Genomic DNA, 72,089 nt, shown 5'->3' on the forward strand with positions numbered 1-72,089 from the left:
CCATAGATCCGAAATCTATATCTAGATGCCATCTCCTTGGGCCCATAAAAGACGGGAAAGCATCCATTATAGCCAGGTTCATCAGATACACCGACCGCGAACATGTGTACGAAAACAAGCGAAAGCTCAGAGGTAATACTCATGGCACGATGATTGTGGAATCCCTAACAAAGAGACGCCAGGCAGTAGTGAACGAACTTAACAGACTTCGTCACCTTCATAAAATAGACTCTTTTTGGACACGCGACGGTCGTATATTCGCGAAATGTACAGCAGACGGACCTAAAACAGTAATAAACTCAAAGCGTTCAATCGCTAGTATTGTACCGGACTACGTCCCAAACGAAGGACAGTAATTTGAAATGGTAAATGCCGTGTGGCATGAAAATTGATAGAACTATTTGAATTTTCTTTGAACTTTATGAAATAAGTGTACACGCACCTACAAGTGATACATATAAGTGATACATGTGGTTAAAATACTTCATGAAAAAAAAACCCCAAAAAAACCCACATAGATCTGCGTGAGTAGTTAGAAATATAATGTACTTATTGTACACGAGTAGACTAGTTGTAAATAGCTTTTGATTTAAACATACATGTATTTATATATATGTGTGTGTATTATCTTTTTTTTCCCCACACTGTTATTCAAATACTGAAATGAGACCCAATAAATTTGTACATGTTCTACTGTATATATTTGAATTAAAATAGGTAAAACTACTGTATAGACATTTTTTTAATAAACAAGACTTCCCACACACGTGTAAAAATTGTAAATAAGAATAGGTGTACGTGTGGGTTTACATCACGTGCATGGTATATGCGTGCGCATGTTAAATATTTTGATGTAAACAGCGATCTCTAACGGCCTCATATATCTGCATGTAAGTGTGAATGTTTGGTTTATTTCCTTTCTAGAAAAGCCACATGATTTACATTTGTAACGAGACATGTTCAAAAATGTTAGGGCATCTAAGCTTGTGTAAAGTTGTATATCAGAAAATGTTTACATCATGCGGTGATTTGCGCGCGCATGCCTGGCACGTATCATAATACATATACAGTACACGTGTTATTGCTTTATGGCCTGGACAAAATTACCTTATATACTTACAAACAAGTTTGCAAGTTATATTAAATTATTTCGTATATAGTCATATGTACATGTATATGTATTTTTATAAGGAAAACTTATTGTACGCCTATAGTTATAAATGTGTTCAAATTAATAGTAAACATACCTGTAATTGTGAGTTCTCGCTGTCACCACGTGTAGCTCGACCTACTATATGCCAGTTTTACTCTACCTGTACTAGAGCTAAATTGCGCATGCACGGCCTTTTTCAAAAAAAAAATAAAAAAAATAATAATAATAAAATAAATAACCAACAACCTTGTGTTGGTAGTCGGAGAGATTTAAAAAAAAATGGCATTCTAAATAATTAGTCTTTAGTATGTTTTTATTTAAAGGCAACAACAGAATAGAAACCATATCTTACTATTGTTGTTATCAATTCTCTTTCAATTTGTTGTTACTCCCACGAGAGTTGTTTCCCTTGAAAGTACTTTCCCGAGTTTGCTCGACTTTTCCCGTAACTTTTACGGAAATAGCCGAATGTATTCCAAAGCATTTCCGGAACTTATCTACTTTCGTTTTGTCATAGTACCGGAAGTTTATATTATTCCTCAAGTACAGATGTGTCGTGTGACCCTGAAGACAAAAGTAAGTTAAAAAAAAAAAAAATATATAGTTTATACTAAGTAGTCAATAGAATGCAGTTTTATTGATTATTTATCTTCTATATTAACTACATGTTATACAGGATACACTTGAAATGGGTTTAAATTTTTAAGGGACGCATATTGATATTATTCATGTGTAAAATTCATTACCTCAACTTCATGAACTTGCAATATTGATAAGTTATATATAATTGTCAATATTCTAATAATTTTTAACATTTCAAAAAGTCACTTGTCTGGTCTTGGCTGACACAGACGATAGCATGACTGGAAACGAATATACCAGAAAGAACAGTGTGTTAAAGGAGAAAGTTTTATTGGCACGGGATGTGATGGACTTTTTAGTACAAGCAGAAAGCTATGGACAGAGGATAGTTATCATGTTTTTGTTTTGAGTCGGCCAAGAGCACTCAGGTGACATAATTATGTACATGTAGTAATGAAATATTGATAATATATTTGCTATTTATGTCTTATATATGCTTTATTCTTGATACAGATAAAAAAAAAAAAAAAAAATGTTATCCAATTTATTTTTGTACCATCATCTCAATACTTGTAATTTTAAGAAACTTGTCTATGAATTTAAAAATATTTTTGATGATTATTCCCATAAATATATACACCATACATATGATTGAAACATTACTGTATTGTCTGTCAGTCAATTGCATATATTTTTTATTTTTATTTTTTGTTTTTGTTTTTCACATCCGGATTAAGAGAAAAAATGAGATTACAAAAGTGAATTCCCTACTCCTTAACATATCTTCTGAATGTATCAACCTTGTCTGTATACATCTACCATCATGGAATTTATTTTTCTCTATATGATTCTGTTGAAACTCAAATTTCCAATTTTGTATATATATGTATGTGTTCTTGTTCTCAATGTACATATCATGTTCAATATCTTCTGCTGCTCACAAGCATATTTCCTTTTACACATCCCGATTTGCCACAATTTCATTTTCCAAGTCTATATATTTGACAATGGGTAATGGTTATATGTCTCATAGAATAGCAATCGGTACTTTTTACTCCAAAGCCTAGGGTAGAGTTTTATTGAAATATTCATATCTTTTATTTTCTTATTATACATTTTATGTGATTTTTACAAACATCTTAAAACAAAATTTCACCAAGTTTGCAGGCTTACTAAACACATTTTTGCTTTCACATCTAAACAATATAAATTTCATGTTAATCTTGCTATTGCTTTTACTACAACATATGGACATTGAATCAAATCCTGGTCCTGAGCCAGGGGAACTCAATTTTTCATTTAAACATCAGAAGTATACGGAATAAAATTGATTATGTGGAGAGTATCGCAGGAGAGTATGATATAATTTGTTTAACTGAAACCCATCTTGATTCTTCTTTACCAACAAGTGATTTATCTATGGATGGTTTTTACTCCCCTTTTAGACTTGATAGAAATTTTGCAGGAGGTGGTATAATGGTATATATTAATAATGCACTTAAAGTCAATAGATTAACTGTTTTAGAAACTCCTGGTCTATGAAGTTATATTGTTGGGTGATCTAAATGTAGATTTGCTAACAATTTCTCAAAATCATATTTTTGCAGATATTATTGATACTTTTAATTTGACTAATGTAATATTAGAACCTACCCGAATAGGTCCTACAAGATCAAGTTTACTTGATCCTATTTTATTATCAGATTCTCTTATTTGTATAGACTCTTCTGTTATTGAAACTGATAAAGATTTTACGGATCATGAAGCTTGTGTTGCTTACATTGAAATTCCTTTTAAAATAAAACCTGTATTTAGAAGACGAGTATGGCTATATAAAAGAGCAAATTTTGAATTATTTAATGATCTTATCAGGAAATATGATTGGAACACTCTTTTTACAAATTGCAATTCAGCAGATTCTGCCAGTGTAGAGTTTACCAAAGTTTTCCTTGATTTTGCTAATACATGTATACCAAATAAAGAAGTTACTATTAGGCCCAAAGATAAGCAATGGATGAATTCTGATTTGAGAAAAAAATATGAGAATACGTGATAGGTTGAGGAAAATAGCAATAAATTCCAAGCATCCAAGGGACATAACAATTTTTAAACGACAGAGGAATAAGGTAAATAACATGAAAAAATTTGCAAGAACATCATTTTATGATAATGTAGGTGATCTTATTGATTATTATTATTCAGGAGATCCTAAAAACTATTGGAAGCTAATAAAGAGACTTATAAATAATTCAGGGACAGAGTCTATCCCTACTCTTATAGACCCAAACACTGGTCATATATCTGTCGATGATAAAGACAAGTCAAATTTATTAAATGAATATTTTTGTAGTATTACTAATATTGATGATAATAATAGTGAAGTGCCTATCTTAGAGCCAAAAACTAACAGCTCTTTAAATTCCTTATTAGTTACTTCTAATGAAATTTGTGATGTTTTAAAAAATTTAAAGCTTGGAAAAGCCTCAGGTGAAGATGGTATAAGTCATCATATGCTTAAATACACAGCATATACAGTTTGTAAACCCCTTGAACTTCTTTTTAATTTTTCTTTATCTACTTGTATTTTTCCAAATATATGGAAAACAGCTAAAGTTATGCCCCTCTTTAAAAAAGGAGATAGGCATTCTATATCAAATTATCGTCCCATATCTCTTCTCTCTACTGTTGGGAAAGTGTTAGAAAGGGTTATTTTTAAGCACTTGTATAATTATTTTTTTGAAAATGCATTATTTTATCGGTTTCAAGCAGGATTTATGCCGGGAAATTCAGCAGTATACCAACTAATTGAAATTTATCATAACATTTGTCTAAATCTAGAAGAAAAGAAACATACTTGTATGATTTTCTGTGACATTTCGAAAGCCTTTGACAGAGTCTGGCACAAAGGTCTCCTAACAAAGTTAAATTCATATGGTATTTCAGGTAACCTCTTGTCCTGGATAGAAAACTATTTATGTAACAGACAACACAAAGTATATATTAACAGTTCATCTTCTGATGCTGGTATGATAATGGCTGGAGTTCCCCAGGGCTCAATTCTAGGACCTCTTCTTTTTTTAATATATATTAATGACATAGCTGATGAACTTGAGTCAACAGCACGTTTATTTGCTGATGACACTTCTCTTATAAAGTCGTCTTCTTCATGCCGAGAAATTGAATTAGTTTTAAACAGAGATTTAGAAAAATTAAATCAGTGGGCAAAAACTTGGCTTGTTTCTTTTAATCCTAATAAAACTGAGATAATTTTTATATCAAACTCCGACAATATTGAAGAAAATCTTGATTTAATTTTTGATGGAACCTTTTTAAATTTTAGTAGTTTACATAGACATCTTGGAGTAATATTTAATTCAAATGCTAAATGGTCTGACCACATTGATGAGATATACAAATCAGTAATGAAAAAAATAAATGTTTTAAGGAAAATTAAATATATGTTAAAGCGTGATGCTCTTTTAAGAATTTATAAGTCATTTATTTTACCTGTTCTGGAATATGCATGTGAGGTTTGGGGCGGATGCTCTCAAGCTGACTCAGAAAAGTTAGAGCGGGCTCAGCTTGAAGCAGCTAGAATAATAACTGGTCTACCATCTTATACAAGAAAAGATTTTTTATATTTTGAAACATCTTTGGAACCACTTTCAGACAGAAGAGCTAAAAGAAATCTTCAATTACTTTATAAAATAAAAAATAATATGACTCCAAGTTATCTATCTAACTTATTACCTCCTTCAGTGGGAAATAATAACCCTTACCCTTTAAGAAATAAGGACAATTTCAGAATTCCAAATTACAGACTCTCTTCTACAATAAACTCCTTCTTTCCCTCTACTTTAAGAAACTGGAACAATTTAGACGACAATGTTAAATCCATTTCTCTTTCTTCTTTCAAACTAACTCTCTCTCAACCTATTTCTACTAGTCTGCCTTGCTACTATAATTATGGTGAAAGAAAGTTTAATATAATACATACAAAATTAAGATATAAGTGTAGTTCTCTTAAGGATGATCTTTTTCGTGTAAATTTGGCAGAGGACTCTATTTGTGTAAACTGTGGTAACATTTGTGAAAATGTGCATCATTTCTTTTTTGAATGTCCAATATATGCTACTGCTCGTGCTGAAATGTTCCAATATTTTAATGATTTAAATATACATGTAAATTTAAATTTGTTATTATATGGTAATGAAAACATCGGCTTTGGAAGTGAATAGTTATGTATTTGGATATGTGCAGTCTTTCATAAAGTCCAGCAGAAGATTTTGAATATATATACTTGTATCTCTTTATTATGTAAATGTATATTGTATGTTAAATTATCCATTTTTCCTCCTAAATGTTACATGATTTACTATATATTATACCTATGTCATTACTTGTAAATATTAACATGTTGAGTGGAGAAGGCTTCATAAGTTGTAATAACTTGTGCCTAATCCTATTGTTCTTGTTTAGACAATAAAATATGTTTAAAGTCAATATTAATGACAGGATGCGGCCAAATAAGTAATGCCATATTCTGAAATCAGCTTACACTAATATAAAACGAAAGTATTATATAGCAAATATTCAAACTGGATGATATTTCGCCTTTAATAATAACAAATTAAGATAACTCGATGGGTATTTATATAATGAACCCATAAAGAAATAATTTTTAAAAAGTAAGCAAATAAATAAATAAATAAAAAAGGCAGTGATGTGTACTTCGAATTAATTGAGAATAAAGAAACATGGATGTATGTATGTAACAAAAAATAGCAAATAATACCAACGTAATGAAATACGGAAACTATAATTCAAACTCCAACTCGATCAAAATAGGACAAACTACAAGGATGATAAGGCCAGGTGTCCGGAAGGAGAAAGCGTCTTCTACATCATCGATGGCACCGGCCATTCTAGATTAAAACCCGGGTGAAGTCGCAATTTTAAATGAGAGTTAGGATAGGGACACCTGAGCTACTAGGTATAACAAGCATCAAACATGTCTGACTTCGTATCAATAAAGACATGGTATGATGATGTTGACCATAGAAATTTCCCATGGTCTTCATCAAGTTTTGTTAGCTGAGTTCTCTCTATTTGGTCTTCAGTGTTATGGCGTTATTTAACTTCTTTGATGGACTCTTCCCTTGGAGAAGTACTTTGCGGTTTTTGACATTATTTTCTTCCCCAGCAGAAAAAAGGGTTGCTTCGCACAAGATTATATTATTACAATAAAACATATTTCTTTTGGTCCCAAATCTAAAGGAAACAACTCTACTTTGTTATCTACTTGTCCGTCTTCTGACAGATGATATCCATTGTTTTACCACGTTAATATTTCAATAATGACGATTTCGCCTAGAAACGACAAACTCTAAAATTGGTTTTTCAGTATGTCAGACTGCATATTCCGGTGAAGTTTGTGGTCAAGATCACAATTTGGCTTGCATTATAGCTTAACTGTGTTAGGTATGGTTTTAATTGGGGGACTATAGTCAAGCATGCGTTTCAGCAGTTATGAGCTATGGGGAAGCCCGCGCCAAACAGCGGTATCCCAATAATTGTAGTATTGCGACTTCTGAAGGGAACAGAGTTGGTTGTGAATAAATCTACACGATTGTTTTTTATGTTTTGTTTGAATTTTTAACATATTATGAAGAAAGATGACAAATTGAGCCAATCGGGAAAATTACTCCCCATTTTACCCCCTTATATCTCGAAATGGCTTCTGACCTGATCTTAATTTCATGTCTTATCACGACCACCTAACCTCAAGGTATTTATATACAAAAACAAAACGTATCGGTGATAGCCACCAGAGGGACCAAATTGGCGTTCCTCCTTTGTAACTCATCACTGTGACTTTAATGCAATTTCACGCTTAATTGATAGACCGTGTCTTTTAGGTTCACTCCTCGTGAAAGTCAGATATAAGTGTGTTGTGAAGAACTAAAAAAAAAAAACAAAAAACAAAAACAACAACAACAAAAAACAAAAAACACACACACGCACACAAGCACTCTTAATAATGGCATGTATACATATAACTTGCGCTTAAATTTCAAATTGAGATAAGTTGTATGTTGTTATGTTTCATAAAACTAGATGATTCACGAATCTGAAAAGTTGGGCAATCTATATCCTAAGTATCCTGGCATCATGTTCGGCTAAACAAATTTCGATGTACATGTTGTGGAACTCTTGTTGCACATCAGAGAAGTAAGCCTGATAATAATAAAATATAAACTGTTCGTATTAAGGTACCGTTATCTACGTTCGACACGATTTATCCAGACTACGCGAATATTTTTTCGATGTCAAAATCACATCTGCTATACTCGTGGGATAATGTATTTGTAGTCAACTAAATCGTAATATACATTTCTTGGTATACACTATGTGCCTTCTTTGAATTTATATTATTATATTCATGACGTTTTAACTATATGCGTCTTTAAATCTACTGGGTCTTAACAGATTGATCGCCAAAATTGCTTTGTCCTGATGACATTAATCCTAATACAAATTCCTAAATGGCCTCATAAAAATAGCAAGCACACCCAAGTGCATTTCCTATCTAGAAGCAAGTTACATTTGGTGTACTAATAAAAACAAATGCTTACACGCATTTAGGCGTTTTTTCATAATTATGTAATAAGAACAATAGTTATAACAAGTACGAACTCAATGATGATAAACAATTTTACAGAACAAAAATAGCACACCTCGCAACACTACTCCGTAGGCCGATCTAGAGTTTGGTCAAATCCAGACAACTTGCTCGCAACCTCTTCAATGATGTCACAACTGTTTAAGAAAGTCTTATTCCTCTTCTAACAGTGCTTATCCATGTTTCTTTTTCATCCATTTACTATCGCCGTTTGGTACGTGACCCTTAAACACTTTTAAATAACCGCTCCCTGCTGCCGCTTCAAATGCAAATTTATTTTTGTTAACAGTAATCGGATAGGTGTGCGCATTCTCAAAGGTTAAAGTGGGCACAGATGGCTTGCTAATTTGCATTTAACTGTTACAGTAAATGTCCCCTTTATCAGTGAGATCTGCATGTAAACGACATAAAACAGCAGACGACTCCGACATCATCTTCAGTTTTTGGAGAGCTCGTGCCATTCGCTGTGGTGTTGTTTTGTCAGAAGTTTGTTATGTTTATGTTAACTGGAGGTCGTGGTATCTTTCTTCGTCTTCATTATCGTCAGTTTGCCAGGACAAGTTTTCACTGTATGTTGACGTCGTAGTACTTTTCTATTGCCATCTCCCTCACCTTGTAATGATGTGAGCGTGCAATGTAGGTAAAGAGTCAATGTAAGAGCATCTAAAGCTTAGTATGACAACGTGTCTTATATCTGAGCATATGAGCTGCATACGTAATTTACGCATTGGAATTTGATGCGGCCAAGCAGCTTTGTTAATGAATAGCGTGGCACGGTCAATAAATACTGATTGATTTCTTCTGTTGTTAGCGTTTATTGCAAAGAAATGAATTCATCTTTCAAAAAAAATATAATTCTTATATCCGGGTCTCAAAAGTATAGATGTTAGTCGAGGACCGTTGCACCGGTGTGACGTTTAACCAATCCCGTTTCCATTTCATGCTGATATTTCAACAATTGGAACAAGGGTTTTTGAAGATTAGAAAAAATAACAGATATTTGATGAAAAATAATTTCGGAAAAATGATGTTTGATACATAGATTTTGGATCAATTGGAATATTTGGGGCGATATGGTAACTTTATTGGGCGAAACGCTTTTGGGGCGATACAGTTATTGGGCGATATGATTTTTTGGGGCGTAATGATTGGGGCGTAATGATTGGGGCGTAATGAATGAAATTTAGGGCGTAATAGCTTTAGGGTGGAACGTACGACACCTACTTTTTTAGTTTATTTTGTAATATTAGTTTATATTAATTTATTTAACTATGTAATATTGTTTTAGACAGAATTTTAAAATTGTACGAATGTCAGACGTATCTACAATGTCCCATTTTTTATATACTTATTATCGGACAAGTATTCATGTCTTAATAGATAGGACGGCCTTTTCTTTTTTCGTGTTATCTTTATCAACGTTTGGTCGCGCTGAACTAGACACGTACTGATACAAGATTACATCACTAAACAAACTATTTAGATCAGAGAGAGGTTTACAAGGGGACACCTTGTAAGACTGGTTGAAATGCAGAATACTATTTAATCTGACTCCATGATGGTCGAAGCATGTGATATTATCAAAACATTTTTTTTAAAAAACCCAACATATATATTTATTTTATATTCAACATTGTTGCGATTCCGTTCAGTTGCGTATTTCATCAATAAATTCCCCTTTCCGTTCACCCTTCTGAAATTGGAACGATGGCTTCCGGTGGGAGTGAGGATTACGTGGACAGTCATTTTCGTAAGTATTTTCATTGCATTAACTACATTTTAAAAAGTCATTTAAACTATTAATACATTGTAAAAACAGGACTTCATGAAACACGACACAAGCTTTGCAGACAGGTTCGGGTTTTTGTTTTAACTGATAAGAAAACGTTCAGAAGTATGTAGTCCACTTGTCTTCGTACATGTACATCAGTGGAAATGAAACGGGGGTGCAGAGGATACAACATTAGTTGAGCAATGGTCGTTTATGTTCCTAATATTTCTTAATTGTTACCGTAAGTATTTTGCAATTCTGACTATCACCGGGGAGCTACGCTATCATTTTGACTTATTCCTTAATACGTAGATAGTAATTAAAGGGGGTGCATGGGGTCTATGCTCGTATGTGTGCGCAGTTGAAAATGAAATGGGGGTGTTATGCCGGTTGGTTAAGTAAAGTTTAATTATGAAATCTTTTTTGTGATATAACATATGTAAACAACTGTATGTACGCGAATGCATCGTATTGTCAGTTGTACTTGTTACTGTCAATTGTAATTAACCGTCAAATGAAACGATGAATTTTTCGTGCCGTCATTGTTGGAGGGATTTCATGTTAAAATGTTCTTATTTTGACTGGGATTAAAACATCATATCATCGTAAATTAATATCATCAAAATAAAAAGGTATATTGATATATCTGACGCCCCAAACGCTTTGTTCGGGAACTATGTACTGTATACATTGTATCATATGTGATTACGACACGATGTTTTGGTATAGAACGATTATGAATAGACGAAAGGTTTACCGCCATGTGTTGTCTTATATATTACGGTTGAAACATAGTTTTACTTATGAAAATTGTTCAGCATCAGGGGATAATATCATACCTGACATGTGTATTCCATTTAATCTCTCGTTCATAGGTTGTATACGTCGCTATATGCTTTAGTTTATCTCAGTAAACACAGTTCGTCTTTACCGACAGCAATCATTGTTTATCTTTTCGGAACCTCTTTAGTGTTATCTGCTTGGTGTCTACTAGGTTTTCTCGGATCTGATCCTTTAATGTATAGCGGCGCGGGAGATCTCTCGTGCTTGAATTCTTAAGTGATGTCATTGGTTCGCACTCCCTATACAATGTATATTGCGCGCGGGAAATATGACGTTCAGTGAAGGTTTGACCTCACTAACATAAGCTGACCAGCTCTACTTTAGCAACAGTATGAAGAAATCAGAGGTAGCAGAAATTGCAGCTTAGGAGAAGGTACGAGAAGCCACTAAGAGATATTAGGAGTTACTAGGAGTAAATATGAATTATCTAAAAGAGTAGGAGTCACTAGGATAAATAAGTGGTTACATGTGTAGTAGGAGTAAGAGCTATTAAGAGTTACTAGGAATTATTTTAAGAGAGTAGGAGACATGATGAGTTACTAGGAGACATTTAGTAATAATGTATTAGAAATACAAAATTGAAATTTTCGATTATTTTTACCAACCTGCCCATTTATTGTCTGTTTACATCAACATTGTAAAGGGAGATAATTCATCATATTGCTGTAACTGAATAAATTTCCAGATTGTCTTTATATAATTTGTTGAGCTTTTCTTGAGAAGTTCGCCACAAGCCACCGCCAGACGGATCTGTAAATTTCTATACAATGCATCGCCAGGAAAGATACTCGGTCACACGACAGACTGTTTAAAGTCTTGAGTAACTGACGATCCGGGCATTGTAGGGGGGAAGGGGGCCTATGTTCGTATGTGTACGCAGGAAGAAATGAAATTGGTGTAAGCAGATCGAAATAAAAAGGGATGGCCGCTGACCGATCGAGCTATCGATTGAAATCTAGCTGATCTAATGAATAACCAAATATGTCATGAAAACATTTGATTTTCAGACATTTGGGACTTAGATAAGTTCAAATATCCATGGCCAACGTCAGCGGAAGGACCTATATTCCGAAAGGTTACAGCGGATGAATATGTAAACAACCTTCAGAAAACCCCGGTCAGATATGGAATTTTTGTCCAGTGTCTTAACGGGCACCCAGATGAATCAAGTAAGTTTTGATATACATATGTACATGTAAGTATAAAGTGCTATCAACATTTGCTCTTTTGACGCTCTTCTTCGATTTCAATTTTTAATGGAATATCGTTGGGTTTTTTTTGTTACTGTTATCAAATGTAAACATATTGATGAAAATTATATTCATATCAAAATATATAACCGTATATGATCAGGATTTAAGTATAATGAATGCTTTATAAAGGAAACGAGATCAAATGTATGGTTGGCATATAAAGTAATGTTTCATCATTAGACATGTGTCTTGCTTTGAAATACTGATAGATATGAGTCAAACAGGATGTCCATTATTTTCGCTGGAAATATGAATGATATCTTCTCGCATTAGAAACGTATGTCTTCGAAAAAAGAGATATCCTTTTAAATGTATATGCAACTCGTGTTACACTGTACAGTGTACCTTGCGAATCATCTTTCTCAGAATGGGTTATGGAGCAGGCGAAGTCAAGGCCGGAAATTAAAGGCGTTGTCGGTGGAGTGGACCTAACGGACCCAAACGTAACTACCATTTATCATATCAATCAGAAACGGTGGTAGATACGATGACTCTCCTGGAAAGTTAATCGGACTATCCTTCAGAAAAGGAATTTCGATATTTTCCGTAAAGAGGTCACCAGGATTTGGTTAAAAGGGTTTTGAGATTATTGGCTTTTGTAGTTGCAGATCTCTTGAAAAATACGACCAACACATTATTTCATTGCTTTTAGATACGCGAGATCCTTGCAGACCTACGTCAGAACCCCTTATTCAAGGGGGTCCGACACATCCTTGACACGGAGGAGTCCACGTGGATCACACGTGATGACGTACACAAGGGTTTAGCGGTCCTGGAAGAACTCGGTTTGACCTATGACCTTTTATTGAGGTACTACTTTCAGTAAAATAATGTTTCCGTTACAACACATATTTGTAATGATTTCTGCGTCGATAATGTTGCTATTTTCAATGCTACCATTTCTGTCAATCGTCATCATTTACATAAATAAAATGACTATCTTACAAGTTTTCGATTGACATAATATATTTTGTTCTCTTGCAGTTTGCATTTTTTTCCCTGTTAATAGTGCAATGGTTTATAACAATTCTTAATAAACTAAAAAGGACATATGGAATTAAACAAATTTAAGGAAAAGCAAGAAAAAACTGTAATTTACTGCCTCTTTTTACTGGCTGAAATGTTTGGTTGATTTATCAGTAGTATCTAACAAGCGTGACGTAATTTCTGATATGACGCCACAGGCTATGACATATATATCTTCACGGTTCATACCTTGTAGGCCACATCTCCTGTGCTACATACCAAGCCTGGTGGCTAAATTTCCCAGGTGAGTGACGTCACATAACCATTTCCATCTGGACTGCAGTATGTACGAACTATGTTTAACCAAACAGCAGATGTCATAGAAATAAATTGTAGCTTATCTAGAACCGGAAAGGACGTAAGTTCATTGGACCGGAAATGGCAGCGGTATAATATCTAGGATGACAGTGACTGGTATCATAAAACTCACTAAAACAGCGTTATTGCTTTTAAAACACACATTTCACTAAAATTACAAACAAACAGTAATAGGGAAAAACGGATTACTCGTGTGTAAACTGCAATTTTTTAACAGATATTTCAAAGTGCGCCATGTTGAAACATCTGTATTCGATTCCTGTAAGATACTTCAAACATTTTATTTTTTTATCGTTACATTTTAGTAAATTCTACAATATTTCCAAAAAGTCAAAACAAAAACGAAAATAATCATGGCGCATTCATACTTATTGCGCATTCGTGCACCGGTCCGGCTATGAACGATGCATTCCTGCGCGTCAAATTTGATTTTTACACACTTGTAAACAATGACTTCGTTAGTAGAGTTATATAACGAAAAAATACCGGAAATGGAAATACATTGTATAGAGTGACAGCTGCTTAAACCAATTTTAAGAATGACTGGGCAGTTTGTAATATAATCATTTAGGTAGCAGTAGATGAAATCTCTATTAAAACCAATAAAGCATTCATTTGTACAGATTAGTGACTTTGCAAAACAGCCACCGAAATGTCTATTAGATATGTATACAGGGGAATCCATGAATTATCCTGGTTATATATGTATATGATCGACTCTTACATGTCCGAAGGACGAAGATGGATTTATTTTCCCTTGATTTTCTTTCATATTCTAAGTTTGATTTTCAGACTGAAGATGGTGGTTGACCATATAGCCAAACCATACATCAAAGACAAAAAGATTGACCAGTGGAAACTGGACATGGCCGAAATAGCCAAGCAGAGTGACCAGGTCTATTGTAAGATGTAGGTTGAAAGAACTGTCAATGTCGTACTGTAGACATATCGAATCATACCACACCATGATGTTTTGTAGACAATAAATCAACTTCCTATTGTTTTTTGGATATATTATGTGGAAAAGAACAACTTTGCTCTAACGCTGTAAGCCTGTATGTGAGTTTATGTAACCCCGTAAATGACGTACGGTTAACCCTAACCCTAAAACTACAGTTTCTATAACGTTTTATAGGACTTGCTGTAACCCTATGTGTGAGTTAATGTAACCCTGTATGTGGCTTACTGTAACCTTACAGGTGACTTTCTGTAACTATATAACCCAATATGTATCTATATATCTTTGTAACCAAATAAGTGAATTAATGTAAGTCCTAAACATGTATGTGTCATACCGTAACTATATAACCCTATATATGTCATACTGTAACTATATAACCCTATATGTGTCATACTGTAACTATATAACCCTATATATGTGTCATACTGTAACTATATAACCCGTATATGTGTCATACCGTAACTATATAACCCGTATATGTGTCATACCGTAACTATATAACCCTATATGTGTCATACTGTAACTATATAACCCTATATGTGTCATACTGTAACTATATAACCCTATATGTGTCATACTGTAACTATATAACCCTATATGTGTCATACTGTAACTATATAACCCTATATGTGTCATACTGTAACTATATAACCCTATATGTGTCATACTGTAACTATATAACCCTATATAGTGTCATACTGTAACTATATAACCCTATATGTGTCATACTGTAACTATATAACCCTATATGTGTCATACTGTAACTATATAACCCTATATGTGTCATACTGTAACTATATAACCCTATATGTGTCATACTGTAACTATATAACCCTATATGTGTCATACTGTAACTATATAACCCTATATGTGTCATACTGTAACTATATAACCCTATATGTGTCATACCGTAACTATATAACCCTATATGTGTCATACCGTAACTATATAACCCTATATGTGTCATACCGTAACTATATAACCCTATATGTGTCATACTGTAACTATATAACCCTATATGTGTCATACTGTAACTATATAACCCTATATGTGTCATACTCTGACTATATAACCCTATATGTATCATACTGTAACTATATAACCCTATATGTGTCATACTGTAACTATATAACCCTATATGTGTCATACTGTAACTATATAACCCTATATGTGTCATACTGTAACTATATAACCCTATATGTGTCATACTGTAACTATATAACCCTATATGTGTCATACTCTGACTATATAACCCTATATGTGTCATACTGTAACTATATAACCCTATATGTGTCATACTGTAACTATATAACCCTATATATGTCATACTGTAACTATATAACCCTATATGTGTCATACTGTAACTATATAACCCTATATGTGTCATACCTGTAACTATATAACCCTATATGTGTCATACTGTAACTATATAACCCTATATGTGTCATACTGTAACTATATAACCCTATATGTGTCATACTGTAACTATATAACCCTTATATGTGTCATACTGTAACTATATAACCCTACATGTCATACTGTAACTATATAACCCTATATGTGTCATACCGTAACTATATAACCCTATATATGTCATACTGTAACTATATAACCCTATATGTGTCATACTGTAACTATATAACCCTATATGTGTCATACTGTAACTATATAACCCTATATATGTCATACTGTAACTATATAACCCTATATGTGTCATACTGTAACTATATAACCCTATATGTGTCATACTGTAACTATATAACCCTATATGTGTCATACTGTAACTATATAACCCTATATGTGTCATACTCTGACTATATAACCCTATATGTGTCATACTGTAACTATATAACCCTATATAGTGTCATACTGTAACTATATAACCCTATATGTGTCATACTGTAACTATATAACCCTATATGTGTCATACCGTAACTATATAACCCTATATGTGTCATACTGTAACTATATAACCCTATATGTGTCATACTGTAACTATATAACCCTATATGTGTCATACTGTAACTATATAACCCTATATGTGTCATACTGTAACTATATAACCCTACATGTCATACTGTAACTATATAACCCTATATGTGTCATACCGTAACTATATAACCCTATATATGTCATACTGTAACTATATAACCCTATATGTGTCATACTGTAACTACATAACCCTATATGTGTCATACTGTAACTATATAACCCTATATGTGTCATACTGTAACTATATAACCCTATATGTGTCATACCGTAACTATATAACCCTATATGTGTCATACTGTAACTATATAACCCTATGTGTCATACTGTAAATATATAACCCTATATGTGTCATACTCTGACTATATAACCCTATATGTATCATACTGTAACTATATAACCCTATATATGTCATACTGTAACTATATAACGTTATATGTGTCATACTGTAACTATATAACCCTATATGTGTCATACTGTAACTATATAACCCTATATGTGTCATACTGTAACTATATAACCCTATATGTGTCATACTCTAACTATATAACCCTATATATGTCATACTGTAACTATATAACCCTATATGTGTCATACTGTAACTATATAACCCTATATGTGTCATACTGTAACTATATAACCCTATATGTGTCATACTGTAACTATATAACCCTATATGTGTCATACTGTAACTATATAACCCTATATGTGTCATACTGTAACTATATAACCCTATATGTGTCATACTGTAACTATATAACCCTATATGTGTCATACTGTAACTATATAACCCTATATGTGTCATACCTGTAACTATATAACCCTATATGTGTCATACTGTAACTATATAACCTTATATGTGTCATACTCTGTAACTATATAACCCTATATGTGTCATACTGTAACTATATAACCCTATATGTGTCATACTGTAACTATATAACCCTATATGTGTCATACTGTAACTATATAACCCTATATATGCCATACTGTAACTATATAACCCTATATGTGTCATACCGTAACTATATAACCCTATATGTGTCATACTGTAACTATATAACCCTATATGTGTCATACTGTAACTATATAACCCTATATGTGTCATACCGTAACTATATAACCCTATATGTGTCATACTATAACTATATAACCCTATATGTATCATACAGTAACTATATAACCCTATATGTGTCATACTGTAACTATATAACCCTATATGTGTCATACTGTAACTATATAACCCTATATGTGTCATACTCTAACTATATAACCCTATAAATATAGCCTTGCTAGATTAAAAAGAAGCTGTCTTGAAATTACATAACAGACTGAAGAAGCGTATTTTTGTCCTTTACTCTCGTCAATTACTTTTTTTTTCACGAAACTTTTAATGCAACAACAATATTATATGAATTGTTTTTTCTCATAGCTACTCAAACGTTATAGTATTATGTTTTACAATTGATGTTACCTTGTAATTATTGTATTAATAATAAAACAAAAGATAATTAGAAAGAAAGATCGAAAAAAAAAGAAAGAAAGAAAGAAGAAAGAAAGACTTTAAAAGAAAGAAAGAGATGATAAAGAATGAGAGCCCTCTTGCATGAGGACACATTATTGTCAAAGAGATGACGCCAGGGCTCCCCAACCCCGGGAGCTTTCTAATAGATGGGGGATTAAAATTGATTTGTTGAAAAAAAAAACAAAAAAAACCCCACCCCTATATGGGATTGTCTGTCACGTTATCGCCGCTTTGTTGTTACCCTGTTTGTAATTTAGGCTGTAACCCTGACACCAGATTTGTTGCTACCCTGTATGTAATTTAGGCTGTAACCCTGACCAGATTTGTTGTTACCCTGTATGTAATTTAGGCTGTAACCCCGACCAGATTTGTTGTTACCCTGTATGTAATTTAGGCTGTAACCCTGACACCAGATTTGTTGTTACCCTGTTTGTAATTTAGGCTGTAACCCCGACCAGATTTGTTGTTACCCTGTATGTAATTTAGGCTGTAACCCCGACCAGATTTGTTGTTACCCTGTTTGTAATTTAGGCTGTAACCCTGACACCAGATTTGTTGCTACCCTGTTTGTAATTTAGGCTGTAACCCCGACCAGATTTGTTGTTACCCTGTATGTAATTTAGGCTGTAACCCCGACCAGATTTGTTGTTACCCTGTTTGTAATTTAGGCTGTAACCCTGACACCAGATTTGTTGTTACCCTGTTTGTTATTTAGGCTGTAACCCCGACCAGATTTGTTGTTACCCTGTTTGTAATTTAGGCTGTAACCCTGTCCAGATGTTTTGTTACCCTGTTTATTATTTAGGCTGTAACCCTGACCAGATTTGTTGTTACCCTGTTTGTAATTTAGGCTGTAACCCTGTCCAGATGTTTTGTTACCCTGTTTATTATTTAGGCTGTAACCCTGACCATATTTGTTGTTACCCTGTTTGTAATTTAGGCTGTAACCCTGTCCAGATGTTTTGTTACCCTGTTTATTATTTAGGCTGTAACCCTGACCAGATTTGTTGTTACCCTGTTTTTAATTTAGGCTGTAACCCTGTCCTTATTTTGTGTTACCTTGTTTGTTATTTAGGCTGTAACCCCGACCAGATTTGTTGTTACCCTGTTTGTAATTTAGGCTGTAACCCTGACACCAGATTTGTTGTTACCCTGTTTGTAATTTAGGCTGTAACCCCGACCAGATTTTTTGTTACCCTGTTTGTAATGTAGGCTGTAATCCTGCCATGATTTTGTGTTACCCTGTTTGTTATTTAGGCTGTAACCCTGACCAGATTTGCTGTTACCCTGTTTATAATTTAGGCTGTAACCCTGTCCAGATTTGTTGTTACCCTGTCTGTTATTTAGGCTGTAACCCTGACCAGATTTGTTGTTACCCTGTTTGTCATTTAGGCTGTTACCCTGAACAGAATTGTTGTTACCCTGCTTGTAATTTAGGCTGTAACCCTGACCAGATTTGTTGTTACCCTATCTGTTATTTAGGCTGTAACTCTGACCAGATTTGTTGTTACCCTGTCTGTTATTTAGGCTGTAACCCTGACACCAGAATTGTTGTTACCCTGCTTGTAATTTAGGCTGTAACCCTGACCAGATTTGTTGTTACCCTATCTGTTATTTAGGCTGTAACTCTGACCAGATTTGTTGTTACCCTGTCTGTTATTTAGGCTGTAACTCTGACCAGATTTGTTGTTACCCTGTTTATTAATTTAGACTGTAACCCTGACCAGATTTGTTGTTACCCTGTTTGTAATTTAGGCTGTAACCCTGTCCAGATGTTTTGTTACCCTGTTTGTAATTTAGGCTGTAACCCTGACACCAGATTTGTTGTTACCCTGTTTATTATTTAGGTTGTAACCCTGTCCAGATTTGTTGTTACCCTGTTTATTATTAAGGCTGTGACCTTTCCGGATATCACCGTAACTTTGTTCGTGCGTTATTTACATTGTAATCATATATGTCATATCCATACTTAGATCTAGCATGGTAACAGAGGCTGATTGGGAGGCATGGAAACCAGATGATTTCGTCCCTTATGTCCAGGTAAAACATTAATATATTTGATTCATTAAACACATCTGTGACCAATTACTTGGTTTCCATTTGTGACAGGTTTTACTTTATAAGTTGATGTGTAATATGTTTGGAATTATGTACATGCAATATACATTTTATCATAAATGTTATATCAAACTATATACGTATTCATCACGTTTGTTGGCCCGGCTTGAAGGTAAATTTAATTTTGATTGCGTTACAATTTTAACAATTTTGAGGTGTACCATAGGGGTCAACATATGCCTTAAACAATCTTGCATGTCAAATAAGACCTCGGGGAGTTTATTTCATTTTTCGCAGGGAAATCTTGAAAATGATATTTTCAGGCTAGTGAAAATAATCGTTTTGATATTTTCACTCGTTTTTACCAATCTGAAATATCATAACATATATAGTTAACATTTGTCTTTCATCACTTATGAAATCAACAATGTAGAATTTCAATGTATTTTTAGAAAGATTTTGAAAAAAAATATCACCCACTGATAAGTACAACATGCAGAAAATTTTTTTACAAAGAAAATAGAAATACTTAATATGCATGTATTATAATTGATTGATTACTTTCATTTGATAATTTCAGCACATCATATCTTGTTTCGGCGTGGACAGGGTAATGTTTGGATCCGATTGGCCCGTTTGTACGCTAGCTAAGGCTTCATTCAGTGACGTGTTCGAGTTATTTACCAAGCTGATATCAACATTTTCAACTCAAGACAAAACCAAGATGTTACGGGAAAACGCCAAGGTTTTCTACTCTCTGGACATTTAGGATAATTATGTGGTATTTAGTCTCCAAACGTGTAATCATTTTCATAAAAAATTGTTGACAGTAAAATCTGGTATACTTCATACTGAACGAGGCAGGTGTTATACATCTAAACATTGGACGTATGCCAATAGACAGGACATCAGAGGACATATATCTAAAATACTAAAAAAAAAAAAAAAAACTAAAAGGAATCACTTCTCGTAAAGGGCGACTACTCTGGAAACTATTAAGGAATGATTAATTCGTGATTACGTTGAGATATTGAACATTTAATATCAGATCGCAACTTCTATTATTGTATTACCTTTCTGTCATGGGTTCTGTCCCCTGACGGAGACTAAGCCATGAAGTCATGGGTTCTGTCCCCTGACGGAGACTAAGCCAGGTCAATGAATTAGAACTCTATGCTCGTTACAGGACGTGTAACTTTCAACATAGCTATAATTTCGGTCCTCATTATGTGACTAAGAGGAATTTCAAAGAGAAGAACTCTATGACATTTCTTACAGGACCTTCGCACGAATACCAACCCAGTTATCCGAATATATGTACATTATCAGTAATTTGTGTAGCATAAGATACGTATAAACGTTATTGGAATTTGAGAGTTTGAGTCAAGTTCCTGTAGTCCAATCAAATTTGAGCACCCCTTCATTAGCCAGTATGCCGCTTTTTATACCTGAAGCAGACAGCCGAGCTCCCCCAAAGAGTGACAAGAGAGTAATAGCTGGTATTATTTATATCTCAAAGACAAATATGATGACTTAATATCTATGTGTTCGTGATGGTACATGTATGCAACACAATTACCAAGAACTGCTCTTTCAATGTATGGGACCACAGGGGCTTGGCACGATTTTCCAAATGATAGTCCATATATATATGTATATATGGACTATCATTTGGAAAAACGTGCCAAGCCCCTGTGTATGGGACAAAAGCATTTATAATCTAAGTGGGATACGTATACTTACCACATTTGGTAACAATAGCTGCCCTACTTATCTGCATTTGAGAGAACTAAGCACGTGGTTGTTTAGATATAAAATATAAACAGATCAATTGGCCATGTAATTTTATTCCTTTTGAAGGTCGGGGTACATCCAGATCAAAGTCTCTTTTGTGTGTGCTGTCGTGGTAACTATTTATTTTATATCAAAGCCAATTTATCCAGACATGTAAAACTTCTACACAATATATCTTTTCTAAAGGTCGTGTATATGCCTGATAGAAAAGTCACGTGATATAGTGTAGAAAGTCATGTGATGTAGTGTATGGCGATATGATTCACTGATGATTTTAATTAGTGACATCGTAATTAAAGTAACACCTTAATTAGCACATGTTATCAGTTTGCAATCTCTACTTCCACACCATAATGGTCCGACATCGGATAGTCTTTATAAGGAATATTCTGGTCGTAAATCCGCTGAAACAAAAAGCATGTGTAATTACTAGATAATCAAGGGGTTCGCTCTCTGCACACCTGAAATACATCATCGCACAATAACGCGTTCGTCATTTCTTGACTAGCTTTGAACATTGTTGTCGTTCGTCTGTATCTTCAAAAGAAATGCACTTGCTTGACGACTGGTCAGGTTATTTCCCTAGCATTTCTCAAGGAGCCAATCATATGCCTTTCATTTTGCTATGACAAATCACAAGAGTTTATGTGGTACAGAGAGCGCAGTGAATGTACCACCTTAAGTATCGAGGAGGGACATACTTCTAAAGTGCAGCGAAAATATAACTCCAGGAGTATCGAGGATGGACATACAATGTATTCCAGGGGTGCAGATATTGGAATGAAACGTACCCACTGGAGTATCGAGGATGGACATACATGTACAATGTATTCCAGGGGTGCAGATATTGGAATTAAACGTACACAGGAGTATCGAGGAGGGGCATACAATGTATTCCAGGGGGGCAGATATTGGAATTAAACGTACACAGGAGTATCGAGGATGGACATACAATGTATTCCAGGGGGGCAGATATTGGAATTAAACGTACACAGGAGTATCGAGGAGGGGCATACAATGTATTCCAGGGGGGCAGATATTGGAATTAAACGTACACAGGAGTATCGAGGATGGACATACAATGTATTCCAGGGGGGCAGATATTGGAATTAAACGTACACAGGAGTATCGAGGATGGACATAATTCATAGGTGTAGAGAGCGAAATTGAACGCGAGACATGTGGCATCAAAATACTACTGGAGTGCAGAAAGCGAAATTGGGCGTGACCCCCGGAGTATCGAGAATGCACATAGTCCTGGGGTGCAGAGAGCGAAATTGAACGCGACAAATAGGGTATGGAGGATGGGCAGACAATGTATTCCAGGGGTGCAGAGATTAAAATTGAACGTAACCCCTGGAGTATCGAGGATGCACATATTCCATAGATGCAGAAAGTGAAAATGACCGTTACTCCTGGAGTATCCTGGATGGACATATTCCATCAACTAATACGGCCGCCCTAATGATATAAGTAACGTACTTGTATGATATACGAGGGTTGATTGTTAATGTGTGAGCATCATATTGAATGATTTGAATTTTGCCGGACAAATTGTATACTAAGTAATTTGTCAACATTATCTCCTTCAATATCTATACACTTTTGCCAGCGATGTTCAAGGACCTCAATGGTACTTTTATAGAACTCCTCTTCTTACCTGTTCAGAAAGTCATCCACTGCATGTTAGGGTTATGGTAAGAGATAGGGTTAAGGTGCCCGAAATAGCTGTTTTCAGTTTTGGAAATAAATGAAAGTCTTATGGAGCAAGAACAGACGAATAAGGTGTGCGCTCAATCAATTAAAGCCACAATCGTGAAAGGCAGCCATGGTAATGACAGACTCTTTCACCCATACCCTAACGCTAACCGATTTTGTCCATTTTGCAAAAGTCTCTTGTCTTGTTTACGGTAGAGTGCTACCTCGTCGATATAAACTAACCAAATGAGACCAGTCCATGGATACACGGCCCTATATAGTCAGAGAATAGTAGGACTTAAAAAGAACATCCTTGAATACCTCCTTCATTATGAAGCTCACAGTTTATCACTCAGCCCTCGTATCATGGTGAAGAATTTGTGGGATCACGAACTAGTTTCACTTTAACGGAATAATATCGTAATCAAATGGTATGACAATAATGTCATGGTTACAGTTTTATGTCATGGTTTAGTGTTTATGTCATGACAACGAACTATTGTCATGGTAATGAAATAAAAAAAATGTCATGATAACGGACTTACGACATTCTTACACGTAACCATGACAATATTCTGTAACCATCGCGTTTTACACAGGAATAACATACCTTGGCACTTAGGACTGTGTGATTTCTTATCATCACGTGATCTAGAATGTTGTTGTACATCCAGCCCTTAACGAGAGGATTTGGAACACAAAAAGTACATTTTCCCACCATGGTAACGTACGGCGAGGAAAACCCCTCCGACAGGAAATGGTTGTAGGAACCTAAAACATAGGAACCGTGGATTTACATATGTAGATTTATATGTTATACTGTGTGCATTTGAGAATAGAATTTGACTTAAAGAGACATGCTGCATTATTCTGAGAATGGGTATGCTAATCAAAAGAGTTCCAAGACTATGGTAATACATTGTTAGGTTATGCTTATTAAAGGGCGATATTTTAACCTATTGCATAATGATATGAAAAAACAGAATACATGTACTTATATTTCTTTTTCATATTACTAGAGAATCAAAAGGTTTAGTATCGTAAAGTAATATAGCTGCAATACGTGCACTTTTTCAAGTGATTACGTTTGTATAAAATACTTACATTGGCGAAAAAAAAGTATTTATTTAATTATTTAGGACAGAGATTGTCCTTTTTATTCCTGTTTTTTAATGTTAAAATTCAGCATTATTTACAAAATATAACCCTGGTAAATTAAAGAACTGGGATTTCTCAATACTATTACGCAATATCCTTGGCTACTTACCCACGAAGTCTGCGGTGACGTTGAAGGCCGTAACTTCAGGACTAGTATTCAGATCCCCGACGATCAGAGGTTTGTTCTTCAGGCGTGCTGCTTCCGTTAGCTTACGAGAGTCCGCGAGATTTTGATCCTTTGATGAAGCGTACTTGTCTTTGAGGTTTGCTGAAATAGATTGTAAGATTATAATATCGGCTGACCTGAAAGGTTGATTTATTGGGAAATGTTATTATTTACGTAGTTTGTTAGTGACTTGAAACGGAACAATCTTTGGAACCGTCTGCCTTCCAGGCGTCAACATAATTTGCCCGAATATTACCCTCAACCTCACCTCATCAAACGATTTAAACGTTTCCTGTGTATCTTTTAAATCAAATAAGCTTTCATATTATATCATAAAGCATTGCCCAAATTTAATTTCAAACGCTTCTCGGCCAATTCGTCTTCCGTTGTAACCCCGAAGCATTTATTAGCAGCCATGGTTGTTATTGAATGTGGAGAGTTCTTTCAGGAACGATAACTCGATATTGACAAGGAACAGATTTCTGGGGACATGATATGGATTTTTAGTGACCCTTTACGGGTCATCCATGACGTCAAGTGATGTTGTTTTAACCGATAGGGTGGCGAGATATTTGCCATAAGCGGGATAAATACATTTATCCTGAAACTGCCACAGACACTGACTGATAACTACTGACAGCTAAACGTGTGCTTTATGCTTATTATATTGATATGATTCGTGGAAGGAAGGAAGGAGTTCAATTATTCATGTGATAATTTCAACATACGTTCGTAGTAATCTGCATTGTCGTTTGAGGTTAAATGGCTGCAGAAGACCGTTCCTACATCCTCAATCTACAAGAAACATAAATATAAGTACAAGTTATTATAATAACATCATCAGTGAATCATAGAAAATGTTAAAACTGTGACAATCTAAAAATAGATTCAGCTATTTCCCCGTTTGAATTTCTTCTCATTCATACATGTAAGTCTCATATTGAAAAAAAACTGCATTTGAGATTAAATTGCACGTGTTAAGGGACATCCTGAATTTGATAAGGTCTTAAAACAAATTGCATTTTTGAACGATGATTATTTACCTCGGATTATTTATACTGCCTACAAAAAATACACTCTTGAACAACTCATCTGGCAATCACCACAATCGATTTTGTCAAGGCCCGGATGTTGCGATTGCGCATCGGCTATACTTCTTACGTCGACAAAACGCTTGACTAGCTTGGTGCTAATGTCTATGGAGACAGGTTTAATCAGGACACGTAAAATTGAAACCGCAATATTTTGTAGCTTAATCTGATTGGCTAGAAACCAAAACAGGATTTTTAACAATTTATTGCGTTTTGACGTCATGCTTCAGCGAATCCATTATTTTGCCCTTGATACTGTATGATCCATCGGGCTGTTTCTTGTCAAATGTTTAAATTTAAACGTTAACAGGTTTTTGAAATAGCAATAACACCGTATCCAACCACTTCACTATATAGATGCTATTTTATTATATGTATTGTCGAGATGAATGTGATTTGTACGTCAGTTATACAGAATGACACCTGAGGGGTTTGGAAGTCAAGAGCCCTGGTAGCCCTGGCAACTGCCCCACGTAGGTTTCGAACTCGCAACCCAGATGTGGAGGGCTAGTGATAAAGTGTCAGGACACCTTAACCACTCGGTCACTGCGGCCCCCTGATGTGGCATTCAACAAGCTGTCCAAGATTTGCCCATTCGGTAACCAGCGACTTTAGAGTAAAACTTTTCAATTTTGGGTCGCTGTGCGGGTTGCACACAGTATATGTTTTCGGTCTTCATTTTGAATACATACGCTTGTTCACTTTATAAACTCTGAAACATGGGATTGAAAGGCTAGTCATAGACAAAGTATGACGCTGTTGGTATTCCTGAATGTACTAGGCTTACCGGTTATATCTAGTTCATCATTTATGGTAAACTCGCTACTAATTTGGCTATTGAATTTATGAATTTGATGTTATGATCATTACTCATACAAATTCGATGGTTACTTGAACTATTAGCCCGACACAAGGTAGGAATTTTTACGTGTAAGCCGGGCTTTTTTTCTTATGGACGCTATGCCGCTGGTTATGACTTCCTATTTTATCTCTCATCTAGAATGTATCTATATTGACAATTATTACAACCTAACAACCGACCATTAGGCTTTTTTTTTTGCATTTTATGCTATGGTCAAATATTCTCCTGTCTAGTTACATTTTGTAAATTAATTTTTTTCACGTATAACTATATCAATAAACAGTATATGTTTTCTTGAGAAAGAAATCAAAGCGATGCGGTAACCTATCATGGCGCAATGGGGCCAAATGACTTCCATAGAAACCCTTCATAACATTCTTATTCTCGAGATTGGCATCTTTTTAGAAATCATACACAATGAAAAAAAAACATGCAAAAAAACAACAACAAACAAACAAACAAAAAAGCAAAAAAACAGCAACAACAAAACAACAACAACAAAAAACAGCTACAAACCCCCCCCCCCCCCCCCCCCCAAAACAAAAACAAAAAAAACCCAACTACAACAAGAATACCTACCTCAGCCTCGATATAAGCCCGTATGAGGATTTGTTTTACGTCCGGTTCAAAGAAAACGGTTTTGACGGATTTCACCTTCTTCTTACTGAGAAGCACAATTCCAGGTGCGTTGATTGCCTCCCGTTTTGTGTAGTCAAAACAGCGGAATATCTCATTTAACCCGGAAAACGCTAAACAAGAAATGCATCCCTGGCTTTTGGACATCAATCCACAGCCAGCAGCACAATTCACAAACGCTGCCCTGTTGTCCGCCAAGGTAGTGCAGTGCCACGCAATACACGCTACTGTCGATTTTGCGTTGTGACATGGGGGTGCTTTTACCCAACCAAAAAACATCATTTCTTGGTACAGAGGCGGCGAGTAGACGGACACGCTTTTATCTAGTTCTTCTTTCAACATGGCCAGGTCGTCCCCATACCACACCTGGAAATAAAATTGGTAATAAAATGCTACTTTTGTTTAATAATTTGACATAAATAAACATGTGTATTCATCAGGGAATGGTTATATAAGTCATTGTCCATATAGTATTATGCATACAATTAGAATTTGTTAATGGTTGAAGGAAGAGGCCAAGAGGATTGTAAGAATTAAATTCACATTTTGTACAAGACACTGAAGATATCATTTCCCCGCGTAGTAACATTGCGAATACTCTACTGATTGGGTTCTTTTCCAGCACTAACAAGGAACATATTTTAAACTCTTTCTTTGTATAAATGTTGAAATATGCTATCCTAGTGGCCAGAAAGGCCAGGGCTACGATAGCTCAGTCGGTTAGAGTTTCGGTCACTTATAATTAACGTCGGGTGAATGTCCGATATACAGAGTTCGACGTTCTCTACACGTGTCGGTTTGTGTTGCTCGAGAAGCTGAGAAACGGACTGGTCTGTGCTGTCATGATTGTGTCCTTGGGCGAGCCATTTCACCTTAATTGCTCTGGATGGCGGGTAACAGGCCTCCCGTATGTTGTTCTGTGAGGAAGTCACCTACTACTACAAGGCGACCCCGCCTCAAAATTAACTTTGTTTTGTCATGGGGCGATACGTTCAAAACCATATCTGATTGAAATACACTTAACCGTCTTCTAATCCATAATGACTCTTGCCTCCAGGGAGCCAGATATTTAGCCAATATCACCTTATATAACGTCTCATATAAGTTTATATAAGTGTGTATCCATTACCGTATTACAGATAGAAATATATGTACTCATGGTCTAAGTCTGAAATTGCTATCAAGAGGGACTACCAAGGGAGATAACTCTCTTATATTAAAATTTATCGTTAATACTCACCTCTTGAAGACACATGACGTCATAGTCTCCGGATTTCAGTGCCCGGATAATGTTTGGCTTCCGTTCTTCATAGTTGTCTATTCGTCCGAATAACCCGGCGTTGAATGCCTGTATTTTTATTGCCTGAATCACGCCCCATAGTGACGTCATATACAATGACGTAACACAAAACAGCCGTACAAACATCATAGTGTGAAATCTGGGGAAAAGCAAAGCAAAACAACAAAAACAAAAACAAAAACAAAAACAAACAAGAATCAGTCCGAAACGGCCAGAATTGACTTGTGGAGGCTTTTGTCTGAAAACGTTTTGGGCTGCAGCACAAATGTTTCAATCAAAATCTTAAAATTCAAATTTTCACAGTACATGCTCAGTGAAATCTTAATAAGGGATTGTGGGAAAATCACAAAATCAAATAAAGTAACTTGTGTCTCCTATAGGAGGAGATGAATCGCTACCTTACCTCACAGCTATGTCAAGAGAGCATACAACCTTGTAAAGTCAAATAAAAAACAGAAAACCAACATCCAAGTGCAAATGTGCACCATATCAATATCGTATTGTCAATATCATAGTGTCAATATCATAGTGTCATTATCATATTGTCAATATTATAGTGTCAATATCGTAGTGACAATATCATAGTGTCAATAGCATAGTGTCACTATCATAGTGTCAATATCATATTGTCAATATCATAGAGTCAGTATCATACTGTCAATATCATACTGTCAATATCGTATTGTCAATATCATAGTGTCAATATTATAGTGTCAATATCATACTGTCAATATCATAGTGTTAATATCATACTGTCAATATCATAGTGTCAATATCATAGTGTCAATATCATAGTGTCAATATCATACTGTCAATATCATAGTGTCAATATCGTAGTAACATTATCATAGTGCCAATACATAGTTTCAATATCGTAGTGACATTATCATAGTGTCAATATCGTAGTGACATTATCATAGTGTCAATATCATAGAGTCACTATCATAGAGTCAATATCATACTGTCAATATCGTATTGTCAATATCATAGTGTCAATACCATAGTGTCAAAATCATACTGTCAATATCATACTGTCAATATCGTAGTGACAATATCATAGTGTCAATATCATAGTGTCACTATCATAGTGTCAATATCGTAGTGACATTATCATAGTGTCAATATCATAGTGTCAATATCGTAGTGTCAATACCGTAGTGTCAAAATCATACTGTCAATATCATAGTGTCAATATCATAATGTCACTATCATACTGTCAATATCATAGAGTCAATATCAAAGTATCAATATCCTAGTGTCAATAGTGGAGTGTCAATATAATAGTGTCAATATAGTAGTGTCAAAATCATACTGTCAATATTATTATAGTGTCAGTAGTGGAGTGTCAATATCATAGTGTCAATATAGTAGTGTCAAAATCATACTGTCAATATAATTATAGTGTCAGTAGTGGAGTGTCAATATCATAGTGTCACTATCATAGGGTCAAAATCATAATGTCAATATCATTATAGTGTCAATATCGTATTGTCAATATCAGTGTCAATGTAATACAAACAATATCATTGTGTCAATACCATAGTGTCAATATCATATTGTCAATACCATAGTGTCAATATCATACTGTCAATTTCATACTGTCAATATCGTACCGTCAATATCATAGTGTCAATATAATACTAACAATATCATACTGTCAATACCATAGTACCAATATCAAAGTGTCAATATCAGTGTCAGCATCTTAGTATCATTATCGTAATGACACTATCATAGTATCATTATCAATACAATACCAGAATCAATATTTATATATCAGAGTTTCAATGTAATAATAACAATATCGCAATACCAATTAAATAGTGTCAATATAATAGTGTCAATGTTATAGTGTCAATGTTATAGTGTCAATATAATAGAGTCAATGTTATAGTGTCAATATAATAGTGTCAATGTAATAGTGTCAATGTAATAGTGTCAATATAATAGTGTCAATGTTATAGTGTCAATATAATAGTGTCAATGTTATAGTGTCAATATAACAGTGTCAATATAACAGTGTTAATATAACAGTGTCAATATAATAGTCAATGTAATAGTGTCAATATAATAGTGTCAATATAATAGTGTCAATGTTATAGTGTCAATGTAATAGTGTCGATATAATAGTGTCAATGTTATAGTGTCAATATAATAGTGTCAATGTTATAGTGTCAATATAATAGTGTCAATATAATAGTGTCAATGTTATAGTGTCAATATAATAGTGTCAATGTTATTGTGTCAATATAATAGTCAATGTAATAGTGTCAATATAATAGTGTCAATGTAATAGTGTCAATATAATAGTGTCAATGTTATAGTGTCAATATAATAGTGTCAATGTAATAGTGTCAATATAATAGTGTCAATGTTATAGTGTCAATGTTATAGTGTCAATATCGTAGTATCAAGTAAAAATGTCAATATTACATTTTGTTGAATGTTTTCTGAAATTGTAACTAATAAAACGCTGATGATAAAGCAACTGAATACAGAACATAAATATATACATGTATAACATTTGTAACTAAAAGCGAAAATATAGGCAAGGGGCAATGGTCAACGTGTTAATATCGATTGGTTATCAAAAGTGTTGTAATCTACGGCGATAGTCCTACAGGCAAACATTTCGTCAACTAACGTATTTGAAATCTGCGAGGCATTCAAAATATTTCACCTTTAGTAAAAACCTCTCTACGCGTATTATGATAAAACTTAGTTGCCCACTGTATAATCAGTTGTGGATAAAAATATATGGTTAATACCAATTAAAAAATGTCCAATTTCCTTATTTTTGCTTTTTTTTTTTTTTTTGTCCTTTTGGTGTGTTTTTTCAATAGTTTGACAAGAATTACGTAAAGGAACGTATACTTTACTTTTATCGGATAATTTATATGCGATACAAAAATCCTAACTCTTCAACTAAAAGTAGACGATGTCATGACTATGGGTCATTTTTAGCATTTTTTTTTATAATTAACTTTTTATTGAGTTTTTCATCATGAATACAATGTACATTACATAATTTCTTACACATACACACACATACCAAGACTTGTATAAACTCAATCGAGTACTGAAATGACCGTGAGAAGATTATATACATCTACATGTACTAGTGTATATTATTGTTGAATATCATGTGCAGAGGCTTTTACAGTAGTTCATTAATCACATACACACATGTATACACACACACATACATATATCCCATACAAACACATTAAATGTAATAACAATGCAGAGAAAACTAAATATCATCACCCACTCACACATTTATCATGTCTGTACTATATACATGTATATTTCTTCTTTTTTTTTTAGTTTTTAATTTTTAAAGACATTTTTAATACATGAATTCATAAGAACCACACACACAATAACACATCTCAACATCAAGCATTTTCTGTTACAGGTTTTTCTTTTCTTTCTTTCTTTCTTTCCTTAACTTTTATTTCTTGAAAAAAAAAAAAAAAATAAAAAAAAAAAAAAAAAAAAAAAACAAAAACAAAAAACAAAACAAAAAAAAACCCACCAGCTATCAATACTTCGTCTAAGATGCATATGAATAAGCTGCCACACGCTTTAAAAATGCATAAAATGAAGGAAATACAACAGAAGACATGCTTGGTGTTTACAAACTGATAGTACCCGTCGAATATATCTACATATCTAAGCTACATATATGGTCAACTATTTTATATATAAATTGTATATTTTGTCAATACAGAGCCAAACTTACCTTGTTAGTTATCGGACGTATTTCCTTGTATGCACGTGGTCTGCGTATCGTGTTTTTTACCTACAGAGGGGGCTTATGTGTTATCAAAGTATATATGTATGATACTTTACCTGGACTGTGACGCCTCCCATTTATTGGTCGGGGCGATCTGAACTATTATTTCCGTAATGGGTCACATGAGTCATACAAATCTACTCAGGTGAAACGGACATCAATTAGACTTCCCTTGAGACTGAAACTGCTGTGTTAATTTAAAGATTATAACTTTTACTACTTGGACAAAAAGACACATTTCCCATTAAGTTTCATTTTGGCGACATACACTTAATTTAGACCTAGGATTCGATTGTCGGTACATTTACACTTATCTGCCTTTGATCAGCAATTGAATATATTGCGTTGAAAGGGGATGGGGAGAAAACTTATGACGAAAACGTCTTTATAATAGGGAGAGGCTGTTCCTCCTTAACCAACATTAAGATAAAGTAAATGTGTTTACGCTCTGTAGTGAAAAAGGTATGTTATCGACATTTTCTTTAGACTACTTTATTTAAAAAGTATGTCGATTGTATAACGTCAAATACTTAAAACTACAGACATATTCGCGGTTTTCAAAGTACATGTAGATCCAATGAAATTTAGCTGAAATACACAGTTACTTTTCTTTATATACAGTAGTATGTTCTATCAGGACAGTTTGAAACCACGAATAGTCCATATGTCATAAGTATCAGAATAAGGACGAGCAGATTAGTCGATTAATAGCATTTCTGTTGAATTTTAAAAAAATCTACGGTTTTATTTCAAAATTCAAATTAATCCCATATCGATTGCATATATGCATGTCGGTATAAGTTTCTTTATATGATTTACCAGTGATCAGATCGCTCCGCCCGAATAAAAGGAAGCAAGAATATTTCCTCGGGAATGTTAAATGAAGCAATGGTCTATATTACACGTATGCCTTAACTGATCCAATTAATTGGCTTTAACAGGTCCATATACAGCCTTAAGCAAAGCGACAGTGATTAAGTTGCATGTAAAATGTCAGATCATATTTTCATATAACTGGGATAGTTCTACTCCGTGAAACTGCAAAAAATTGTAATTTTAATAGGTTTATCATTCGCTTTTTTCGCCCCCAGGATATAATAATAAAATTAATACAATGTGGATATTTGTATTTGCATTTTGAATGATAGTGTTGAAAAAGAGCCCTCCTATGTGAGAACACCTGTTGTGCTAGGGATTAACCTCAGGGCTCCCCAACCCTGGCAACCCATTAATCTTCGCTGGAGGTAAAACATGATTTTGTTAAAAAAAAAAAAGTTTGATATTAATCTTGATGTTGACTTTTTCGCTTGTCTTTTCTCGAACATATGTGTACTACATTTTACATTATTGGACAGATTCGATAGACATGACCACATCTCTCGTATTCCTAACATTCGATTTAAAATGGCACGGATTAAGGGGTAGATAGAAGAAAATATAATATTTTAAGGCGTGGAAATTAAAGAGGGATCTTGGGACCAAGCATTGAGTGATCTATAAGACTGATCTTTTCTCTACCTTTCCTTTATAATCACACGGGGAACCTCCATATCAAGCCTAAGAAATATCTAAGTTTATCAATAACAAACTTCAACTTCCTCTCAAGTCCTTTTTAAGAAAAATCGATTTTATGGACGGAGGACAGACGGACTACGGGCCATGGACTTAGGGCGATGTGAATAGCCCACCATCTGATCCTCTGACCATCTGATGATGGTGGGCTGAAAAAATAAACAAGTTTTCTTTAGTGCTGCTATAATCCGTTTTTTTATTTCAATCTTATTGTTAATCATAAGATATGTGTGTCTATAAAGACAATTATAAATATACAAATAAATAAATATGTATATAGGTACAAAAAATAAACATCTATAAATCTTGTTTTTTTTATAGTTGTACATGATTTCATCTTCAATTGGAGAGTTCCAAAAACAACAAGCCGCATTTTTATGTTAAGTATCCCCATGACAACAAGTTTCGTTCTCAGTGAAATTGTCACATGACAAAAAGCTTTGTTTACAGTTACGTGCACCCATTGCAAGCCTCGTTTTCATTAGATGTGCCCCCAGTAAACAACCAGCCTCATTTTCAGCAGAAGCGTCTCCATAACGACAAGCCTCATTTTCAGTGGAAGTTTTGCACCAAAAATCCAGCCTCGTTTTCATCAGGAACGTACTCAAATTGGCCCCCTTTTTCAGAGGTCTTTAATTTCCAACTTCCACCTCAATACCATAATGGTCCGACATCGGGAAATTTTCATCAAGGATGTTTTCGACAAATAACCTCTGAAACAAGAACAAGTGTTACTTTAAGAGCCAACCAATTTATCGTTTGAGAAGATTGTCACGTGTATAACACGTGGAAATTTGTTTTAGAGGCAATGGACTAAATGACATGGTAAAGTAGTGAACGTATTGCTTATGTAACATTGTCATGGTTACGGTCCTTGGTAAGGGGGTAATATCACAATTTAAATTTTCGAACATGGTCTTAACAATATTGACCGAGGCTGAGCTGAATATTGTCGATGACAAGGTTCATAAGTTAGGGATAGACCTCAACTGAAGTCCACAACTGATTTATTACAGGTCGTTTGAAAATGAGAATAATACTTTTACATGTTATGAATAAATGCATGGAAAGTTTCATTTTTTTACTTTTGTTATTTTTTATTACCAAGTAGAGTACTTCAAACAAATAACACAATTTTCAGTACGCTTTTAAATCTGTAACAATATACTGTACCAGATCGATATAACGCCATATTGAGTGAATAAAGTGTCCATTTTTATGTTAATTAGATACAAAACTTGTTTGTAAAAGGATGGAGTGACATATTTTATTGATATCTGGATTACATTTGCACATGGTGACATCACGGTGATTAGATCCGAGGTAACACGTGATAAAGGTCAGCCTTACCCTAGCACTGATGACCGTGTGATCTCGCACAAACACGTGATCGAGCACGTGACTGTGGTTCCAGCCATGCATGAGAGGATTCTGAAGACAGTATGTGCATCTTCCGACCATGGCAACATACGGCGAAGCGAATCCCTCAGACAAGAAATGGTTGTAGGCACCTTAATGGACAGTCATGATTTACACGTTAACGGCATTGGTTATCAATATTTGTACAACTATACGATAAATTCTATACTTTACATTACAAGCCCTCAACATCCAAACAATAATATGGGCTCGAACTACAGTGTAACACCCATGTCACGTTACATACTTATGAGCCATAAGGCTTCCAGTTGAATAAACTATTGAACATTCGCTCTACCACCTGACTTAAAGGAAACATCATTTCTTTTGGAAGTCGGTTTAAGTGACCTATACTCTCCATATTTTCAAAACAATGTGTATATGTACACTATTAATGATGTCTCTTAATTATTGCATATTTCTAGCTGCTTCGGTTTTGAACTCTTCCATGCGTTTTAATGTACAGTACAAATATACATGAACATTGCTGGTAACTCGCTTTTTCATTTAAATACTAGTCTTAAAACATATCGAAATATTAAAGCCATACGTTCAGTGTATTGTTTATTAATGAATATGGTAGTCATCCATTGAATTTTACGTCCCTAGACCCGCACCATTCCTAATCAAGATTCACACAACTAAATCAGCCAATCAGCTGGTGTTTCACCTGAACCAAATCCCCGAGGAAAATGTGTTTCTTAGGTTTATAGCTATTTTCCTGAGTAAATAACATATGAAATGGGTACTTTCTACATACTAGAATAAAGTGTAGGGTCTTGAGAATTGGAAAATCAAAAATATACACTCCAATTAAAAATAGAATGATGTAGGATTCCAGGTGTAAAAAGGTGGGGATTCCCCATGCGGAGGTTCCCCAGTGCACTATAAATGTCAAGGTTACTGTCTTTCGAGTACCCGTGTACTCTTATATGTCATTAAACCTATACAAGAATAGCATTTATCCAATAAAAAAAACTTCAAACTTTAATTTGATATCAATTTCACATCATTTGAACTTCAAATGAACGAATGAAGGGATGGGGTCACTAGTAATAACTTATAGTAAATTATTTAGTTGTGTGCGTCCTAATAATACATGTACGTAGCCTGTATAAACCTTACCCACGAAATCCGCCGTCACATTATGGACTGGTATTCCGGGACTCGTATTAAGGTCTCCCATTATCAGAGGCTTGTTAGACAGGCGCGCTGCTTCCGTTAGCTTACGAGAATCCGCGAGATTCTGTTCCTCCCAACTTGAGTAAACGTCTCGGAGGTTTGCTGAAATGGAATGGCATGTGAAATGTAATAGGAAATAGTAAATTAAATAATGACTCGAAGTTGAGACCTGTAGCTCTCTAGGCGAACTCCTTTTTAGTAGGCTAAAGTTATAGGGGAATTCCGACCAATCGAAGCTGGTAAATTCAGACAACTTCCGCTATTTTACAAGGTGATTGATTACATTATAGAAGGGTCAGCTAAGGGGGATATGTGAGGGAAATAAATACAGAGAGGAAAAAAATATAATAGAATCCAAGTATGTTTGGGGATGCGAATTACAACTGGATACCACTCGGGAATGTCCGTAACAATTCGGTGTCAGGTCTGGATTGATTCACGTTTGATAGAATTCCCCGGTTAGTTTCCGTTCGTAAAATATCTATTTCTAATTATCTCTACTGCTTGTTTACAATTTTTGAAACATTTTGGTTGGGAGTTTTATATAACTAAGAATGGTACAACATATACAGTATTGTGAAATAAGAAGAACTAGTATATTTATTTTATAACATTAGATTTGTGGCACACGAAATCAGAATTGTGGCATACATATATACCTTTAAGATAATATGATGTACAATCGAATTCGTGCATTGTAAAATGATTAACTTTGTTTAATTTTGATTAACTATTACAGAAAGCAAATATATCGGCAATGTTTATTTCAATACATACGTTCATAATATTCTTCGCCAATATTGGAGGCAGTATGACTGCATATGACTGTCCCGACGCCTTCAATCTACAATAAGTTCAAGCATTCGTATATGTACATCTAAATATAGTGTTTGGAATAAGAGGTTTATAACAAGAGTCGTCAGAAGACAACATAACTCGCCGAGTGGGCCATTGGGAACGTCAGCAGGTTCGCAATTGTAGTTGCAATGGAAGGGTCCTATATCGTAGCTGAATTTACAAGTTTTTCAAAAGTTAGTCAAGAGTCGCCGACAAGGTAAGCGGGACTGTAAATGTAGTACCAATGGAAAGGTCTTATGACAAGAAACGCACATATCAAATATGGTAGCCCTATCTTGTATGTTTAATATACTGTGACCAAGATTTGATTTTTTAAAGTACGTTTATGTCAATAGTCATGGTCAATGTCAGTAGCTTTGCAAATAAAGTACTAATGGAAAGATTTTGTGACAAGGAATATGCATGTCAAATATAAAATCCATTTCTCATAGGTAAACATGGTGTGGCCAAGTAATTTTTATAGTAGGTCAAAGGTCATGGTTATGGTCAAGGTCAGCAGTTCAGCATGCCAGCAAATATAATACCAATCAAAAAGTCTTCTCACAAGGAACAGATCTTGACACGGCACTGTTTTATATATAAAGAACACAACTTCGAAATTCTTCCGTTTTCAGTACATTGTATATAAAATACGGCCATGCCCCACTGTCGCATTGACATACAAAATGTACCCACAATGCAAAAAGTGACAAATCGCCATGTGACAAAAATAGCCCGCAAATGCGAAAGGACACTTTGTCGCATGACGTGTTCATTTTGGCGATATGGCCGAAATATGCCTCCTTACAAAATCTCAAATACGTATAATCAATTTAAAGAAGAAAATTTACCTCGGCCTCGATATATGCTCGTCGTAAGATCTGTTTCACGTTCGGTTCGAAGAAGACGGATTTGACGGAGTTCACTTTCCTCTTGCTCAGAAGGACGACCCCAGGGACATTCATCGCTTCACGCTTCAAGTAGTCAAAGCACCGAAGCGCCCCCTTACCGGAAACGGTGAGACAGGAAATACATGCCTGACTTTCTGTCATCATTCCACAACTAACAGAACAACTCGTAAGGGCGGCCAAGCTCGTCAATGACGCACAGTGTAAGAATATACAGGCGACAGTCTTCGCCGCTTTGTGACACGGAGGAGCATTTACCCAGCCCCATAGCATTGTTTCCTGGTACAAGGGCGCTGTGAACACGGAGATACTACTGCCCAATGTCTTCCGCATCCTGTCAACGTCACTTCCGTACCACACCTAAATAGAAATCGAACATACATGATCATTGTCTTGAAATATAAGCTATATTTTTCCAGAAGAAAGTAAGTCAAAAGTGTCAAAAGACTCTGGCAAGCTTGAAAAAATTAGGTGGAACGCCGCCGACGCACGAACTTCAATGCCGGGACGGCTGCATTAATTTACACCTCCAATATGTCTCATATGCGCCGAATAGGCGAGCTAAAATTTTTAGAGTCAGATTGTGAGTATTATTATTTTGAGCTCTGATTAAAGCGAACAGATGGAATGCATATCCAGCATATCGCCCTTTTTTGTGTCTTTTTTGTTTGTTTTTGTTTTGTTTTTGTTTTTGTTTTTTTGTTTTTTATATCGCTTACAAAATACACAATGTACTATTTGTTGGGTATTATGCGTACCATTACTTCTAAACTATAGTTTTGCGCTATGTGTTTGGGAAGTTGTTTGTGGATTTTTTTTACAAAATCAAAATATCTAGATCTTACAAATTTATGGTATCGTACCTCTTGCAGACACATGACGTCATAATCCCTGTTTTGCAGTGCCCGGATGACGTATGGATCCCGATCCTCGTAGTGGTCAATAAGATTAAGGAGGGCGACATTGTAGGAATGTATTCTGACTGTCTGGACCACGTCCCATAGTGACATCATGTACAGTGACGTCACGCATAGCAGGTGGACAAACGTCATAGTGGAGTCTGCAAGCAAGAACAAAAGGAAAAAAAATAACAATTTCATTGAAAATCATTACATCTGAAAATACTGGTTATGTCCCCTTCAAACTTCTCTAAGTATATATTGCCAGGGTGGTCTGTATGATGATTGAGCTTGATCAGCCCAGGGAAACTTGAGTTATCGCACGGAAAACTCTTGTGCGGGCGCCGCAGTCGACGTCGACATGATGACCTAATAACTTAAAATTATCTTTAAAAAAAAAAAAGAAAAAAAAAAGTTTTTTAAAAATCAAATAAAAAATCAGTCTCATCCCTTGGTCCAAAGTGAGAAGGGGCCGCGGTGGCAGAGTGGTTAAGGTGTACCAACACTTTATCACTAGCCCTCCACCTCTGGGTTGCGAGTTCGAAACCTACGTGGGGCAGTTGCCAGGTACTGACCGTAGGTCGGTGGTTTTTCTCCGGGTACTCCGGCTTTCCTTCACCTCCAAAACCTGGCACGTCCTTAAATGACCCTGGCTGTTAATAGGACGTTAAACAAAAAAACAAACAAAACCAAAGTGAGAAGACTGACACTGAAAAGAAACCCAAACTTTTCATCATATTGGAAAACTCAATGAATGAATTTCCATTACATCACATGTTGAGGAACATTTTCATCGCAATCTTGTAAAACGTAGAGTATTACACCTAAGTGTCTGTGTGTGACTGTGGGTATTTCAGATTGTTTGCTTGTTTAGTTTATCGCCATTTGACAGTCATTTTGACGTGTAGTAGTTGTTGGCTACTCGCTGAATAACGTTCGAAGGGCCTGCTGCATGCTATCCAGAGCAATTGGTGTAAAGTAGCTTGCCAAGCGATAACGGAAACAGTAAACGACGGTCTACGATCTCAGATTCAAGGTGAACCCGTGCAGGGCAGGAATCGAACAACACAAGTCGGATCATCACCTGAGGTATCATTGCCCGACACTCTATACGTGACCTATCTTGGCTCCAAGGAATGTTTGATATTATGTAATCTTTAAAAACAAAATAATGAAAAAAATGGAAAGTGTCTATTTACCGCCATTTTTGCTTTGAATAATGACCGCTCCCTACGTAGGTTTAATGTAAACAAGGCGGCGATATTGACGGGATGTCTGCAGGTCAACGCTATTATTAGTTATACTTTAGTGGGTTTGTATTCAGTTTTGATTGTAATCTGATCAAATGATAGTTTTCCTAAATATTTGCAAATTCACATTTCAATCAACAACTGGGATTATTTTAAATAAAATATTTAAGCATCCGGTATCCATTTTATCGGAAGAGAGTCGTATCAGTTAAATTTTGTTTTCAAAACGAACTTTATTTGAAAAGAAGTATTTGAAATTGCAAAAGTTCCACTAAAGTTTGGTATTAGTCAACATATAACAAAAAAGCACAGTCCTCGACCATTCGGAAGAAAAACGCAAAAAATCGTCAGGTGTGCGAATCATTTACACACTGGGCGAAATCACGTTACCCTTGCTCTACATTGTTGATTATTCTAGTTCTAGCCTCGAAAATCTCCTTAAATACACTGAATGTGGACAATTATACGTTATGTATAAATAGATAAACATATTGATATGGTTTTATACAAAGCCACACTTACCGTGCTTATGTGTCCGACGTTCGCCCCTGTATGCGCGTGAGGTCGTCTCGTGCGTTGCACGATTTACTTACAGATGGCACTTCCGGAAGCCCATCGGGTGACCGGGTCGCCTTCCATTTTTGGAATGAAGCGATAGAAATATTTTTTTTTCAAATGGGTTTATAGCTGTATTTTTTTTTAATGAGGTGACTAGCTGACCAAAAAGTTCAGTTCTACAATAAGATTTTAATAACCATGTCCATTAAATGTCCACTAGCTTGATGTTGGTTCACAAAGTGCACAAGAACAGTAGGTTTCGTGGTGTTTCAGATAACACTTATATTGACTTTTCTGACCTACCATTTATATTTTCTGACCATCCAGTTATATTTTCTAACCACAAGTGATATTTTCTGACTACCCGATTATATTTTCTGACCACCAGTTATATTTTCTGACCAATCAATTATATTTCTGACCACCCAATTGTATTTTTTGACCACCCATTTATAATTTCTGACCCACCAGTTATATTTTCTGACCACCAAGTTATATTTTCCGGTCACCTGATGCCTCGCCGCTGTCATGTAAAACACATCTGCAGTTCCGGCAATACGATTCATTTTTAACCTATCAGGATTATTACTGTGATGGTCGTGACCTTGTGGTGTTATTTTTCAGAAGAATATAAAGTATTGCACGTTCTGAGTACATTTATACCATAAAAATACTGCTAAGTATTGCACACTACATTGGTAGGTACATATATTACCTCCTGCTTTAAACTGATTTCGTTAATTAACGTTACACGAAATGTTGTGTACATACATGTAGATTTTAAAGATTGGCAACGGCATTTTGGAGTACAGGACGCATCGAAACAAGGCTTTGTTAAACTGTTTTATCAATACGAGTAACTTCCCTTCCACTGGTGTCCTGTCCCTTGTCCCCTGTAGCAGAGTCTAAAATAACAGTTTTAGGTTCAGACTTCCTATTTACCTGTTCTTAGTATAATGAGACTGGATGAGGTGTCCTGCTGGGTGTCTTCGGCAGTATATTTCAGTGGGGTAACACTATAACGTCAGCATCAGTCCCGCGCTATAACTCCATGTGGCATAAACAAACAATCAGCCCTTGAATGAACCAAATAAAAGCAAACCAAACCTCGATACTTTATAAAAGCATAAACATTTATTCTATTTCCCCCTCGAATTGCAGATGGCGGTTATAAATTATATTGCACAAATATGGCATATAGGGAGGCAATTCTAGAAATAAAAATGCCCCTTGTCGAGTATTGATATGGCACATCCTTGTCCCCCGAGCTCGAACCAGAATCAGATATACTGTATTATCGTTCGGTCCTGTTGGAGACTTAACGCCGTCCTAAGGCCCCACAATCACTTAACGGGGCTCTGTCTCATTCCGTTCCAAATATAGTAACAGGACGTTCCGATGAACAGTTCCAAGTTAAGCTCGCTTTGCTCTAGCTTGACTCTGTACACAGATGTGGGTTTCCATCCTTTTCTTTCTTCGTGTAATTTCCAGCTCCTTTCTTCTGGTATTGACCATAGTTACTTCCTGTAAACAGTATTAATACACATGACTGACTATATGACAATACAAACGAGGATAAACTTGACCCTACGACATATCTGCATGTATTAGATGATTTTGATGTAAAGAGGAGGGGTTGATTTTTGTTAAAAACAAACAAAACAAAAAAACTATTGTTTATTTATCAGTGTATATATGATGCTTCAGAATATGCGTTTTTGTATTAAAATCCTTCAACGATTTTTTTAAATAATTTGTTTTGATTTAAGTGTAGAGTTGAAAATATAGCCGCCAAAAACGAGTTGAACATATTATTTGAGTATATTTTTTTACTGATTTTTTTTTATTGCGAAAATTATATTGATTTAACAAAAACATTTATATGGAATTAAGAAAGATTGCTATTTTCTTTGTGTACAGAATAACATGCCACAAATACTGATTTCACTTATAAAACATTTTTCAGTTATATTTAAGCATATTTTTTTTCTTATTCTAAATAATCTATTGAATCAATGATCTCTATTCTCAATTCTTTCAATTTCTGACACTACATGGCCTAGATATTTACTGAAAATACCGTGAATTTGTTTTAATCCATAAGAAAATGTTGTTGGGGGATGCAGGCAATCACATTAATTTTTTAAATGAAATTATTTACATCATATTTGACATTTTTGCAATTCCGTTACGTTCCGTATTAAATCTATTCCGCTGTCCGTTCCCCATTTAGATAGCACTATCTGAAATTGAAAACAAACATACAGGATCTTTATCAACATTACCTGGCTAGACAAGGTAAATACTGATATAAATTACATAATTATACAAATTGGGTTAGTGAGAGGTTAAAAGGGGGGATTTTTAAGAATTCTTCGTTAAACTGTAGAAAACCATTAAATCAAACTCAACGAAATATGAAGTATACATTTTTAGAATTGATGTAAGTTCGTGATATTACGAAGAAAATTATGACATCAAGCACCATTTATTTTCGTGTATTAACCATTTTTTGCGATTTCGTTCATTTCTGTAGTCCGCTTATCGGTCCTCCTGAAACATGGCTTCCTGTGGGCGTCACACATACGTGGATAGTCATTTTCGTGAGTATTATTCTTACAGTTTGCTCCGCTTCCTTTACTTTTTGATAAATCAGTCAGACTTCACGAAAGACAACATCAACTTTATTTAATTTGTAAAAAGTCATGTGGCATTTGTTTCGTCATTACAGATTCGCGATGTACTGTATTGTATCAACAACTTATAATCAATAGCAGACGGAAATATATGTCTAGATATTATTATGACAGACCAAATACATTTAAATTCTGATACATTATTTTATTACGTAACTCAAAGTGAACTTATTTCATTGGCTAAATTTATTTTTGATATAGGCCTAAATGAGATAAGAAATTCACAATACTGATGTCCACCCTGTTTTACCATGCATCATTGTTAACCATTTGTTGATATTCATATTCTCTACACTGTACTGTTTACGAGAATAGACAATTGTCATTGTCTACACCTGGGTGTTCTCCGTACGCAAACATATTTTTCAACAAGAGGTAGGTATTGTTTTAGGAAGCATCTGTTTATAAGAGCTGTATGTTTCACCTGTATGTCCCTCAGATGTACCTGTGTTTTACATAGTACATTTGAAAACTTAAATACATGTATTTGGTTAAATTATCTATTTGTTGCTCATTTTGACTATTATTCTCTTTATTTCCTCCAAAATGAAGATTTTATAAACAGAATAAATACATAAGTGTATATACAAATACATTTGAATGACATGCATGTAGGAATAATTAAATGTGCATAATTTTTTACAAGTGGGATTAATAATAGACTTGTGCATTATAGTCGATTAGTGGTACTATGTACATAATCTACGATAATATGTCTCTATAAACAGACATTACATTTAAGGTGCATTCGAATATCACTTTCTAGACATATATATTTCACATACTCATATATTAAATTACTATAATTAATAGATTACACTTTAAATCATACGTGCAAACCGTATTTAATGATGTATATTCATTCAAACACAGAAAAAATTACTTTAAATGTAGTGACGTCAGTCACGCTACCGGTAATAAGTTTTTGACATTTTTTCAACAGCAACTACTGTTATTCTTCTGAATTCATCAATATCTACTTTACTCAATTCGAAATTAATTGGTCCACCAATTAGGATATGTACAAGTTCTTTATCCGAGAGGGAATGTAGATAGGCACTCAACAATAAACCCGTGTCACTAATACATGCGACCGAACACCATAATTGATCTCTCAGATTATCGATGTAATTTCAATTTCTTTATTAACTGTGGGCCATATTGCCCATTAGCTGTGACTACAGTCTAATATGATATGGGTTAAAACATCTACATATACATATTGCCGCATTTGTGACATAGCTCTGTCAATTCATTTGTAAAGATGGAAACGACAATTTTCATAACATAATGTATGGAGTTTCTGCAGCAAGGATATTTCATTGCAAGTTTCCATAACACAAGCCTAAATCTACTGAATTCATTATCGCTCATCATTCTCACTTTCCACTCTTTTTCTTCTTTTGACAACACTGACGCTTTCACGAGTTTCTTCCATTGCGGTTTTGAGGGAAATGTACTTGTTTGAATAAATAATTTGATTACATCATTCAATTTATATTTATTAATTACTCTCATAATATCATCCACAATTCCACCTTTGTTTTCGTTTCCACTTAACATAGATTTGTAAAGCCTTCTTAAAAATATACAATATGTCAAAGTACTCTTCTCTAAATGGCATAATCTTCCAAAAAACAATAGTTTTTTAATGTCTATATAACCTTCTGTGGTTGTCCATCCAATCAACCCCAAACACATATCGGTACGGGTCCTGTTATTAAATCCCTTAATTACTTTGAGAATAAACCTATGTGCCCTCTCTAACATCAAAACTTCATTCCTAGATAAAATCCATAGTTCGCAACCATATAGTGCTGACGTATACACAGTTTGATTAATTTACCAGCAGTCACGGGGTTCAGTGCACTAGGGTGTGCACCACTCCTAATTAGACACATTGTACCACTTTTTAATTTATTACATGCGCGTTTGGTGCGTTCGTATGAATGTAATAATGCGTATGTCTTAATACGTAGATGCTGTTTCCCATTTGGTAGGCCATCTCTGGTTGTATTATGTGTATCTAGGGCCTGCATGGGCAGATTGTATGAAATATTGGTGTTCATTTTAAAATTGACAGAAAATGAACCTAACAAAACATTGGAGTTGCAATACCTGCAGAAATTATATTTACCGAATTAATTTGCATCCGGATTCCTCGGTGCGCTATATTTAGACGGGCTGATTTAATTTTAACTGAGGGTATTTTCAACAAATCCGCTTGCCCAAATGGATCTTACCCAGATGTAGGTTTCCTTTGACCTGTAATAGCGCCCTTTTTGAATTTGGACTGACTGGAAAAATCAATATGGCTGACAGGCAGCCATCTTGGAATTTTGACAATAGAATCACCAGATGTTGGGTTATTTAAATCGGTTTCCGTTAGTGATCCATTGTCCGTCTGTCTTTCGTCGTCCTTCCATAACCAATCTTTATTAGGATTTTTCTTAAACTTCTAAAATTTCATTTGATGAATGCACTGTAGTCATAGTTATGTTAGATCTCGTATTGCTGTCTAATTATCACGTGTTGCCCTGATAATTACAAAAGTATACCCTATCAAATCAAATTACACGTACATTATCAAAACCATTATATTTTCAGACATTTGGGACTTAGATAAGTTCAAATATCCATGGCCAACGTCAGCGGAAGGACCTATATTCCGAGAGGTTACAGCGGATGAATATGTAAACAACCTTCAGAAAACCCCGGTCAGATATGGAGTTTTTGTCCAGTGTCTTAACGGGCACCCTGACGAATCCAGTAAGTTTTGATATAAGTATAACATTGAAGTACTTTATCATCATTTGCTCTTTTGATTTTTTTTTCAGTGGTTTTCCTAGTTTCCGATGTCTGTTACCTTGTCATTGTTCTAAGTCATTGTTCTAAGTCATTGTTCTCAAAAGAAAAAGTCGTATCTAAAGTGTTTTACCTCTTATGATCCAGATTTTTTAACATGTATAATAAGCATGTCTTTATTGATATTGAAATATAAGATATAAATTGTGTCGTTGACAAAGAACGTACTAACTTTACTTCTATGAAGCAACATAAGAAATAATGAATTACTGTCAAAGTCATCGTGTGGTATATATATATATATATACAATCATTGAACAAGTAAGCGCTTGTAATATTGTATTTATTGTCAATATAAACGCAAGCTGGCTGACAAATTGATAAAATGCAATTATTCTCAATCAAAATCCTCACTGCGTTTGATTCAGTTGTAACACATGGCGAAGCATTTCCGTGACAATGATCAAAATGGCGTAACAATCACGTGATCTTGCCTTCATTTCTTTCCTCTCATACATTTGTACATGCACCCCAGGTACATGTAAATATTAATGGGAGAGGCAAAGATTCATTTCTAAGGCGTTTATGATGTCGATGTAACTTTTGCATTATCCTTTTTTATGACAATGATTTAAAATCTTTAAAGTAAACAAATTAAAAGCTTTATTCTATTGATGTGTAAGCAGTTATACGAACTGGTATGGAACGAACAAGATGTCCTTGCATTGACTGGAAATATGAATCATATCTCTTCACATTAGTGACTTATATCTTCTCACATTATATTAGTGACGTATATTTTCTCACATTAGTGACGTATATTTTCTCACATTAGTGACGTATATTTTCTCACATTAGTGACGTATATTTTCCCACATTAGTGACGTACTTTTTCCCATAATAGTGACACATATCTTTTATCATTAGTGACGTATATCTTCTCACGTTAGTTATGCATATTTTCGAATAAAAGGAATCCCCTTTTACACATACATACAACTCGTATGATATTGTACCGTGTAAGTTATCTTTCTCAGAATGGGTTATGGAGCAGGCAAGGTCATGGCCGGAAATCAAAGGTGTTGTCGGTGGAGTGGACCTAACGGATCCAAACGTAACTTTAGTTTTTTATTTTCTTTCTATCGTTCGATTAAACATTTTAACCCAGAAGTTTTGATTTTGAAAGTAATCTTTCTGAAACAAAAAAAAAAAAAAAAAAAAGAGCTGTCAATCGAAAATTCTCGGAGATACGATGATTTTCATGGAATGTTTTATCGAACTATCCGCCGATTATGGTAAGATTATTGACTGCGGTAAACTCAGGTCTTCTTTTGACACAAAAACGAAAAAAACAAATAACAAAAAAACAAATAACAAAAAACAAAAAAAACAGGAAAATAATACGACCAACGTGTTTATTCCTTTACCACCAGATACGCGAGACCCTTGCAGACCTACGTAAGAACCCCCTATTCAAGGGGGTCCGACACATCCTTGACATGGAGGACCCCACGTGGATCACACGTGATGATGTACACAAGGGTTTGGCAGTCTTGGAGGAACTTGGTCTGACCTTTGACCTATTGCTGAGGTACTAATATCAGTACAGATACATGGTAAACAGTGTTATCTTCAAGGCTGCTATTACCTCCTTGATTTCTAGGATAGAATGGAACAATCACCATTACGTACATACGTAAATATTATTTCTGAGTTTGCATTGAACATATTGTACATGTAGATCTACGTGTGATGTAATTTGCGTAATGCTTTTGATGAATGTCGTAAAAACACTATTAAAATACATATAAAAAATAATAATGAACTATTAAAACACATACAGAATTAATAATTAACTATAATAAATACATATGAATTCAATAATAGTTTAGCAAACACAGATGTCCAAAACCTCATTAGCATCACGTAATTTTTATGTGACGTCACAGTCCATTGTTCAAACGGTTCATTCTTGCAGGCCACATCTCCTGTCCTACGTACCAAGTGTGGTGGCTAAGTTTCCCAGGTGAGTGACGTCATATTTAACTGTAATACAGTATTTGTGATTTATGTTTCACTAAACAATGGAAGCGACAAAAATAACATACACTGTATATATAGAAATATAATCTAGCTTTGTAGGTGACGTATGTGCATAGCACGGAAACGACAATGGAACGAGGAGCTATCAATTTCTGGGTTGCGAGTTCGAAACATACGCGGGACAGTTGTCAGGTACTGGCCGTAGGTCGGTGGTTTTTCTCCGAGTACTCCGGCTTTCCTCCACCTCCAAATCTCTTTAAATGACCCTGGCTGTTAATAGGACGTTAAACGAAATAAACCAATCCAAGCTGTCAATCTCTTCCCGGAGTTATCGTTCCTGCTACTCTCCTAATAAGGTCTCACACAACTAATTATTTTACAATATCCTATTACCAACGACTCCATCCCCTCAATTTCTCATTTAGAATTTCAAATGTTGTGAAATTTATATCAAATTAAAGTTGGAAGATTTCCTTACCAGAAAAATGATGTTATTGGATAGTAAGGACACACCAGTACATGGAAGATAGTAACCTTGATATTTACAGTGGACAGGGGAACCCCCTCCTGGGGAATTCCCGCCTTTCATCATATGGAATTATACATCTTTCTATTTATACCAGGAGTGTTTATTTTTGTTTTTCAAAATCTCAAGACCCTACTCTTTATTCTCGTATATAGAAAGTACCCATTGCATGTGTTATTTACTCAGGAAATAGCTACAAACCTAAGAAACACATTTTCTTCGAGGACTTGGCGCAGGAGAAACACCAGCTGGTTAGCTAAATTAGTTGTGTGATACCTAATAAGTGATAGGCTGTTATCATCTCAGTTACCTCCCTGGATAAACGAGCTTACTTCCCTGTACGGAAAGGGGCTGCGGTGGCCGAGTGGTTAAGTTGTAAATATGTGATTATATTGTTTGATGAATAAAAATATAAACAAGAAAAATCTTTAAAAAAGATAAACGGCATAGTTTTAATGCCGGTGGTTATAATGTAAAACTGCTGGTGAAATAAATCAACGAACTAATGCGTTTCAGCACGGATAACAAAATTAGATCAGTTTGAATCGTTTTTGGTGATAATAATTAAGACTGCATTTTAATCAGGAATATAATTTTATTAATGTGTCATTTGAAAAGATACATCCACTTATTCAGCTTGCATTCAATCTTAACTTTGTTTCGTTTTTAACTACATACCTGCATTTTGCATTGACCGCTACATTGACCAATCACATACTTCATCTTAACCAGTAACGCCACCTGTCGCGTCATATCCGGGCCAAACGAATATTACATATATGTACATGTATACGGCTATGCCGAAAAAGTGTACCGACACTTCACCACTAGCCCTCCACCTCTGGGTCGCTTGTTCGAATCGAAACCCACGTGGGGCAGTTGCATGTCACTGACCATAGGCCTAAGGTTTTTCTCCGGGTATTCCGACCTTCCTCCACCTCCAAAACTTGGCACATCCTCAAATAAATCTGGCTGTTGATACGACGTTAATCAAAATAAACCAATAATAAAATTAAACCTGTTCGAAGAGGTAAGATGGGTTCCATTTACCCTGTTCTTTTTATATTCTAAGTTTGATTTTCAGACTGAAAATGGTGGTTGACCATATAGCCAAACCATACATTAAGGAGAAAAAGATTGACCAGTGGAAACTGGACATGGCCGAAATAGCCAAGCAAAGTGACAATGTCTTCTGCAAAATGTAAGTTGACAGAAACCGCCAATACTACATTGTACAGATCACATTTATTGATACCTAAGGGTGGTCGGGTGGTACATTTGCCTTTCACCAAGGTGGCGGAGGTTCGATTCCCTGATCGGACGTAAAAGGTATGGGGTCACCTGCCTAACCATGTGGGGTTTCCCCCGGGTACTCTGGTTTCCTCTCACAGTAAGACCCCTCACGCGCTTCAATCCAGGCCAACAAGCGTGATTTCAATTGTTGTAAAATAAATGAAGTTTACATTTTTGATACATACCTCAACTTGAAATGATGTCTACGGTAATATGGAGGGGAGTATATATATATATCATCTTTATATTAACTTGCTATGTTGTGTGCCGTCACTTTACAACTGTTTTGTTATACATGTCTACCCTATATATAACCTTATATGTGACTTTCTGTAACACTATATGTGACTTTCTGTAACTCTATATGTGACTTTCTGTAACACTATATGTGACTTTCTGTAACTCTATATGTGACTTTCTGTAACTTTATATGTGACTTTCTGTAACTCTATATGTGACTTTCTGTAACACTATATGTGACTTTCTGTAACACTATATGTGACTTTCTGTAACTTTATATGTGACTTTCTGTAACACTGTATGTGACTTACTGTAACACTGTATGTGACTTTCTGTAACTCTATATGTGACTTTCTGTAACTCTATATGTGACTTTCTGTAACACTGTATGTGACTTTCTGTAACTCTATATGTGACTTTCTGTAACACTATATGAGACTTTCTGTAACACTTTATGTGACTTTCTGTAACTCTATATGTGACTTTCTGTAACTCTATATGTGACTTTCTGTAACACTGTATGTGACTTTCTGTAACTTTATATGTGACTTTCTGTAACTCTATATGTGACTTTCTGTAACACTGTATGTGACTTTCTGTAACACTGTATGTGACTTTCTGTAACACTGTATGTGACTTTCTGTAACTCTATATGTGACTTTCTGTAACTTTATATGTGACTTTCTGTAACTCTGTATGTGGCTTTCTGTAACACTGTATGTGACTTTCTGTAACACTGTATGTGACTTACTGTAACACTGTATGTGACTTTCTGTAACACTGTATGTGACTTTCTGTAACTCTATATGTGACTTTCTGTAACACTGTATGTGACTTTCTGTAACTCTATATGTGACTTTCTGTAACTCTATATGTGACTTTCTGTAACTTTATATGTGACTTTCTGTAACTCTATATGTGACTTTGTGTAACTCTATATGTGACTTTCTGTAACTCTATGTGACTTTCTGTAACACTATATGTGACTTTCTGTAACTTTATATGTGACTTTCTGTAACTTTATATGTGACTTACTGTAACACTGTATGTGACTTTCTGTAACTCTATATGTGACTTTCTGTAACTCTATGTGTGACTTTCTGTAACACTGTATGTGACTTTCTGTAACACTGTATGTAACTTTCTGTAACACTGTATGTGACTTTCTGTAACACTGTATGTGACTTTCTGTAACACTGTATGTGACTTTCTGTAACTCTATATGTGACATTCTGTAACTCTATATGTGACTTTCTGTAACACTGTATGACTTTCTGTAACACTGTATGTGACTTTCTGTAACACTGTATGTGACTTACTGTAACTCTATATGTGACTTACTGTAACGCTGTATGTGACTTACTGTAACACTGTATGTGACTTACTGTAACACTGTATGTGACTTACTGTAACACTGTATGTGACTTACTGTAACTCTATATGTGACTTTCTGTAACACTGTATGACTTTCTGTAACACTGTATGTGACTTTCTGTAACACTGTATGTGACTTACTGTAACTCTATATGTGACTTACTGTAACGCTGTATGTGACTTACTGTAACACTGTATGTGACTTACTGTAACACTGTATGTGACTTACTGTAACACTGTATGTGACTTTCTGTAAGACTGTATGTGACTTTCTGTAACAGTGTATGTGACTTTCTGTAACTCTATATGTGACTTACTGTAACACTGTATGTGACTTACTGTAGCACTGTATGTGACTTACTGTAACACTGTATGTGACTTACTGTAACACTGTATGTGACTTACTGTAACACTGTATGTGACTTACTGTAACTCTATATGTGACTTACTGTAACTCTGTATGTGACTTACTGTAACACTGTATGTGACTTACTGTAACACTGTATGTGACTTACTGTAACTCTATATGTGACTTTCTGTAACACTGTATGTAACTTACTGTAACACTATATGTGACTTTCTGTAACACTGTATGTGACTTTCTGTAACTCTATATGTGACTTTCTGTAACTCTATATGTGACTTTCTGTAACACTGTATGTGACTTTCTGTAACACTGTATGTGACTTTCTGTAACACTATATATGTCTTTCTGTAACTCTATATGTGACTTTCTGTAACACTGTATGTGACTTTCTGTAACTCTGTATGTGACTTACTGTAACACTTTATATGACTTTCTGTAACTCTATATGTGACTTTCTGTAACACTATATGTGACTTTCTGTAACTCTATATGTGACTTTCTGTAACACTGTATGTGACTTTCTGTAACACTGTATGTGACTTTCTGTAACACTATATGTGACTTTCTGTAACTCTATATGTGACTTTCTGTAACACTGTATGTGACTTTCTGTAACTCTGTATGTGACTTACTGTAACACTGTATGTGACTTTGTGTAACTCTATATGTGACTTTCTGTAACTCTATATGTGACTTTCTGTAACACTGTATGTGACTTTCTGTTACACTATATGTGACTTTCTGTAACACTGTATGTGACTTACTGTAACACTATATGTGACTTTCTGTAACTCTATATGTGACTTACTGTAACACTGTATGTGACTTTCTGTAACACTGTATGTAACTTACTGTAACACTATATGTGACTTTCTGTAACACTGTATGTGACTTTCTGTAATTCTATATGTGACTTTCTGTAACACTGTATGTGACCCTCTGTAACACTGTATGTGACTTTCTGTAACACTATATGTGACTTTCTGTAACTTTATATGTGACTTTCTGTAACACTGTATGTGACTTTCTGTAACTCTGTATGTGACTTACTATAACACTTTATGTGACTTTCTGTAACTCTATATGTGACTTTCTGTAACTCTATATGTGACTTTCTGTAACACTGTATGTGACTTTCTGTAACACTATATGTGACTTTCTGTAACACTGTATGTGACTTACTGTAACACTATATGTGACTTTCTGTAACTCTATATGTGACTTTCTGTAACACTGTATGTGACTTTCTGTAACTCTATATGTGACTTTCTGTAACTCTATATGTGACTTTCTGTAACACTGTATGTGACTTTCTGTAACACTGTATGTGACTTACTGTAACACTGTATGTGACTTTCTGTAACACTGTATGTAACTTACTGTAACACTATATGTGACTTTCTGTAACACTATATGTGACTTTCTGTAACTCTATATGTGACTTTCTGTAACGATGTATGTGACTTTCTATATGTGACTTTCTGTAACACTGTATGTGACTTTCTGTAACTCTGTATGCGACTTACTGTAACACTTTATGTGACTTTCTGTAACTCTATATGTGACTTTCTGTAACTCTATATGTGACTTTCTGTAACACTGTATGTGACTTTCTGTAACTCTGTATGTGACTTACTGTAACACTTTATGTGACTTTCTGTAACTCTATATGTGACTTTCTGTAACTCTATATGTGACTTTCTGTAACACTGTATGTGACTTTCTGTAACACTATATGTGACTTTCTGTAACACTGTATGTGACTTACTGTAACACTTTATGTGACTTTCTGTAACTCTATATGTGACTTTCTGTAACACTATATGTGACTTTCTGTAACTTTATATGTGACTTTCTGTAACACTGTATGTGACTTACTGTAACACTGTATGTGACTTACTGTAACACTGTATGTGACTTACTGTAACACTGTATGTGACTTACTGTAACACTGTATGTGACTTTCTGTAACACTGTATGTGACTTACTGTAACACTGTATGTGACTTTCTGTAACACTGTATGTGACTTACTGTAACACTGTATGTGACTTACTGTAACACTGTATGTGACTTACTGTAACACTGTATGTGACTTTCTGTAACTTTATATGTGACTTACTGTAACCTTCAGTCAGCAACTAACATAATGTACTATAACATTTTAATGCTACTTACTGACTTCCTGAGTGACTTTCTGTAACCTTATATGCAACAATTGAAATATAAGGATTGAATCTTGATTTGGTCGATTTCATGGGGTCATGAATTGAGTTGCTCTTGAGACAAATTCAACATGAACTGCTTCGCAGTTCATTAAATTTGTCTCAAGAGCAACTCAATTCATGACCCCATGAAATCGACCAAATCAAGATTCAATCCTTAAATATGATCTACCCTAACCCTATATATGACCTACCCTAACCCTATATATGAGCTACCCTAACCCTATATATGACCTACCCTAACCCTATATATGACCTACCCTAACCCTATATATGACCTACCCTAACCCTATATATATATATATTATGACCTACCCTAACCCTATATATGATCTACCCTAACCCTATATATGATCTACCCTAACACTATATATGACCTACCCTAACCCTATATAACCTACCCTTACCCTATATATGACCTACCCTAACCCTATATATGACCTACCCTAACCCTATATATGATCTACCCTAACCCTATATAACCTACCCTAACCCTATATATGACCTACCCAAACCCTATATATGACCTACCCTAACCCTATATATGACCTACCCTAAACCTATATATAACCTACCCTAACCCTATATATGACCTACCCTAACCCTATATATGACCTACCCTAACCCTATATATGACCTACCCTAACCCTATATATGACCTACCCTAACCCTATATATGACCTACCCTAACTCTATATATGACCTACCCTAACCTATATATGACCTACCCTAACCCTATATATGACCTACCCTAACCCTATATATGACCTACGCTAACCCTATATAACCTACCCTAACCCAAATTATGACCTACCCTAACCCTATATATGACCTACCCTAACCCTATATATGACCTACCCTAACCCTATATATGACCTACCCTAACCTATATATGACCTACCCTAACCCTATATATGACCTACCCTAACCCTTTACATGACCTACCCTAACCCTATACATGACCTACCCTAACCCTATATATGACCTACCCTAACCTATATATGACCTACCCTAACCCTATATATGACCTACCCTAACCCTATACATGACCTACCCTAACCCTATACATGACCTACCCTAACCCTATATATGACCTACCCTAACCCTATATATGACCTACCCTAACCTATATATGACCTACCCTAAACCTATATGTCATATCCATACTTAGATCCGGCATGGTAACAGAGGCTGACTGGGAGTCATGGAAACCCGATGATTTCGTTCCTTATGTCCAGGTAAAACATTGATGTCTTAAACAGTTTTAACATATTTGTGATCAATAACTTGGTTTTCATTTATAAACGTTTTTCTTTTCATATAGTTTCCGTGTCATATTTTTTCGAAATATGTACACACTATTGAGCATGGCATGTTTTGTAATTCGTCCGTTTGTTTTGGAATATCTTTTTAGAGCTATCTACTTTTCTTTTCTTTCGTATTAGAAGTTGCTAATTCCGTGTGACTTGAGCGTTTCTTGGTCCTAATAGACACAAAATGCCAATGTAACGTAAAACAGTTAAAATCTATTATACACTTCTCAATGGTTTTAACGTGTACAGTATACGCTATTGATTATTTAAGAACCTCGTGAACGTTTTGACCAACAGTTTAGGTCAACTAAATGACCTCTCAGCTGGCAACGGTAACATTTGTGATGACGAAAAATGTATTTTTGGTGACGTCGCTTAAATTGTTGTTTTGCAGGGCGCATTTGTTATCATTTTAAAATGTACCACCAGGTTCACCATAAATGTACCACTTGTAACAAAGATGATAATATAATTATAGTTAAAATTTGTGTTTCATCACTACTTTGACACCACCAAAGCAAACTTTAGATGCAATTTCTTAAATAACATCGGAAAATAATCACGTGTAGGTACAATACAATGATAGGTTTCTGCAAAGAAAACAAAAATACTTAAATATTTTTGTTCTAATACTGATGCGGAATTAGCCATCTTATGATGAGCTTTTCAAAATATTTCTGATGATAATAATTTTCATGTTTCTTTAATAAATTGTCATCTTGTATAAGATGGCCTTTTCAATTCAATCATTGGTTTTAGTTTTATGTGGAGCATGCATAAATGCAAGCTATGCAAATAGCTGATTTTATGCTGTAACACATACATTTTCTTGTAATTTTATTCTGTTTGGGTTATGTCCCTTTATGGGGCCCTTTTTATCCCGTTGGGGCCCCCAGAGCATACAATACTTGCTGGTCGATGATTGGCTGTTTACTTTTCATCATCGCCATTTTGTTTTTACGCATATAGAACTAAATCTAAAATTAAGCTATTTCGAAACCCACCCTCATTCCACCCTTTTACATGTAATACGGTTTTGGGTAATTCTGCCAAATATCCACTCATGATGTAAATTGTCATTCAATTTGTATTTTGTTCTATTTCGGTGTAATTCTATCAATACTTTTTGGCGTAATTCTGTCGAATACCCACCTAAGGATGTAAATTGTCATACAATTTGTATTTTGTTCTAATACTGATGCGGAATTAGCCATCTTATGATGAGCTTTTCAAAATATTTCTGATGATAATATTTTTCATGTTTCTTTAATAAATTGTCATCTTGTATAAGATGGCCTTTTCAATTCAATCATTGGTTTTAGTTTTATGTGGAGCATGCATAAATAACAATAAATAAATATCTTTTGATTTTTTCTATATTTTATCATTTCAGCACGTCATATCGTGTTTCGGTGTGGACAGGGTGATGTTTGGATCTGATTGGCCAGTTTGTACGCTAGCTAAGGCCTCATTCACTGACGTGTTCGAGTTATTTACCAATCTGACATCAAACTTTTCAACTCAAGACAAAACTAAGATGTTACGGGAAAATGCGAAGGGTTTCTACTCTCTGGACATATAGGACTCTAGTCTCTATACTTATAAACTACGTATACAATGTATGTCAGTTTGTTGACAGTGATTCCTGACACTTTGTACTTATCCAAGCGGGTAGTATACGTGTGCATCTATAAAATGGGCTAGTGACACTTTGTTATTGAATAAATAAATGAAAAAATAGATAAATAAATAAGTAAATAAATAAATAAGTAAATGAATAAATATATAAATAAAAAAGATAGATAAATACAATATTTATTCATCCTAAGCATGGAACGTCATGAACTCTGTCCCTTGACGGAGGCAAAGCAAGGTCAGTATTTATACTTACAGATTAAAAACAGACATTTTGATGCATTGAATACAAATATGATGACTTAATTATATATATTTAGTATTCGGGATGTTTAATTTGTTTTACAATGCAGGGGACATAACTCTTATATGTAAGGTTTTTAAATCTAAGGGAGATAGCTGTGCTCGCCTTATATTGGTAACTATTTCTATTGCACAGATTTTTTTTCGAGTTCTTGTTTGTAAATTTCGAAAATTATTAAGATAGGGGAGCAAAACACATAAAACGCATGTTTTATTTAACACTGGACGGGGCTGTGTGTGTTATCAAATGATTTTTTTTTTCGGTTTAATTAATTTTGGCTCTACTTTATCTACCTCAGAATTTGTTTTGAAAGTTACTAATAGTAGTTCCCTGAAGTTTTATCTATACCTAAGAAACGTTATTGATAGCTCCTCTATGTTCATGCATGCAAGCAAATGAAACAAACGAACACTATCTATTACAATGTTGTCTATTTTCGAAATTACGTGCTCGCACATTAAATAAAATCAACTACTCGCTTTCAATAGATTTACTCTTAGTCGGGAACGACGAGCTTTCAAATGATGAAAATGCTTTAATTTGTTCTATTGTACAGAATGTCATTACCCTCTCCAACAGATTAGAAAACCTTTTTTCATCGAGCAAATCATCCTCTACATGTATTTTCATATAATCTATCTCTTCTATTCTTATTGGCACGGGCAAATTCACTCCCCTCCCCATCCCAATCCGCAAACCCCACCCCTGCACCTCTCTCTTTCACTCAAATATCCTCAAAAAACAACCAAATTACGTTTACTAGTAAGTTACTTGTAACAACTGTGCACGTGAATTTCAGTAACCTAGCCATCATATCCAAATATTAGATAATGTCAGGAAACGGATTTATATAAGTTACTAGACTTTTTTTCCGGATTCTATTCTTTCGTACTGTACTGTATGTTGTTATCAACTTAATGTTAAATTATGAATGAAATAAAGTTTATATTAAAGTTGCTGATATCGTGTATGTCCTTTGTACATCTTGGTATCGATCGGGTATTGTCGGCACTTTCCGTAAATGATCATCGTTTCCGAAAACTGCCGACAGTTTCCGTTCATAGTGCATGCCCACACTTTTGTTTCATACAAGTTACGATCCCCACCTGGTCAATAGATAATACTACGTCATAAAAAAAACTCTCCATTGATACTAAATAACACGTGCTAGTTATAAAAATTGATATTTCTATAATCCATTTCTCTTTTGTTCTTTATTAATTATCCCGAAAATGGGTTATTTCTGTAATAATTCAAATCTACATTGCTTTTACGTCAATTGTAAAACTTCGCACAACGGGAACATGTGTGTTTCGTGATTAAAAGGGAATATTTCTACTGTCAACTATTCGATTTTACACGTGCTATCAATTATCTTACTAAACTGGAAATCAAAAACGGAACAAATTATTCCGGAGAGATGAAGGCAGAATTCCAGAAATTAGTGCTTTCATTTAAGAATGTCTGTTGTATCTTCTACCTTCATGAAAGGATGAAATCTCGAGCCAACTCTCGTGGTAAACATATCCAATACACAACATGGGGCACCGTCAAGATTGTATCCGAATTTCGTCTTGAACGTCATTTACTTTAACATGCATTTGTACACACAGCTGGTTTCCTCATCTGCCATACGAAATAATTCTTATCTAAATTAAAGATCAGGGCGATATTCAAAAATCATCACAGAAGTAGCTATTTTTCTGTAATGATCACCCTTGGATAACATAAATGTAGAATAAAAAAAAAAATTTTTTTACTGATATTATGAGATGCCAATTCATTTTTATAATGTACCCCTGCATGCAGAGTCAAATTCAGCCTTGGTTTTCTGACATGGCGATGTCAGACTTGTATTCCCCCCTCACAATCATGATGTTCCAGTATTTGTAATATGCATGTAAGTGAATCCAAGACACGTATTAATTTTATCTAATTTTATTTTTCATTCTTTAGGATGCCCATACACATACATTTCCGTATATCATCAGGTGCAGATTCTGTGTGTACATGTTATATATATATATATATATCAGCCATGTTTACCGTATATCGCCCCTGTGTTATAGACATACCATCTTTAAGTCAGAGTAGCATACAAGTCTTCTTGCAGCAAGATAACATAAACGCATACGTATCCATGTTACATTACAGGGTAGGATACTTCCTTAACTAAATATTCATTTTACAGTCAGGGTGTGTTTAATAGATTGTAGTTATAGGTGCATTGACAGACGATGATACATTGTAGACAATGGATGAAGGAGAAGAATAAAAACATGACCTTACCATGAAAATAAAACCAAAATCACGTAAAGGGGAGTTATCTCCCCTATATATTTCATAAAGTTGCTCTGTCATTTGACCAACATGTCTCGGACAACATCTAATATGTATCAGCACTCACGGGAGGGGGTTAACTGTAATCAAATGTACATGTAGGTATGACGTTCGATTGGAAATCTTTCTCTCCGGAGATAGCTTTTTATGAATCTTTCATATGGCATTATGTCTCTATGTTATTGTAAGGTATCACAACTCAAAAAGTCTGTCAAAGTAAGGTAGCATACATCCTTACATTTCCATGTTAGAGTAAGGTAGCATAAATCCTTAAGTCTTCATGATACAGTCAGGTAGCATATAACCTAAAACCCCCTTGTTACAGTAAGGTAGCATATATCCTTAAGTCTTCATGATACAGATATCCTAAAATCTCCTTGTTACAGAAAGGTAGCATACATCTTTAAATTTCCATGTTACAGTAAGGTAGCATACATCTTTAAATTTCCATGTTACAGTAAGGTAGCATACATCCTTAAATTTCCATGTTACAGTAAGGTAGCATACATCTTTAAATTTCCATGTTACAGTAAGGTAGCATACATCTTTAAATTTCCATGTTACAGTAAGGTAGCATACATCTTTAAATTTCCATGTTACAGTAAGGTAGCATACATCCTTAAATTTCCATGTTACAGTAAGGTAGCATACATCCTTAAGTCTTCATGATACAGATATCCTAAAATCTCCTTGTTACAGAAAGGTAGCATACATCTTTAAATTTCCATGTTACAGTAAGGTAGCATACATCTTTAAATTTCCATGTTACAGTAAGGTAGCATACATCCTTAAATTTCCATGTTACAGTAAGGTAGCATACATCCTTAAGTCTTTATGATACAGATATCCTAAAATCTCCTTGTTACAGAAAGGTAGCGTACATCTTTAAATTTCCATGTTACAGTAAGGTAGCATACATCTTTAAATTTCCATGTTACAGTAAGGTAGCATACATCCTTAAATTTCCATGTTACAGTAAGGTAGCATACATCCTTAAGTCTTCATGATACAGATATCCTAAAATCTCCTTGTTACAGTAAGGTAGCATACATCTTTAAATTTCCATGTTACAGTAAGGTAGCATACATCTTTAAATTTCCATGTTACAGTAAGGTAGCATACATCCTTAAATTTCCATGATACAGTAAGGTAGCATAAAACCTAAAACCCCCTTGTTACAGTAAGGTAGCATATATCCTTAAGTCTTCATGATACAGTAAGGTAGCATATAGCCTAAAACCCCCTTGTTACAGTAAGGTAGCATATATCCTTAAGTCTTCATGATACAGATATCCTAAAATCTCCTTGTTACAGAAAGGTAGCATACATCTTTAAATTTCCATGTTACAGTAAGGTAGCATACATCTTTAAATTTCCATGTTACAGTAAGGTAGCATACATCCTTAAATTTCCATGTTACAGTAAGGTAGCATACATCCTTAAATTTCCATGTTACAGTAAGATAGCATACATCCTTAAGTCTTCATGATACAGATATCCTAAAATCTCCTTGTTACAGAAAGGTAGCATACATCTTTAAATTTCCATGTTACAGTAAGGTAGCATACATCTTTAAATTTCCATGTTACAGTAAGGTAGCATACATCCTTAAATTTCCATGATACAGTAAGGTAGCATAAAACCTAAAACCCCCTTGTTACAGTAAGGTAGAATATATCCTTAAGTCTTCATGATACAGTTAGGTAGCATAAAACCTAAAACCTCCTTGTTACAGTAAGGTAGCATACATCCTTAAATTTCCAAGTTACAGTAAGGTAGCATATATCCTTAAGTCTTCATGATACAGAAATCCTAAAATTTCCATGTTACAGTAAGGTAGCATAAATCCTTAAGTCTCCATGATACAGTAAGGTAGCATATAACCTAAAACCCCCTTGTTACAGTAAGGTAGCATATATCCTTAAGTCTTCATGATACAGTAAGGTAGCATAAAACCTAAAACCCCCTTGTTACAGTAAGGTAGCATATATCCTTAAGTCTTCATGATACAGTAAGGTAGCATAAAACCTAAAACCCCCTTGTTACAGTAAGGTAGCATATATCCTTAAGTCTTCATGATACAGATATCCTAAAATCTCCTTGTTACAGTAAGGTAGTATAAAACCTAAAATCTCTATGTTTCAGTAAGGTAGCATAACACCTTAAGTGTTTATGTCACAGTAAGGAAACATAAATCGTTAAATCTCCATGTTACAGTAAGGTAGCATAACACCTTAAATCTAAGGTAGCATGCAACTTTGAGTCTCTATATTATTGTTAGGCAGCATACACTGTACATCCTTATATATCCAAGTTTCAGTTTTATAGTATATTAAGAGGAGTATAGAATGTAAATGCCGTATTAAGTGTATTATGGTATATTTAGATTAGTTTGTTAACTACCAGTAGAGGGCAGGCTTCTGTATAAAAATGTGAAATATCTTGTCTATGCATTAACCACGTAAAACAGCATTGTTTATCAACCAGATATGCATTTTTTAGCTTAAAAAATAATCTTTAGATAAGGTGTCCATAACTTAAGTCTAATTAATCAAACCACGTGCAAAGGTCGACTGTGCATGTTACATTTGAGTTGTGGAAGATAACCAATCCGAGATATTAATTACATTACATGTTACTCCCAGCATGTTTTTAACTAGACGAGATAAAGCGAGAAGATGAAGTCTGGTGTGAGGGCGTGACACAGTGGTGTATAAGCATGGAACGATAGAGTAACGCGTGCTATGGCTAGATAACGGGAGTGAGGGTGGGGTAAGGCATGGGATGGAATGAGGTATGTGAGAGTGGGGTAAGTGTGTGAGGGTTGGTAAGGCGTGTGAGAGTGAGGTAAGGCGTGTGAGAGTGGGATAATTAAGGATTAAACTGTCTTTTTTTGGTGTCTATGGTCGATATAGATGCCAGAGCTTTGCAAACAAACGTCATATTGTGCGCTAGCACAATATGACATGTTTGTTTGCAAAGCTCTGGCATCTATATCGACTATAGTCACCAAAAAAAGACAGTTTAATGCTTATATTTACATTCTCGACATATTCGTTATGTTATTTTTGAAAATTAAAATTGAGCTAGCATAAAAAATGCCAATATTCAGCGTCTTCGTCAATGGGGTTCGATAAATAGAACAGCCTATTTATTCAAAATTCATTTGCCACGTTCAGATTGGCAAACAAAAAAGTGCATTGAAATAATACGAAAAAAAAACACAGCCTGTTCAATTCTTTTTATTATTTGTGTATCAATATTGTATAAAATTTCTTTTTGATACTTTTTAATTAACACAAAAACGACGTAGTCCTAGGCTTTATTCATGGAGCCACGATTGTTTACGTTAGTTACAAGTAGTTCCGGTGGGTGAATATATTCATGCACGGCATGGATTGATGTCACGTTTTGGGTGTCAATTATGGTCACATAGACTGCAAATCGTTTTACTTAGTTTATATCGTCGCTTTGCTACCAAAATGTAAATATGACGTGTGAGAGTGGGATAAGGCGTGTGAGGATGAGGTAAGGCGTGTGAGCGTGAGGTAAGGCGTGTGAGGATGAGGTAAGACGTGTGAGGGTAAGTTAAGGCGTGTGAGGGTAAGCAAGGCGTGTGGGAGTGGGGTAAGTGTGTGGGGATCGGTAAGACGTGTGAGGGTTGGTAAGACGTGTGAGGGTGGTATAAGACGTGTGAGGGTGGTATAAGACGTGTGAGGGTGGGATAAGGCGTGTGAAGGTGAGGTAGGGCGTGTGAGGGTGATGTAAGGTGTAAGGCATGTGATGCCAAGGTAGGGCGTGTGAGGGTGGGATAAGGCGTGTGAGGGTGGGATAAGACGTGTGAGGGTGGGATAAGGCGTGTGAAGGTGAGGTAGGGCGTGTGAGGGTGATGTAAGGTGTAAGGCATGTGATGCCAAGGTAAGACGTGTGAGGGTGGGATAAGGCGTGTGAGGGTAGGTTAAGGCGTGTGAGGGTGATGTAAGGTGTACGGCATGTGATGCCAAGGTAGGGCGTGTGAGGGTGGGATAAGGCGTGTGAAGGTGAGGTAGGGCGTGTGAGGGTGATGTAAGGTGTACGGCATGTGATGCCAAGGTAGGGCGTGTGAGGGTGATGTATAAGGCTTGTAAGGGTGAGGTAAGGTGTGTGAGGGTGAGGTACGACTATTTGGGTTTGGGTAAGACGTTTGAGGGTGAGGTAAGACTATTTCGGTTTGGGTAAGACGTTTGAGAGTGGGTTAACTCATGTAAGTGTCTGGTAAGACATGTTAGGTTGAAGCAAGGCATGTGAGAGTTGGGGGCAAGGCGTGTTGGTCGGGGTTAGGCGTACGAGGGCGTGGAAAGGCGTCTTAGGGCAAAATAAGGCCTATGATTGCCTAGGAAGGAATTATGAGAAACGGGTATACAAAAGGCATGTGAGGGCGTCATATAGCTTTTTTGCTTTTGTTTTTAGTGTGGCGAGTGTGTGTGTGTTTTGAGAGGCTGACATTACGAATTGTCGTGTGTTGCAGTTGCTATATTCTTGTTCAAGAAATGTTTCCTCTGGATAGTATGTCATTGTGTCAGGCCGACCGAAAACTATTCTTTGAGAAACTCTTCCACAAAATAACCATGACCCTTCAGTACAGTGACGTCACTCCCGTTATTGATATTAACGAAAGCATGTTTCCCAGCAGACATAGTTACAGAGACGGAAATTAGCATGCGAAGTGTTTCCCGTTAAAATCAAACTTTCTTTAATAAACCATTTAGTCTCTAACATGATACTGACTTTTATGTATAGCGGACCAATATAAATGATTGAAGGAAATGTTTAATTAATGTTAAGTGCACGGATAATCAAATACAGATTATTTACCAAATCATGGTTAATTACAATCTTAAACAGACACGTTGCAATTAGTGTTTCTAATAGATTTAAGTAATTTTGGGCCTTTAAAAATGCCACACACTGTCAGAACACACAAGTATTTCGTCTTCCCGGAAGACGCTCTTGAAGGCCACCGTGTCTTTAGAAATATGACTCCGGGCATGCGCACTTGATGGCTTATTTACAACATACATCTTTGGTGGCAGAGTTCCGCAGCTAATTTTATTTCGATCTATTTGAACCAGGGTAAGGAAAAATTGTGGTTCCAGTTGGCAAGGTTCGGACCGCTGCAGAATCTTGGAGCATTATGTCCTGTATATTGCAAGGGACATTGCAGATACCAAAGCGAATTTGCTGCCCCCATCCCAACATTCGGAATCTGTATTCCTTCCCTATATTTCCCGTCTACTCGCTTTCCTGTACTGATTTGCTACCATCTTTGTTGGCGTCCTCATATGGCCCTGACTGTTCAAGGGCGTTAACTTCTTATCAAACATACAATGGCGCCACAAATTCTATAATCTGTTTTCCCCCCATTTTTAATTTTCATTTTAAATATTAACATGCATCTTTTTAATGAGAACCATGCAGCAACAACCTTGTATTCGCGTATATCCACTTTACTTTTAAAATTCGTTACAACAAACCCGGACGGAATGAAAATCTCCCTGTATCATATAAAGCTAATAAAAGTTAAATAGTTATAATAGTTTACAATGTAATGGGTTAATGTACATTATATCTAGATGTTAGCTTTAATTCACTCACTGAAATGGTTTCCAGAATTCCTGAAAAACGCCGTAGCTAATTTACAAGGGTAGTTTTCTCGTTTTACTTGAATCGCCGACGCGTCCAATAACCAGAACAAGAATCAATCTAAATATTCGCATGCTGTTTGAATTCCCGAGAATGGCTGTAACCTTTTCTGATATATCATCAGTCCTCAAGGTTAGTCGTAATGTTGTAACCGTGTAGCTGGTAGAATATCCGTCACAGGCTGGACGATTCAACAGATAGTCCTATCAATATAACATATATATAGACTATCATTTGGAAAATCGTGCCAAGCCCCTGTGGGTCCCCGGGGTCAGAAATAATATTGTAGCTGGAAGAATATCAGTCCTCGGGGTCAGCAGTAACACTGTATCTGGTAGACTATAGGTCCCCTAGGTCAGATGTAACATTCTATCTGGTAGACTATAGGTCCCCGGGGTCAGCTCTAACATTGTATCTGGCAGACTATCCGTCCCCGGGGTCAGCTCTAACATTGTATCTGGCAGACTATCCGTCCCCGGGGTCAGCTGTAACACTGTATCTGGTAGACTTTAGGTCCCCTAGGTCAGCTGTAACATTATATCTGGTAGACTATAGGTCCCCGGGGTGCACTTGCGGGAAACACTAGATATGGCTGGTAGACTATCAGTCCCCGGGGTCAGCTGTAACACTGTATATGGTAGACTATAGGTCCCCGGGGTCAGCTGTAACACTGTATATGGTAGACTATCAGTCCCTGGGGTCAGTTGTAACACTATATCTGGTAGACTATCAGTCCCCGGGGTCAGCTGTAACACTATATCTGGTAGACTATAGGTCCCGGGGGTCAGCTGTAACACTATATCTGGTAGACTATCAGTCCCCGGGGTCAGTTGTAACACTATATCTGGTAGACTATCGGTCCCCGGGGTCAGTTGTAACACTATATCTGGTAGACTATCACTCCCCGGGGTCAGCTGTAACACTATATCTGGTAGACTATCAGTCCCCGGGGTCAGCTGTAACACTATATCTGGTAGACTATCAGTCCCCGGGGTCAGCTGTAACACTATATCTGGTAGACTATCAGTCCCCGGGGTCAGCTGTAACACTATATCTGGTAGACTATCAGTCCCCGGGGTCAGTTGTAACACTATATCTGGTAGACTATCAGTCCCTGAGGTCAGTTATAACACTATATCTGGTAGACTATCAGTCCCCGGGGTCAGTTGTAATACTATATCTGGTAGACTATCAGTCCCCGGGGTCAGCTGTAACACTATATCTGGTAGACTATCAGTCCCCGGGGTCAGCTATAACATTATATCTGGTAGACTATAGGTCCCGGGGGTCAGCTGTAACACTATATCTGGTAGACTATCAGTCCCCGGGGTCAGCTATAACACTATATCTGGTAGACTATAGGTCCCGGGGGTCAGCTGTAACACTATATCTGGTAGACTATCAGTCCCCGGGGTCAGTTGTAACATTATATCTGGTAGACTATAGGTCCCCGGGGTCAGCTGTAACACTATATCTGGTAGACTATCAGTCCCCGGGGTCAGCTGTAACACTATATCTGGTAGACTATAGGTCCCCGGGGGTCAGTTGTAACACTATATCTGGTAGACTATCAGTCCCCGGGGTCAGCTGTAACACTGTATCTGGTAGATTATCAGTCGTATCGGCTATATTTGACCTTCGGTTTGTCCGTAACCATGCAGCTTGATTACCTTCCTTTAGCCCTAATTACATTACCACCCACAAGTGGGCGGGATGACCATATGCCACGTTCAAGGCTCTACTTTGTACATTGTTTATTTTAACAGTCGTTTCGGACAATTCTTAGTACTAAATTTCTCTTCCGGATAACACAAATCTTGGTGAAAACTAAAATGTCGCGTGGTGCTGAACTGTTACAATAACAGGGACTTGGCATTCATGTACAGACCGCGGGCTGAGGATTTATGCCAAATCCCTGTGTCTAATTACTGAATTCACCAACTTGTGTGTATGTTGCTTAGTATGAAGTTATTAACTATTGAAGAATGTTTCCTGGGGTGTTTCCTGTAATTATTTTACATGTATCTGAAAAAATAATACGAACTGTATCTTTAGGTCTGGAAATATATTTTACATTTGTACTTAACTCTGTTCCGGATCTGGGGTGCGTTTCCGGAAATTACTTTTTGTGGGTAAATTAATATTTACGATTGGCTATGGAACAGACCGTTATCATAGTATAAACAATAGTATGGCTTAAAAAGACACAGATGTTAGTTAATTAAACATTTAATATATTAATTAAAATCACAGGGAAAAAACAAACAAAAAACAAAACAAAACAAAAAACAGCAACAACATTATGATAATTGAAATAGAAAAAACAAATGAATTGATATATATATATATATATATATATATAAAAAAGAGCAAAACTTAAAAATAAAACAAACAAATATAAGGAAAAACGTTACCACAGTCGCATTTAGTTTTTACGGGATTGTGTGGTTTTATGTGTTAAACGTTCTCGCAACAGCTGGAGTCATATGAGGACGGGTGTTAAAGAGACATACATGTATGTTGAGGAAAACAAATATGACGAAAGACAACAGAGCATTGAGTGTTAAATGTATATGAAACAAACCCCTAGCATGACAGGGATGTCAGATTTTTTTCAGCATATATGAGTGACCGCCTTATATTCCGAAAGTACTCCGATTGTAAAATAAATCATGTTAATACGATAATATACATGGATTATATTTAGATTTAGTCCATTGATGGATCTTTTAGTAGTGTCCCGGGACACCTTAACAACACAAATCGCTGTAACAATCGATTAAAATACGTGAATACGTAAAAATTGGCTTCACATTTGTCAAGTGCCCGATATAAATGGAGAGTAGATTATCTAAATTCATAAAATATTTCCGATGATAGCCGAAACTAAAAAACCGACCCTCGGTTACGCATGAGGCACTTTATCGACCATTGTTGATCAAGGCATTTTAGTCGAGTTTCCTTAACCCAAAACAGTATCTGGTGTATATAATTAGTTAACTGTGTTTTTATAACATCAAACTAGTTTAATTGACTTAAATTAACATTTTATGAGGGTTTGACATTAGGCCGGCGCTCCCCGCGCGTCTACAACGCATTTTATAGCGCAGGAGGCGGTGTCGTAATCGGGTTTTTAGCGTGCATTGAATTCCATAGATTTGCTCATTGCCGTATCAAAGGGGAGGTACATCCTAAACACTGGGGAGAAATTAGTGCAAAGAGATTCGGGGGAACTCAATGATAATCGTATAGAATTAAAATGTGTATGCATTTATATCTGTAGGTCGGAATACCTGGATTTTACGGAAATGCAGTTGCATGTCTCGGTGCCCGGATGTAAATCGCGTCCTAGTTTATGATAGTGCAGGTAAAGCCATGTGTATTTTCTCAAGGTCATTACCAATCTAACTCTAACAACACTTGCCTAATAATGACGTCATAATACCACGTGTTACCTACTCAACTCAAAAACCTGGTAGGTAAATGGATTTCTCTTCCACAATAAAAGCACAGATGGTGTAATTATGCGTATCCCATATTTTATACTCGTTAAACAAACCCGGCTTAGCGAGGTTGTCACATCATTTGCTAGCCCCTCATCCGCATACAGTGAAATAAACACCAGAAGCCTATTGTGTTTTACTTAACAGTATGAATATTTTTATTTCAGATTCAAAAAATATATTTTAATTTTCATTAGCGATTAAAACAATCATATTACTATAATTTTAAGATAATTTAGATAAACAATAAAATAAATGTAAACTTTACTTATTTTATAACAATTGATTATAACTCAACCATTCATAAAAAAAAACTCCTTTATAACTCATCTATTAATAAAAACACTCCATTATAACTCATCCATTAATAAAAACAATCCTTTATAACTCAACCATTCATAAAAACAATCCTTTATAACTCACCCATTAATAAAAACAATCCTTTACAACTCACCAATTAATAAAAATAATCCTTTATAACTCACCCATTCATAAAAACAATCCTTTATAACTCACCCATTCATAAAAACAATCCTTTATAACTCACCCATTCATAAAAACAATCCTTTATAACTCACTCATTCATAAAAATAATCCTTTATAACTCACTCATTCATAAAAACAATCCTTTACAACTCACCAATTAATAAAAATAATCCTTTATAACTCACCCATTCATAAAAACAATCCTTTATAACTCACCCATTCATAAAAACAATCCTTTATAACTCACTCATTCATAAAAGCAATCCTTTATAACTCACCCATTCATAAAAACAATCCTTTATTACTCACCCATTCATAAAAACAATCCTTTATAACTCCCCCATTAATAAAAACAATCCTTTATAACTCACCAATTCATAAAAACAATCCTTTATAACTCACCCGTTCATAAAAACAATCCTTTATAACTCACCCATTAATAAAAACAATCCTTTATAACTCACCCATTGATAAAAACAATACTTTACAACTCACCCATTCAAAAAAAAATCCATTATAACTCACCCATTGATGAAAACAATCCTTTAAAACTCACCAGTTAATACAAACAATCCTTTATAACTCACCCATTCATAAAAACAATCCTTTAAAACTCACCAATTAATACAAACAATCCTTTATAACTCACCCATTCATAAAAAAAATCCTTTAAAACTCACCAATTAATAAAAACGATCCTTTATAACTCACCCATTCTTAAAACAACCCTTTATAACTCACCCATTCATAAAAACAATTCTTTATAACTCAGCTCTTTTTCATGTTAAGTTATGTGTATTCTCGTACCATCAACATCTCGGCGCGATGATAGTCCCTAGTGTTGCGGCTCCTTGGTATTAAAGTATGTGATAAAGACTTGAAAACCCTTCTTATCTGCATGTTGCATCCATCGGCAATTAATGCTTTTTGAGACCAACATCTTGGATGCAACATCTTCTTATGTTCCATGCACATACGTTTTTATCCTTGTAACTGTTGGCGACGTATGCACTTGCTACATCTTAGACAATCTAAATCCCCGAGATCGTTATTTTGCAAATTAACAGCGATATCAAAATTATATCTTCATGTATGCTGTTAGGTAGTACCCTGTCGGCTTTGATCGGGAGATTAAGTTGTCATTCTTTATTCGTTATTATAAACTTTTGGCAAAACTTTGTGTTTTTTATACGGAACATTATAACTGGATTCGCATGTATAGGAGCTAGACTCTGCATAGAGATTGAGGTTATTCAAAGATGTTGGCCAGTCAAGTGATCTTAATTCTTTGATTGAAATGTTACGATGTTATGTTCATGACATGGTGCCGAGGCATTGTACTTCCGGTTGTTCGCGAAAGTACATTGTATATCACACAGGGACTCCTTATCCACGGTGGGGAGGGGGTGGTGGTGGTGGTGGTGGTGGGGGGGGGGGGGCGGGGGGGGATTTCTCCCATAGTTACCAGCTGCACTTGGTCACTATTCACCTATTCACACGTTCTTAACAAGTCATGGTTTTACTACATGCATATGTATTTTATACCTATTGAGCATAACCACTACTGAACTGAACTCTATCACAAGGTTGGGCCGAGAGGAAGTTTATTGGGTTCATGAAATATTTTCTCAGCCTTGAAAGTTTCTTAAAAACCATGAATACTCACAACCCTAAAATGCCATATACGATTCCGCTGTAATGACAGTAGCACAGATGTTAACCCATACAGATTGCTGCTAAAAGATTGAAATGGTATACCTGTCAATTGGGGAAAATCCCCCCAACCAGCATTATCACTCCACAAACGTGGACGTATCCGAATTACTGTCTCCCCGAAGTTAGTCGATGATGATATCTGATAGCAGATCCCTACTGATCAATCATCATTCGTTGAAGGCACTCTCTCCTCGTAATATTTCAATCTGAAAACCACTCGGGCCTTTCCGTCATCCGTCATACGGAAAGGCCC

At 35.4% G+C, this 72,089-nt stretch overlaps 4 protein-coding genes and 1 pseudogene across 5 annotated transcripts; 2 read left to right on the forward strand and 3 right to left on the reverse strand.

Annotated features, from left to right (window-relative positions):
* The first annotated feature begins 10,110 nt into the window (after positions 1-10,110).
* Positions 10,111-21,771, forward strand: LOC117337023 (uncharacterized protein y4mH-like). The gene is made up of 8 exons (XM_033897771.1): positions 10,111-10,167; positions 12,039-12,200; positions 12,651-12,727; positions 12,937-13,094; positions 13,507-13,554; positions 14,421-14,537; positions 20,077-20,143; positions 20,742-21,771. Exons 1-8 carry the CDS (start codon positions 10,125-10,127, stop codon positions 20,928-20,930), a joined length of 861 nt encoding a protein of 286 aa, XP_033753662.1. The 5' UTR covers positions 10,111-10,124; the 3' UTR covers positions 20,931-21,771.
* Positions 21,772-21,988: 217 nt separating this feature from the next.
* LOC117337020 lies at positions 21,989-32,932 on the reverse strand. 2 transcript variants are annotated; one of them, XM_033897766.1, is made up of 7 exons: positions 32,612-32,932; positions 28,807-29,005; positions 27,510-27,932; positions 25,706-25,772; positions 24,921-25,079; positions 24,264-24,424; positions 21,989-22,359 (listed from the first exon to the last, which is right to left on the reverse strand). In XM_033897766.1, exons 2-7 carry the CDS (start codon positions 28,993-28,995, stop codon positions 22,279-22,281), a joined length of 1,080 nt encoding a protein of 359 aa, XP_033753657.1. In that variant the 5' UTR covers positions 28,996-29,005; positions 32,612-32,932; the 3' UTR covers positions 21,989-22,278. The 2 variants fall into 2 exon arrangements, with proteins under 2 accessions (XP_033753657.1, XP_033753658.1); XM_033897767.1 differs by lacking the exons at positions 28,807-29,005; positions 32,612-32,932 and adding an exon at positions 28,110-28,383.
* A 1,475-nt stretch (positions 32,933-34,407) lies between these two features.
* Positions 34,408-41,347, reverse strand: LOC117337021. Its single transcript, XM_033897769.1, has 7 exons — positions 41,255-41,347; positions 39,447-39,643; positions 38,527-38,943; positions 37,616-37,682; positions 36,782-36,940; positions 35,588-35,748; positions 34,408-34,950 (listed from the first exon to the last, which is right to left on the reverse strand). The coding sequence occupies exons 2-7, from the start codon at positions 39,633-39,635 to the stop codon at positions 34,870-34,872; spliced, it is 1,074 nt and encodes a 357-aa protein (XP_033753660.1). The 5' UTR covers positions 39,636-39,643; positions 41,255-41,347; the 3' UTR covers positions 34,408-34,869.
* A 2,480-nt stretch (positions 41,348-43,827) lies between these two features.
* Positions 43,828-59,070, forward strand: LOC117337022 (uncharacterized protein y4mH-like). Its single transcript, XM_033897770.1, has 8 exons — positions 43,828-43,893; positions 46,594-46,755; positions 47,829-47,905; positions 48,225-48,382; positions 48,770-48,817; positions 50,445-50,561; positions 56,029-56,095; positions 57,564-59,070. Exons 1-8 carry the CDS (start codon positions 43,851-43,853, stop codon positions 57,750-57,752), a joined length of 861 nt encoding a protein of 286 aa, XP_033753661.1. The 5' UTR covers positions 43,828-43,850; the 3' UTR covers positions 57,753-59,070.
* An 8,042-nt stretch (positions 59,071-67,112) lies between these two features.
* LOC117338430 lies at positions 67,113-70,936 on the reverse strand (annotated as a pseudogene).
* Between the last annotated feature and the right edge of the window lie 1,153 nt (positions 70,937-72,089).

The sequence above is a fragment of the Pecten maximus genome, chromosome 11, assembly GCF_902652985.1.
Source record: "Pecten maximus chromosome 11, xPecMax1.1, whole genome shotgun sequence".
In the NCBI taxonomy this organism is placed as follows: domain Eukaryota; kingdom Metazoa; phylum Mollusca; class Bivalvia; order Pectinida; family Pectinidae; genus Pecten; species Pecten maximus.

Excerpts from the sequence above, each read along its gene's own strand:
- LOC117337023 (XM_033897771.1), top strand. The coding sequence starts at position 10,125 with ATGGCTTCCGGTGGGAGTGAGGATTACGTGGACAGTCATTTTC. Across the intron at positions 10,168-12,038 it reads TTACGTGGACAGTCATTTTC|ACATTTGGGACTTAGATAAG; the intron begins GTAAGTATTTTC and ends TTTGATTTTCAG. Across the intron at positions 12,201-12,650 it reads CGGGCACCCAGATGAATCAA|AATGGGTTATGGAGCAGGCG; the intron begins GTAAGTTTTGAT and ends CATCTTTCTCAG.
- LOC117337020 (XM_033897766.1), bottom strand. The coding sequence starts at position 28,995 with ATGATGTTTGTACGGCTGTTTTGTGTTACGTCATTGTATATGACGTCA. Across the intron at positions 25,080-25,705 it reads CAATGCAGATTACTACGAAC|CAAACCTCAAAGACAAGTAC; the intron begins GTATGTTGAAAT and ends AATCTATTTCAG. Across the intron at positions 22,360-24,263 it reads ACACAGTCCTAAGTGCCAAG|CGGATTTACGACCAGAATAT; the intron begins GTATGTTATTCC and ends TTTTTGTTTCAG.
- LOC117337021 (XM_033897769.1), bottom strand. The coding sequence starts at position 39,635 with ATGACGTTTGTCCACCTGCTATGCGTGACGTCACTGTACATGATGTCA. Across the intron at positions 38,944-39,446 it reads ACGTCATGTGTCTGCAAGAG|GTGTGGTACGGAAGTGACGT; the intron begins GTACGATACCAT and ends ATTTCTATTTAG. Across the intron at positions 35,749-36,781 it reads TGTGACGGCGGATTTCGTGG|GTGCCTACAACCATTTCTTG; the intron begins GTAAGGTTTATA and ends CTGTCCATTAAG.
- LOC117337022 (XM_033897770.1), top strand. The coding sequence starts at position 43,851 with ATGGCTTCCTGTGGGCGTCACACATACGTGGATAGTCATTTTC. Across the intron at positions 46,756-47,828 it reads CGGGCACCCTGACGAATCCA|AATGGGTTATGGAGCAGGCA; the intron begins GTAAGTTTTGAT and ends TATCTTTCTCAG. Across the intron at positions 48,383-48,769 it reads ACCTTTGACCTATTGCTGAG|GCCACATCTCCTGTCCTACG; the intron begins GTACTAATATCA and ends TCATTCTTGCAG.